This window comes from Trichechus manatus, unplaced genomic scaffold (genome assembly GCF_000243295.1).
Source record: "Trichechus manatus latirostris isolate Lorelei unplaced genomic scaffold, TriManLat1.0 scaffold00068, whole genome shotgun sequence".
Taxonomy (NCBI): domain Eukaryota; kingdom Metazoa; phylum Chordata; class Mammalia; order Sirenia; family Trichechidae; genus Trichechus; species Trichechus manatus.
Window position 1 is genome coordinate 9,346,580 of NW_004444004.1, and position 51,749 is coordinate 9,398,328.

Below are 51,749 nucleotides of genomic sequence, written 5' to 3' on the forward strand. Positions count from 1 at the left end.
TCCAGCTCTGTCTGGGACCCTCTATTGTGATCTCTGTCAGAGCAGTTGGTGGTGGTAGCCAGGTACCACCTAGTTGTACTGCACTGAGTCTGGTGGAGGCTGTGGCAGTTGTGGTCCACTAGTCCTTTGGACTAATCTTTCCCTTGTGTCTTTGGTTTTCTTCATTCTGTCTTGCTCCAGATGGGCTGCGACCAGTGGAGTATCTTAGATGGCCACTCACAAGCTTTTAAGACCCCCCTAGACAGTGTTTCTTGATATGGACTACCTCCATCAGAATTATCTGGGGTGCTTTAGAAAATTGCAGATTCCTGGGATCCACCGCAGACTAGTAGAATCAGAATCTCTAGGGTTGGAACCAGGAAATCTACATTTTTAACATATTACCTAAGAAATTCTGTGACACTTTAAAGCTTGAGAACTACTGGTTTTGGAAGTACACAATAATGGCCTTCAAATATTTTGAAGGAATCTTAATACAGAGAAAGGAAAAGATTAGCTCCGTGTTGCTCAAGAAGGTAGAACTTGGAAAAATGGGTGAAGTTCCAATGTTACAGGAAAGAGTTCAAATATGAAGAATATCTTTTTTTTACCAATTAGATCTAGCTATCAATAGGATGAATTGTCTTCCAAAATAGTGAATTTCCTACCCCTGGAAATGTACATATAGAAGATAGAGGGCTCTGTTTAAGAGATGTTTTAATAGGGAGTCTTGAATTTGGTGGGAGGTTGAACAAAATGATTTCTTGAGTCCCTTCTAGCTCTTACATTTGATGAGATTATACAAGAAGCTTCACACAAGTAAGTGTTCAGATGAGAAATAAGAGCCTGAAAAGAATAGTTTCCAGATTTTTTATTCATTTGCTTGAATTCCTTTTTATATCTCATTTTCTGAGCCATGAACTCTAATAATCATATGATGTATGTTAAAATGTACTCATTAACCCATTTGACTACTTGGTTTTCTGGTAATTTTCTTAGTGCATGTAATAGTCTCTTGCTCTGACTTTCAGCAGCAATGTTCTGGAATCCTATTTGCCTACCTAGTGCCCAACTGGCTTTAATCTCCTGTACAAACTTTCTTGAGACTACCACCTCCTTCCTGGTTACTACCTTATAGCCTTTATTAATATAATGTGGAAGATAAATATGTGGACATGGAGCCACACAGACTGATTTTCAGCTAGGTATACAACTTTTCTAAGACTCAGTAAGTGGCTTATCACCTCTAGATTGTAAGCTCCATGAGGACAGAGTCTTATTCACTATGATATAGAACCTGGCACATTGTTAGTACTCAGTTAATATTTGCTGATTGAATAAACAAATCCATAAAATGGCACATAGCTACTCCTCTGTTGTTGTTAGTACTAAAATAGATAATTATGTAAAATGTCTAGTACAATGCCTGGAACATAGTAAGCATCTACAAATAGTGACTGCCACTATTATTGTATCATAATGCCTTGTTGCTCTTGATTCTGGACCATCGCTTTATCTCCCTACACTAATGTAATTTACAGTCCTGGCTGGACACCACCAGCCTTGGCTTTTCTGTTCCTTTGTATAATGAGATTACCATTTACCTCCACACTTTGTAATGGTTTCAATATTTTGTGTATTTCTACAACTATGATTCAGATTTCATCCAAATCAAGAAGATTAATAAAAATGTCATTTTACAAATTCTAAAATTATATTGAGATTAAATGCTTAAAATGTATAATTCAGAATATTAGGAAATATATAATTCATAACTTTAATGATGATAGTCTTTGAAAATTGGAGTTGTAAGATATAATTAAAAATAAAAGGACGATCTATTTCAGTCCCTACTTTCAATTATTTTGGGTATATACCTAGAAGAATTGAAAATGGAGACTTACAGACACTTGTACACCAATGATCATTGTGGTACTATTCACAATAACCAAAAGGTGAAACAACCCAAGTGTCTATCAACAGATGAATGGGTAAACAAATGCAGTATATACATTTAATGGGATATTATTCAGCCATAAAGAGAAATGAAGTTCTGATACATGCTATATCGTGGATGAACCTGGAAAACATTATACTGAATGAAATAAGTCAGACACAAAAGACATATTGTGAATTACATATTTCCTCATATTCTGAAATATACATTTTAAGCATTTAATCTCAATGTAAATATTGTATGATCTCACTTATATCAAATCTCTATAACAGACAAATGAATAGAGAAGGGAGTTATTGTTTAACGGATACTGAATTTCTGTTTGGGGTCATGATAATATTTTGGAAATAGTAGTGATGGTGGTATAATATTGTGAATGGAATTAAAGTCACTGAATTATACACTTAGAATAGTTAAAATGGCAAATTGTATGTTATATATGTTTTACCACAATAAAAAAATACTGTCTAGCATAAAGCTATGTCAAAAAAACCCCAAGATATACGTTTGAAAAAAATAAACGAAAGGAAGACGAGCGAATCAAAAACAAGAAATCATGCTACAGAATTTAATTTAATTTAAGAAAAGAAGATCTTGCTAATAAGTATCTAAACTGATGATGAGTCCTTCCCATAATGTATTAGTTTGGTTTCAGCTTCTTTTATATACCAGACATGCTCACATCCTTAGAAGCCAAAAGTAGAAAATTTGGAAATCATGATGATGATGTGAAATCAAATAGGGAAAGATGGCTTTGGTGAATGCTTTGTATAGCCCTAAGGTAGGCAACGAGTCTGTTTACCAGCTGTCTGCCTATTTTCCTAATGTAGCTGTTGGGCATTTGCTGTAGAGAGGAAAACAGTCTTGTTAATATAGATGAAATTCTGAACAAGTGACCTAAATAAAGGTAATTGATGTCACACAACGTTCGCTAAATTATGTATATTTAATGGATTAATCCTTAAAAAGAGACAGAGAACAATTCATAGAAAGGGGATTTTAATTTGTGTAGGCCTAATAGTAACAAAAGGTTTAGTTTGTGTAAAGGTAAAAATAATTTAAAAAACCAGGATGAGGAAAAGACATAAATCTTTGACAGTACCTTGGTTAGTTCAATCTCATAGATCAAATTTAGAACACCATTACCCACCCTCTGCCACTGAGTCGATTCTGAATCATAGCAACCCTATACAGATGTAGAATTGTAATGCATGAATATAAATTTATTTAAATATTTAAGAACATATTTGCTAATACATGAAAATGTCTAATTATTGTGTAATAAGTACAGAGCCAATCCTACTTTCCCCCCTGCTTAAAACTGAGTTTATTCCATGATCTTTAATAAGAGATTTTGGAAGGCGAAAGACATGTTATGGTAAAAACAATAGCATATTTATATCCCCTTAAGTTATCAAACCTCTTCATCAAGGAGGAATAGGTTTCATAAGTCTATCAACTGTATTATATAACAAGTCCCTAAAAAAGAAGATCCTCCCAAGAATATAAATAGGTTTTAAATTCACAATTTTAGAGTATGAATAGCAACAACCACAATACACAAAAAACACGAATGCATGCAGAATTACACTCACCAAATGAAAGGGTATAAACAGAAATAGGTCTTTCTCCCCAAGACTTATTAGGTCTCCCTGTGGAGGAGATGCGCTGAGCAAATCTTTTCTTTCCTTATCTGCCAGTTCAATCCTGAATAAAGGCCTTATTGTCAGAGCTAACTAACCTTTAGGAAATTATCATGTGTCTGCACTGTAAGGTCTTTCACAAAGATGAAATGCGGACTGAGGCAGAGAGCAGAAGAGAATAAAACAAAAATGTGTAGCTGAAAAGCTGTCAGAAAATCTTTGATAAATTAAGGCTAAGCCCCATTTATTTGTGACAGAACCAGTTCTGGAAATCTGCAGATACCTGAAATATATGAAAAGAACCATGTTTTTCATCCATCTGATCTGGCAGTGGAATGCCTCTTAGGGGGAGTGGTTTGGAAATTCATCATTAAAAAGGTTGTACATTAAAATATAATGGTAGGTCAGCCACAGTACTTAGGTAATGTTGAGTTTCTGAACTTCCAAACAAGTTTAAACCATTTGACACCTTTAGGAACACATCAGAAGAACCCACATATAAAAACTAGTCAAATATATTTTTTTAATCCACAGCAATATAATTTGCCTAATAATTACAAAGTATAGCTAGTGGTTATGGTATAGAGAAGATAAAAACATGAAAACATTTGGAAATCTAAGATAATCTCACAAAATGTAAATACTATATATAATATTGTAGCCACAGAAACATAAATAAAGGAAATTGGGAAAGAATTTCTATTGGTGTCCTAAAATGGCCGTATTTTTTGTTCTTAATTTTAATGGAATATAATTGTGGTTGTATTTTTAATTTCAGAACTTCTAATGGTTATTTTTTTTTATTATTATTGTCTTCTCAGCACTGAGAAGCTAACTAAATTGAGGCAAGACAAGATTTACTATAGTGAGTTAAAACTAAGGAAATCTCTCTTGGTCCCCACTTATAATCCTTCCTTGGCAGGTTTCACATTACAGTTTGAGAAATTAGTTAAATGCACGGAAATACCTCATTGGTCTGCTTGAAAGCAACTGACCTTTACTTAGACCGTTAATCAGTGAGTGAAGTCGGTGAGACGTGACTAATCCCAGAGGAACAGCTTTCGAATACACCTTAGTGTGGGTGAGACCTGGCAGAAACTCAGAATGCATTTAGCTGAAATTCAGAATATGAAATTCTTAATCCTTTAGTGGTTTGAAACGCATTACATACATGTTAAAAGAATAGATGTTTCCATGTAACTTGTACTGAGTCAATAGAACTATAGGCCCCAAATACAGTACACCCCAGAATTTTTAGACAAGGTCAGGAAATGTTACTGTCTGAACAGGAAAATTAAAAGAATCAAAATCTAATGAATAAAATTAACCACGTGGGCAAATATTCTTAGGAAAAAAGCTCACTTAAGAGATAATTTCTGAGTATGTTGTCTGTTGTCAGTTGGACTTGTTGTGTGCCGTCTAGTCGATTTTGACTCATTGTGACCCTATAGGTCAGAGCATAACTGCCCCACAGGGTTTCCAAGGTTGTAATCTTTACAGGAGCAGATCGCCAGGCCTTTTTTCCTATAGAGCCACTGGTTGGGTTTGAACCACCAACCATTTGTTAGCAGCCAAGTGCTTAACCATTGCACCACCAGACTCCTTTCAATTGGACTTGAGAGTCCCTAAGTCAGAAGCACTTCCTTTAAAAGAAGGTGTTAATTTTAAACATAAAAAATAAATTATAATTAAGGACATTTAAACACGTCTATCATGAGGAAGAATTGAAATGAAAAAATTTTTTCATGACTAATAAAAAGATATGTTAAAGTAAGGACCTCAGAGTAAAACAATTTGTCAATTTTTCCAGCGCCATGCAAGAGAGAGGATTGAAGAAAAATTCCATTCTGCTTGCCAGCTCCATTTCTATAGTGGCAATGGGAGCATATGATTATTATACAGTGAAATCTGTGAGAGCCGGAACTTGATGGGACTATCTTACTTTTCTGGGTCTTGCAAGTTTTCTGCCTTTGACAAGATACAGTCTTACCACTTTTCTATTGCCAGTTTAGTGGAAAATATTTGCGTTTTCCTTCTTTGACAGGTTTCTACTTTACACAGTTTACCGCTTTCACAGGTTTTACTGTAGTTGAATTACTACGCTAGCCCATTAAGATACACCTCTTCATGCTGCCTCTATACCAAAACCAAACCAAATATATATATATATATATATATACCCTCTCTATATATGACCCTATACAAAGGGAGGTTTTTATTTGGCAGTCATATTTTTCATTGTGAATGCTGCCTCTCAAATCCCTTAGAAATACACTCTATATACATCATGATCCCCCCCAAAGTAGTCCTAAGTAGCCAGGTAGGCTCTTTCTGTGCTCTTATGTAAAGCATGAATATACTTCAATTTGATACTCTGCCATTGAGGATAGACTTCTATAACTCCATTCAAGGAAAATGTTCCTGGTCTGCAAGGGGTAATTAAGAAATTAAAAGGAGCCTACATTTTATTGGAGGAGACCTGATGCTGCAACGGTTAAGCGCTCAGCTGCTAACCTAAAGATTGGCTGTTCAAACTCACCCAGCCGCTCTACAGGAGAAAGACCTTGCTATCTGATCCCGTAAAGATTACAGCCAAGAAAACCCTATGGGCAGTTCTATTCTGACACACGGAATCACTGTAAGTCAGAGTTGACTCAACAGCACACAACAATAGTATTTTATGTAAATTCAAGTATAACTAACTTTTAGAAAACTCAGTAACATAAACAATGACACCAAAAACAGAACCCTTTTGTGCCTGGTGGTATAAACAGTGACCATGAATTTTTCCAACCTCTGGGGTTGATTGAGAAGCTACTGTACCACTGACAGTGCATGCTGCCACAAGGCAGGGGCTTTTATGACTTAAACTGAAGAAATGGGTGTGTGTTGCAAATTACTGTTTTTACAAGGCATTGCATCGGGTGTCTGAACTTTTGGTAGAAAAAATAGAAATTTTGAAAATTTTTATTTGTTACACTTATGTACCAATAGACCTTGGTGGGGACTCTGGGGTATAATTAGTAGTACTTTTTATGTAGCACTAAACACTTAGGGTAGGCTTGTGGGAGGGGGCAAAAAAAAATCTGTACTACCTACTAAAAATTCAGACACACTCAATGATTCAGCATGCTTCCATTAATGAAAACACATGGTAACAAAAAATTCAAAGCAGATAATAACTGGGTCACCAAAGGGTTAAAAAGATTCGTTTTCATTGGGATTCACTGTGTGTTTCTCCTAAATAATAAATTGCTCTGATAGGTGTCGAATGTGAACCTGTTATAGACACAACTTTTTAGGGATGTTTCTAATACTTAAGGTGAGAATTAACTTTAAAATACGTGAAACATTTGACAATTTTTAGAAGAATTTTGACACCTCTATTTCTCTCACACATACGATTGTGCTCCTTCAAAATATATTCCAAATCTGAAAACTTTGCACTGCTGTCGTTAGTTGCCATTGGGTCTATTCCAACTCATGGAGACCTTGTGCCCAACAGAACCAAATTTTGCCCAGTGCTGTGCCATCTTCATGATTATTGGTATGTTTGAGTCTCTTGTTGCAGCTATTGTGTCAGTCCATCTCACTGAGGGTTTCCCTCATTTTTGCTGACCCTCCAATTTACCAAGCATGATGTCCTTTTCTAGTTATTGGTCTTTCCTGATCCAAACCACCATAATATCTTGACAGGATTATTGCAATAACTCCTAACTGGTCATCTTGTTTCCTGATTGCCCTGTTGCTCCCTACAGTCTGTTTTCAATGCAGCAGCCAGAGTGATTCTTATTGAACCATAAGTCAAATCACGTCACTCCTCTATTCAAAACCCTACAATGGCTTCCCATCTCAGTCAGATTAAAATCCAAAAACTTTATGATGGGTCCTTGCTCCCCTTATCACTCTAACCTCATCTCCCTCTACCTTCCCTTCTCTATCACTCTATTCAGGCTACTCTCACTTGTTCCCCTAACACACCAGCCACTTCCACTCGCAGGGTATTTACATTTGGTTATTCCCTCTGCCTGCAACACTGTTCCACCAGATTTCTCTGACATCCTTATCTCCTTCAGGTCTTTGCTCAAATGTTACTTCTCATCAAAGCCTTTCTGATTATCCTATTTTAATATTTCAACCCCTTGGTTTTTGTTTTTTTTTTTCACCATGGCACTCATAACTATCTAATATACTATGTATTTTACTTATTTATTTTGTTTATAGTCTGTCTCCCCTCTCTAGAAAGTAAGCTCCACAAGGGCAAGGATTTTTGTGTGTTTTATTCCCTGCTGTATCCACAGGACCTGGAACACAATCTGGCACATAATAGGCACTCAATAAGTAGTTGTTGAATGAATGAATGAGTCACATCAGATGATGCTTCTGGTTGAGATATTTCCTTTCTACATATATATTAATATGGAGATAACATTCTCCAGATTCTTCTTTCCCTCTACCACTAGACATTATTCTTAAATACATTCCTGATAATCATCCAAAAATTTCCCATATTACTTGACATAGTAGCTTGATTGCTTTTAGGCATTGACCATGAGTAGCATTTAATAACTGTGAGCTACAATGTACCCGGTTCACATATCTGCTTCTTCTGGCAATCCAAGGTGCAAACTCCTTAACTATATAGAACTAAAAACCAAACCAAACTGATGGTCATCAAGTCGATTCCAACTCGTTTTTTTTTTTTTTCACTGAAAAACCCAGTGTACATATACTAGTTGCATACGTATACAAGTTGATTCTGACTCACAGCAACCCTATAGGACAGAGTAGAGCTGCCTCATAGGGTTTCCAAGGAGCAGATGGTGGATTTGAACTGCTGACCTTTTGGTCAGCTGCTGAGCTTTTAACCACTATGCCACCAGGGGTCCACTGGTATACATATAGTGACCATGTACGTGTATACAGGGTAGAGGCTTTTTATTTGAACACCATGTTCAAATGAACACTTACAGCAAAACGCATATATTTAAAACCGAGCATACGGTTCAAAAAGAGGAATCAAACTCATGCAGAGTTAAATATACTCCCGCTTGCCCACACACGTTCAGCTAAGGTAGTTGTAAAGAATCCAACAGTCTTTAAAGAAAAAGGAAAGCTTGTAGGAAACCTGCACAGGTGAGAAGAGTTAGTAACCCTTTACTGTGTCCTAGTGACAGTATCCTTATTTACTAGGTAGGTGGTACTATTATTAAAGTATGTGCACGGATAGCATTACACATGCTACTGCAGAATTATTCGTCACAAAAGTAAATCAATAGGAACATCAGAAAAGCAAGCATTGGTTCTTATCAGAACCAAATAATAAGCCCAAGGGAGTTTAAAACTGAATTCAAAAGCTAAAGGTGAAGATATTTATTTGATACCTTTTAAAGATGTTTCAGTCCATTTATTTTTTACTTGTTTTCTGTGTTCTGAAATACGAAAATCAGCAGATGCCTCATCCATTTCAAAGCATCAGTTTAGTATGTGAGGCTGCAATTATGGCAAACCCTTTTTGTATTAAAAACCAGAACAAATGATGAATGTTTCTTAACAAAGGCACTTAAACATGAATAGATTTTCAGTGGAATGTTCAAGGAAAGAAAGAAGATAATTGTTATTTTTATCGGTTATTTTGTATAATAGTAGAAAAACCACAAAATGTTCCCTCTTATTCCTTTCCAGAAAGTTCTTAAAAAGAGCTTATATGTTCCTAAGAAAATTTTAGACTTGCTGAATATGCTTAAATATACTGGTGAAAGTAGATAATGCATCTGAGTAACTGAGTTCAGAAGAGCAACAGACTAGATTCAGCCCAGAAAATGAAGAAGGCACATTAGTAAGGGACATAGCTCTCTTACTGAAGTGTATACTTTTAATTGATAAACATATGATATTTGATATCACAGTGAGAAATATGGCAGAACTAAAGAATATTTTTAACATTTAAAACAATAGAAGTTTCTTTGAATTTTATAGGAATAAAATTTTTTAAGCACCCTGTCTGTAATGTGTCTTCAAGGATAGATACTAAATTATGAAACCTGGATCAAAACGCTCAGGGAGGAAGGTCTTGACCAGGTAGATTTTCTGATTAAATATAAAGCTGAGCTAAATTCATTTGTGCTCAAATCTTTGTTAAATAAAAATATTCAATGAATATTGATTTTCTTTATTGAATTAATATGTGCATCAAAACATAAGCTTTTGTTTATGATTGAACATGTGGTACATTTTTGGATCATCATTTTGAACAGTAATAATCTCTCTCCAATAGTCGTAGAAAGTGAAAAGAATTTGTGTTTTTGTGTGATTGCTTTTCAACAAATGGGAAAGAAAATGACAAGAGGTTTATTGTGATGTTTCACTTTCTGTTCCAAATGAGAGGGGGCAAAACACCCCAATTACTTGTTTGGAAATTCTAGTTAAAGGAATAATGTGAACGTAAGTTTTATACATAAAAGAGGATTGATAAAAGGAATCAGAATATTTTATACTTAAGAATTTTTATCCTTTTTCTCACTCTTTAAATTCAGCTTTGTGAGTTCTCTGCATCCACCTATGACAATCTATGTGCCTTGGGCCCAGCTCTGGGTGTTGCTGCAGGTCAGGCTACATGCCAAGTGCTAAACAATTCACCTGCTGTGTATCAGAGTGTATGAGCACAGAGGGATCTGTTGCAAACTGTTCCTATTCATCGCTTGGAAAAGATGAGGGACCAAAAAAAGGAAACACATTATTTTCTGGGCTCTACTCTTCAGGAAGGGCCTCAATTATATCTTTCTTCCTGAGCTTAAATAATGGAACCCATGAACCTGGTAACCCTAATGAAAAAAAGGAGAGGGAGGGGAGGAGAGGCACCATGTGGAAAGAGAAAAGAAGCAAAGACAATAGCTGTAAACAGATGAGAACATATGAATCATTAATGTTCAAAGTTACTGTCATGGTTTGAATTATGGCTCCCAAAAAATGTGTGTATCAATTTGGCTAGGCCATGATTCCTGGTACTGTGTGATTTTCCTGTATGTTGTAAACCTGCCTGTATGATGTTAATGAGGGAGGATGGGTGGCAGTTGTGTTAGTAAGGCAGGACCTGATCTATAAGACTGGATTGTGTCCTGAGGCAATCTCTTGAGATATAAAAGACAGAAGTGAGCAGTGAGACAGGGGGACCTCATACCATCAAGAAAGCAGTGCCAGGAGCAGAGTGCGTCCTTTGGACAGGGGTCCCTGCACCGAGAAGCTCCTAGTCCAGGGGAACACTGATGAGAAGGCCGACAGAGACAGAAAGACTTCCCCTGGAGCCGACACCCTGAATTTGGACTTTTAGCCTACTTTGACTGTGAGGAAATAAACTTCTCTTCGTTAAAACCATCTACTTGTGGTATTTCTGTTATGGCAGCACTAGATGACTAAGACAGCTACTCATGAAATACCTTACCAGGATTCTGCAAAGATGTGTGAATTCATTTAATAAATATAATTATGAAATGTATATTTCTAATGGCATAGAATAAGATACAATGGATAATAAAAGGAACAAGCTTAGGTGATTGTTTACCCAATTTAATGCTTTTTAATGCATTTATTTTTACCTCCCATTTATTTGAGGGTAGGTAATTCAAAATGGTAGCAAAGTTGTTATCCCAAATAGAAATGTCTTACCTAAATTGTCTAAATTTTAAGATAATTTAGGTATATTTTGACAATTAAAAGTGAAAATAAAATATCTCAGTCACTACCCTACTCTCCCATAGTTACCTTGATAAGCAATATAATGTGACTCAGGAAAAATGTGCTTAGCCATTTTTATATCTTTTTTGGAGAAATTTCTACACATCCTTTGCACATTTTTTAATTTGGGTTATTTATATTTTAATTGATACATTGTAAGTGTTCTTTACATATTTTGGATACTTGACACTTAACAGATACTTGATTTTCAAATATTTTCTCCCATTCTGTGGGTTGTCTTCTTGCTTTCTGAATGGCGTATTTTGAAGCACAAAAGTCTTTAATTTAAAGCCCAATTTACTTATTTTTTTCTTTTGTTTCTTGTGCATTCAATGTCATATATAAGAAACCACGGCCACATCCAAAACCGCAAAGATTTACCCCTATGTTTTCTTCTAAGCAATTTATAGTATTGGCTCTTACATTTACGTCTTTGATCCATTTTTGTAGGGGTCTAATATCATTTTTTTCATGTGGACACCCAATTGTCCCAGCACCATTCTTTGGAAAGACTATTCTTTCATCACTGAATTGCCTTGACATCCTTGTTGAAAATCAATTGAACATAAATGTCAGGGCTTACTTCTGGCCTCTCAATTCTATGCCACTGATCTATACGTCCATCTTTATGCCAGTACCACATTGTCTTGATTACCATCTCTTTGTAACAAATTATGAAATTGGGAAGTATGAGTACTCCAACTCTGTTCATCTTTTTTATTTTTTCGGCTGTTCTGGAGTCGTGTATTTCCGTGTGAATTTCAGAATCAGCTTATCAGTTTCTGCAAAAAAGGCCGCTGGGATTTTGATAGAGATTGCATTGAATCTATAGATCTGTTTGGGTAGTATTTTGAACATTTTCTAAGTATTTTATTCTTTTTGATGCTATTGTAAATAGAATTGTTTTCTTGATTTCATTTTTGAATAGTTCATGTCTAGTATATTTAAATACAATGGATTTTTTTAAATAGTGATGTATCCTGTAAACTTACTGAACTCACTTATTTGTTCTAATAGCTTTTAAATGGATTCCTTAGTATTTTCTGTATACAAGGTCATGTCATCTGGGATTTTGATAAGAATTGCATGAAATCTGTATATTCATTTGGGAAGTATTACCATCCTAACAATATTAAGTTTTCCAATCCATGAACATGAAATGTCTTTCCATTTATTTAAATCTTACTTAATTTCTTTCAATAATGTTTTGTAGTTTTCAGTATACAAGTCTTTCACTTATTTTATTAAATTAATACTTATTGCCTTAATTTCACTTTCAGACTGTTCACTGCTAATGTATGGAATTCCAATTTGTTTTTATATAGTGATCTTGTACTCTGTAACCTGGCTGAATTCATTAGTTCTAGAAGTTTTTTTAAGTGCATTCCTTGGGATTTTATATAGACAAGATCATGAGATGGTTTTACTTCTTCCTTTACAATTTGGGTGCCTTTTATTTGTACGTACTGCCTAATTGTCCTGGCTGGAACCTCCAATACAATGTTAAACAAAAATGGTGACAGCACACATCCTTGTCTTGTTTCTGATTTCCTGATCTTATGGGAAAAACATTCAATCTTTCAGCATTAACTACGATGTTAACTGGCGATTTTCCATAAATGCACTTATCAGGTTGAGAAAATTCCCTTCTATTCCTAGTCCATTGAGTGTTTGTATCGTGAAAGGGTGTTGGATTTTGTAAAATGCTTTTTCTGTGTCTATTGAAATGATCATGTGGTTTTTGTCCTTTAGTCTATTGATATAGTGCATTACATTAACTGACTTCAGATGTAAAACCAATGTTACATTCCTGGGATAAGTCCTACTTGGTCATGCGTATCATACTTTTCAATATGTTGCTGGATTTAGTTCGCTAGTATTTTATTCAGATTTTTTACATCTATAGCCATAGATTTATAGGTCCGTAATTTTCTTTTCTTGTGCTGTCTTGTCTGGTTTTGATATCAGGGTAATACTAACCTCGTAGAATGAATTGGAAAGTGTTACTCTTTTATTTTCTGGAAGAGTTTGTGTGGAATTGGTAACAATTCTCTGATTATTTGATAGAATTTACCTGTGACGCCATCTGGGCTTGAGCTTATTTTCATGATTAGTTTTTAAAATATTAATACAGTTTTCCGGCAGGGCCAAGACGGTGGAATAGTCAGATGCTTCCTATAGTCCCTCTTACAACAAAGACCAGAAAAAACAATTGAATCAATTACATATGACAATTTAGGGGCCCTGATCATCAAAGAAAAAGCTGAAGAGTCAGACTGAGCAACAGGGGGAAGGAGAAACCATTCAAAAGCAGCGAAGAAGTGTCAGTCGCAAGGTTGCTGGTATCCTGCTGGCTAAGTCAGCCAGTGCATGCAGGCTGAAGTGATCAATAGCGTTTGGGATGCATCTCACCATGTCAGGGGAGGCCGGGCGATGGCAAGTCTGCACAAGCCTCTGGAGCTGGGTGGAACAGCGCTGGACCTTCGAAAGTTAAGTGCAAGTGTTTGACCTACCACATGGGGGCAAAATAACCCCTTTCCCACAGACTTTCACAGCAGAGAAGCACTTCCTTCTCCTTCCCACTCCCTACTCCGCTCCACTCGGACACCAGTCCAGCAGTATTCGACAACTGCCACACCCCCTAAACCAGGAACTCAGGGTGGGTCAGGAGGCCTTGCTTTTTTGTCCAGCCACTGGCATAAGGGGTCCACAGACTTGCAGTGCCCTTCACCCCTGCCTAGACCTGTGTGGGCCAATTCAACATCACATGCACTCATTAGCATAAAACAGCAGGGCGTATACCTGAAGCTACTTTTCAACTGCAGCAGCCAAGGGGGAGCTAAAGATTCATGATATTTGGCACCCCCTGCCCCGCAAGCAGGGACCTCACTACCCACATCAGGGTCCTGAGGGCTGGCAGTACAACCACTCCATCTGGCCAACCATGGCAGGGGGCTGAGAATAAGTGGTGCCTCCAAGTCCCTCTAGGCAACAGCAGCTGGTGCCAAGGACCAGCTACAATGCCCCCCCACTATGTGCTCTAGGAGACAGGGACATGTCCTCCACCTAGGCACCCGAGGACAGCCGTCAGCCCCCTGCCTTACTCAGCACATAGCCCCCTACTGCAGCCAGATACCTGTGCCTGCTCCGAACACCCCTACACAGTACTGTCCGTCTAGGACTGTAGGTGAGCATCTGCATCATACACTCAGTGACTTACAACGTGGACACCTGTGGCGCACGTGCACAAGGAAAGTGAACAGACTCCTGGGTTCACACACCTAATAGCTGCTCTAACCACCCGGAGACGATGTGTGAGAGCTTCAAAGATGCTAATAATCAAAGTAGCTCACATGCCTACCCTACTTGGGCACGTCAAATCAAAACAAAACAAAAAGCTAAGACACAGTAAACAAACATAAAATAAATAAATATAATAACTTATTGATGGCTCCGAGACAGGAGTCAATATCAAATCACATAAAGAAGCAGGTCAAGGTGGCTCCAGCAAGTGACCAAAATAAAGAACCAGGAAATATCATGGAGCAAGATACAGTCATGGCATTACCTGAGTTAGAATTCAAAATGTTAATTTACAGACCTCTCCAAGAGATCAAGAATGAGACTAGTCAAAACTCACACCAAGCCAAGGAAAACACAGACAAAGCAATAGAGGAATTCAGGAAAACAATACAAGAACAAAATGATAAATTTAACAGGCTGCTAGAAACCATAGAGAGACAACAACTAGAAATCCAAAAGATTAACAATAAAATTTCAGAATTAGATGAATCAAAAGAATGACATAGGAGCAGAATTGAGGCAATGGAGGTCAGAATTAGTGGATTGAAGAGAAATCCTTTGACACCAGTTTATTTAAGGAAAAATCGGATAAAAGAATTTTATGAAAATGAGGAAAGCCTAAGAATTATGTGGGACACTATCAAGAGGAAAAACCTATGAGTGACTGGAGTACCAGAACAGGGGGAATAACAGAAAACACAGTGAGAATTGTTGAAGATTTGCTGGCAGAAAACATCCCTGATATCATAAAAGACAAGAAGATATCTATCCAAGAAGCTCAACGAACCCCACACAAGGAAGATCCCAAAAGAAAGTCACCAAGACATATCATAATCAAACTTGTCAAAAACAAAGACAAAGAAAGAATCTTGAAAGTAGATAGGGATAAACGAAAAGTCACCTACAAAGGAGAACCAATAAGTTTAAGTTCTGACTACTCAGCAGAAATCATGAAGGCAAGAAGTCAATTGGAAGACATATATAAAACCTTGAAGGAAAAAAATTGCCAGCCAAGAATTATATATCCAGCAAAACTGTCTCCCAAATATGGCAAAATTAGGGCATTTCCAGATAAAGAGAAGTTTAGGGAATTTGCAAAAACCAAACCAAATTTACAAGAAATACTAAAGGCAGTCCTCCAGTTAGAAAATCAGTAACATCAGACAACAATCCAAGACTATGACACAGGACAGATCAACCAGTTATAAACTCAGATAGGGAAGTCACCAAAACAAAACAAAGTTAAGACTGAAAATAGAGAACCAGAGATGTCAGTCTGTAAATGATGACAACCTCAAAACAAAAAAGAGGGAATAAAAAGTGTAATTATAGAACTTCCGTATAGAGAGGAAGTTAATGCAGTATCAAGAAATAAAAGATTGGTTTAAACTTAGAAAAATAAAAGTAAATTTTAAGGTAACCACAAAGGAAGCTAACCAACCTACTCATCAAAGTAAAAAAGAAGAAAAACGTAAAGACTCAGCAAACAAAATCAACAATAATAAAAAAGTTGAAAAGAAAATACCTAAAGAAAAATGACTCAGCACAAAAAATTAAGTGGAACAAAGAAATTGTCAACACCATGAAAAAAATACATCAAAATGAGAGCAATAAACTCATACCTATCCAATAATTACACTGAATGTAAATGGACTAAATGCATCAATAAAGAGAAAGAGAGTGGCAGTATGGATAAAAAACACAATCCGTCTATATGGTGACTATGAGAGACACACTTTAGACTCAAAGACACAAACAAGATAAAACTCAAAAGATGGAAAACATATATATCAAGCAAACAACAACTAAAAGAGAGTAGGCGTGGCAATATTAATCTCTGACAAAATAGACTTTAAAGCAAAATCCACCACAAATGATAAGGAAGGACACTATATAATGATTAAAGGGTCAATACACCAGGAGGACATAACCATAAGTATATATGCACCCAAAGACAGGGCTCCAAAGTACATAAAACAAACTCTAACAGCACTGAAAAGAGAAATAGACAGCTCCATAATAATAATAGGAGACTTCAACACATCACTTTCGGTGAAGGACAGAACATCTAGAAAGGAACTCAATAAAGATACAGAAGATCACAATCAATCAACTTGATCTCATAGACATATACAGAACACTCCACCCAATAGCAACCAAGTATACATTCTTTTCCAATGCACAGGGAACATTCTCTGGAATAGAGACAAAGCAAGCCTTAACAGAATCCAAAACACTGAAATATTACAAAGCATCTATTCTGACCATAATGCCATAAAAGCAGAAATCTATAACAGAAACAGGAAAGAAAAAAAAAACAAATACATGGAAACTGAACAATACCTTGCTGAAAAACTACTGGGTTATAGAAGACATCAAGGACAGAATAAATAAAGTCACAGAATCAAATGAGAATTAAAACATATTTTACCAGAAGCTTACAGCAAATCAGTGCTTAGAGGTCAATTTACAGCAATAAATGCACACATCCAAAAAGAATAAAGGGCCAAAATCAAAACATTAAACCTACAACTAGAACACCTAGAAATAGAGCAGCAAAAGAAGACCTCAGGCACCAGAAGAAAGGAAATAATAAAGATTAGAGCAAAAATAAATTAGAGAATAGAAAAACAATTGAAATAGTCAACAAGACCAAAAGTTGGTTCTTTGAAAAGATCGACAAACCTTGGGCCCAACTAACAAAAGAAAAACAGGAGATGATGCAAATAACCCAAGTAATAAATGAGATGGGCGATATTACAACAGACCCAACTGAAATAAATAGGATCATAACAGAATAATATGAAAAATTGTACTCCAACAAATTTGAAAACCTAGAGGAAATGGACAAATTTCTAGAAACACACTACTTACCTAAACTAACACAACCTGAGGGAGAAAAACTAAATAAACCCATAACAAAAGAACAGATTGAAGAGGTAATAAAAAAAACTCCCAACAAAAAAAACCCTGGCCCAGACGGCTTCACTAGAGAATTCTACCAAACTTTCAGAAAAGACTTAACACCAATACTACTAAAGGTATTTCAGAGCACAGAAAAGGAAGGAATACTCCCAAACTAATTCTATGAAGCCAGTATAACCCAGATACCAAAGTCAGGTGAAGACACCACAAAAAAAGAAAATTACAGACGAATATCCCTCATGAATACAGACTCAAAAATCCTCAACAAAATTCTAGCCAATAGAATCAACAGCATATCAAAGAAAATAATTTCATCATGACCCAGTGGGATTCATACAAGGTATGCAGGGATGATTCAACATTAGAAAATCAATTAATGTAATCCATCATATTAACAAAATGAAAGATAAGAACCACATGATCTTATCAGTTGATGCAGAAAAGACATTTGACAAAGTCCAACACCCATTCCTGATAAAAACTCTTGACAAAATAGGAATAGAAGGAAAATTCCTCACCATAATAAAGGACATTTATACAAATCCAACAGCGAACATCATTCTACATGGAGATAGACTGAAAGCATTCCTCTTGAGAATGAGAACCAGACAAGGATGCCCTTTATTACCACCCTTATTCAACATTGTGCTGGAGGTCCTAGCCAGAGCAATAAGGCAAGAAAAGGGAATAAAGGTCATCCAAAGTGGTAAGGAAGAAGTAAAAGTATCCCTATTCACAGATGGTATGATCTTACACACAGAAAACCCCAAAGACTCCACAAGAAAACTACTGGAATTAATAGAAGATTTCAGCAAAGTGTCAGAATACAAGATAAACACACAAAAATCAGTTGGATTCCTCTACGCTAACAAAGAGGACTTCAAAAAGGAAATTACCAAATTAGTACCATTTACAATAGCCCCCAAGAAGATAGAGTATTTAGGAATAAATCTAACCAGAGACATAAAAGACCTATACAAAGAAAACTACAAAACACTACAGCGAGAAATCAAAAGAGACCTAAGTAAGTGAAAAAACATACCATGCTCATGGATAGGAAGACTCAACATTGTGAAAACGTCACTTCTTCCCAAAGCGATCTACAGATACAAAGCAATTCTGATCCAAATTCCAATGGCATTTTTTAATGAGATAAAGAAACAAATCACCAACTTCATATGGAAAAGGAAGAGGCCCCAGATAAGTAAAGCATTACTGAAGAAGAAGAACAAAGTGGGAGGCCTCACACTACCTGATTTTAGAATCTATTATACTACCACGTAGTCAAAACAGCCTGGCACTGGTACAACAGATACACAGACAAATGTAACAGAATTGAGAATCCACACATAAATTTATCCACCTATGAGCAGCTGATATTTCACAAAGGCCCAAAGTCCTTTAAATAAGGAAAAGACAATCTCTTTAACAAATGGTGCTGGCAAAACTGGATATCCATCTGCAAAAAAATGAAACAAGACCCACAGCTCACACCATACACAAAAACTTCACTCAAAATGGAACAAAGGCCTAAATATAAAATCTAAAATGACAAAGATCTTGGAAGAAAAAACAGGGACAACACTGGGAGCTCTAGTAGATGGCATAAATAGTATAAAAACCATAACTAACGATGCACTAGAAGAGAAACTAGATAACTGGTAGTTCCCAAAAATCAAATATTTATGCTCATCAAAAGACTTCACCAAAAGAGTAAAAAGAGAACCTACAGACTGGGAAAAAATTTTGTCGATGACATATCCAATAAGGGTCTAATCTCTAAAATCTAAAAGACACTGCAACACCTCAGCAACAAACAGACAAATAACCCAATCAAAAAATGGGCAAAGGATATGAACAGGCACTTCACCAAAGAAGACATGCAGGCGCCTAACTGATGCATGAGGAGACACTCACGATCATTAACAATTAGAGAAATGCAAATCAAAACTACAATGAGACCATCTCACTCCAACAAGGCTGGCACTAATCCAAAAAACACTAAATAATAAATGCTGGAGAGGTTGTGGAGAGACTAGAACACTTATACACTGTTGCTGGAAATGTAAAATGGTACAACCACTTTGGAAATGGATTTGGTGCTTCCCTAAAAAGCTAGAAATAGAAGTACTATACCATCCAGCAATCCCACCCCTAGGAATACATCCTAGAGAAATAAGAGCTGTCACACGAATAGATATATGCACACCCATGTTCACTGCAGACTTGTTCACAATAGCAAAAAGATGGAAACAACCTAGCAAAAAGATGGAAACATCAAAAGATGAATGGGTAAACAAATGATGGTACATAAACACAATGGAATACTATGCAACGATAAAGAACAATGACGAATCCACAAAACATCTCGCAACATGAATGAATCTGGAGCATATTATGCTGAGTGAAATTAGTCAGTCACAAAAGGACAAATATTGTATGAGACCACTATTATAAGAACTCAAGGAAAGGTTTAAGCACAGAAAAAAGCATTCCCTGATGGCTATGAGTGTGGGGGAGGGGAATTCACTAACTAGATAATAGACGATAATCAACTTCGGTGAAGAGAAGGACAACACACAATACAGGGGAAGTCAGCACAACTGGACCACAGCAAAAGCTAAGAAGTTTCCTGGACATGTCCAAACACATTGAGGGACAGAGTAGCTGGGGCTGGGGCATGGGGACCATAGTTTCAGGGGACATCTAGGTCAATTGGCATAACAAAGTTTATTAAGAAAATGTTCTGCATCCCACTTTGGTGAGTGGCGTCTGGGGTCTTAAAAGCTTGTGAGCAGACATCTAAGATACATCAATTGGTCCCATTCCACCTGGAGCAAAGGAGAATGAAGAACACCAAAGACACAAGGAAAATATTAGCCCAAGAGACTAAAGGACCACATAAACCAGAGACTCCACCAGCCTGAGGCCAGAAGAACTAGATGGTTCCGAGCTACCACCAATGACTGCCCTGACAGGGAACACAACAGAGAGTCCCGGATAGAGGGAGAGAAAAGTGTAGGGCAGAACTCAAGACTTAATGGTCTGACAGAGACTGGAGAAACCCCCAAAACTATGGCCCCCGGACTCATTGTTAACCCAGAAGTGAAACCATTCCTGAAGCCCACTCTTCAGATTAAGATTAGACAGGACTATAAAAAAATAATAATAATACATGTGAGGAATGTGCTTCTTAGTTCAATCAGATACACGAGACCAAATGAGCGACTCCTGTCCAGAGACAGGATAAGAAGGCAGGAAGGAACAGGAACTGGTTGCATGGATAGAGGGAACCCGGGGTGGAAAGGGAGAGGGTGCTGTCACAATGTGGGTACGGCAACAAATGTCACAAAACAATCTGAGAATAAATTTTTGAATGAGAAATTAACTTGAGCTATAAACTTTCACCTAAAGTACAATAAAAAAAGAAGTCTTTGAAGTGTTTACAGAAAAATTCCTAAGCTTTCTTTTTTCTCACAGTCGTTGCTATGCTTGAGCCCATTGTTGCAGCCACTGTGTCAATCCATCTTGTTGAGGATCTTCCTCTCTTTCGCAGACCCTCCACTTTACAAAGCATGATGTCTTTCTCCAGGCACTGGTCCCTCCTAATAACATGTGCAAAGTACATGAGATGATGTCTTGCCAACCTCACTTCTAAGGAGCATTCTGGCTGTACTTCTTCCAAGACAGATTTGTTGGGTCTTTTGGCAATCAGTAGAATTCAATATTCTTCATCAACACCGTAATTTAAAGGCATCAATTATTCTTCAGTCTTCCTTATTCATTTGTCAAGCCTTCATGTGCATATGAGGCTATTGAACATACCCTGGCTTAGGTCAGGCACACCTCAGTCCTCAAAGTGACATCTTTGCTTTTTAACACTTTAAAGAGGGCCTTCGCAGCAGATTTGCCCAATGCAATAGGTCATTTGATTTCTTGACAGCTGCTACCATGGTGTTGACTGTGGATTCAAGTAAAGTGAAATCCGCAAAAACTTCAATGTTTTCTCCACTTATGTTGCTTATTGGTCCAGTTGTGAGGATTTTTGTTTTCTTTATGTTGAGGTGTAATCCATACTGAAGGGTGTAGTCTTTGATCTTCATTAGTGTCATGGATTGAATTGTGTCCCCCAAAAAATGTGTGTAGCAACTGGGCTAGGTCATGATTCCCAGTATTGTATGATTGTGTTATCTGATGTGATTTCCTTATGTGTTGTAAACTCTACCACTATGATGAGATTATATGTGATCTCCTCCTGTGTTGTAAATTCTATCACTGTGATGAGGTTATACTGATGAGGTTGACAAGATTAGTGTCTTAATGCAATCTCTTTTGAGATATAAAAGAGAGAAGCTAGCAGAGACACATGGGAACCTTGTACCACCAAGAAAGCAGTGCCGGGAGCAAAGCACGTCCTTTGGACCAGAGGTTCCTGCGCAGAGAAGCTCCCAGACCAAAGGAAGACTGATGACATGGACCTTCCTCCAGAGCCGATGGTGAAAGCGTTTCCCTGGAGCTGAAGCCCTGAATTTGGACTTGTAGCCTACTGGACTGTGAAGACAATAAATTTCTCTCTGTTAAAACCATCCACTTGTGGTACTTCTGTGAGAGCAGCACTAGATGACTGAGACAATTAGTAAGCGCTTCAGGTCATCTTTGGCTGTAACAGTTGATGCATAAATTTGAATAATAGTTGTATTAACTGGTCTTCCTTTTAGACATATGGATATTATCATATCATTGACAGTGTTGTACTTCAGGATAGATCTTGAAATGTTCTTTTTGACGATGAACTTGCAATGCCTTTCATCTTTAATTTGTCATTCCTGGCATAGTAGACCATATGATTGTCCAATTCAAAATGGCCAATATCAGTCCATTTCAGTTCACTAATGCCTAGGATATCAATGCTTATGCGTTCCATTTCATTTTTGATGATTTCCAGTTTTCCTAGATTCATACTTTGTACATTCCAGGTTCCGATTATTAATGGGTGTTTGCAGCTGTTTCTTCTCATTTTGAGTCGTGTCACATCAGCAAATGAAGGTCCCGAAAGCTTGACTCCATCCACATCATTAAGGTCAACTCTACTTTGAGGAGGTAGCTCTTTCCCAGTCGTATTTTGAGTGCCTTCCAACCTGAGGGACTCATTTTCCGGCACTGTATCAGACAATGTTCTGCACTATTCATAAGGTTTTCGCTGGCTAATTTTTTTCAGAAGTAGACCGCCAGGTCCTTCTTCCTAGTCTGTTTTAGTCTGAAAGCTCAGCTGAAACCTGTCTACCATGGGTGACCCTGCTGGTATCTGAATACCGGTGGCATAGCTTCCAACATCATGCAAGCCACCACAGTTCAACAAACTGACAATCGTGTGGGGAAATGAGGAGTAGGTGTATACAATTTATAAAATATAACAATTTAAAAACATGGGAACATGTTTCATGACATATAGTAATTTTCAATTTTACTTAACAATAAAGTCACATGTTAAAACTGGAGTTATTTAGCTGTGAATTAAGCCTACCTACCAGCACTCCACATTTTGTTGTGGCTTTAATTTTGGCTACAGTATTCCTCATCTGGGAAGCAACAACTCACTTTTTTTTTTTAGTCTGGTTAAAATTACCTCCAAAACAACGTCAACTGCTAGGGCTGTGGTGGTAATACAAAATTAAGAATGTACCCTTTAAGTTAATTATCTACAATATCAGGCAGACGTTTAAAATCATGCATGTAAAGATTATCTGAGTTACAAGAGCAAACACTTATACATCTTAAGGGAAAAAGCAAGGCACAAAATTACATATGTATGAGTATGTACATGTAATGCATATATATTTACATGTAAATTTGCATATTTATCGTGTAAATTTTAACAGTATAAATTTTTTTTTACACAGAACAAATGACTAGAAAGAAGTACACAAAATGTTTACAGTGATCTTTGATCATTTGGGTTTTTTTTTTTCCTTTTTCTTCTTTTTTTCCCACAGGTTTGTGGTTTCCAAGTTGCCTACAAAATCTTGAATCAAATTTATAATTTAAAAATTATATTTTTAAAGAAGAAATAGGCGCTTGCCCTAAATATTACTGGAACATATATTTAGTTACTTAGGGAACAATTAATTACCAACCAAACAATACATTATGCTTCTTTTTAAAAAAAGACATAACCTAGCAATAGAAAATACTTTATTCCTAAAATTATCTGCTAGTAACAATATGATAACAGAACTCCTTCCCTAAGGATTTTAATCTTTAAATCAAGATAATTTGTTATTGTACGCTGCAAAGGAGATCTGCTTAAGGAAGAATGAAAAAAAATAATAAACCCGCTGCCGTCAAGTGGATTCCGACTCATAGCGACCCTATAGGACAGAGTAGAACTGCACCATAGGGTTTCCAAGGAGTGTCTGGTGGATTCGAACCGCCGACCTTTTGGTTAGCAGCTGTAGCTGTTAACCACTACGCCACCAGAGTTTCCAAAGGAAGAATAGTTAAGTATTATATAAATTTATAAATAATTCTTTACAGAAATATCGTAGTGCTTAATCTCCTTTCTGTTGTTGTTGTTAAGGGCCGTGGAGTCGGTTCTGACTCATAGCGACCCTATAGATCAGAGTAGAACTGCTCCATAGAGTTTCCAAGGAGTGCCTGGTGGATTTGAACTGCCGATCTTGTGGTTAGCAGCCGAGCTCTTAACTACTATACCACCAGGGCTTCATCTCCATTCTAGGTACACATAATCTTTTATGTTGCTATCACTGCTCTAGATAGCAATAATTACCTGTTTATTCCTTTATTACCAGTCTATTTACTATTTTAAAAACCTGAGAGACTGAGAATGATCTTTGGGTCAGTTGATTGAAATAATTGGCCAGACAAGTCATCACATATTTGTTTTTCACACAATCTCAGATTTAGAAGGAACTGCAGAGGTCGCTGAATCTAACCCCTTGAAGATATTCATATTTCCTCCAGGAATATTCACCTAGCTTCTGCCTGCATAATTCCAGTGTCAAGTATTTCAGTTTCTAATAAGGTAGCCTATTCCATTGTTCCAGTTTTCATTGTTAGAAAGTTTGTCTCTTTATGGTGCTGAAATCTGCTTTCCTGTAACTTTCATCCACTTGGGCTAGTGCTGCCCTCTAGTGTTAGATCGAATAATAAACTTGAACCATCTTCCGTAGGTGGCAGTCGACTTCCATAGAGATTTACAGCCTCGGAAACCCTATGGGGTCGCTATGAGTCGGAATTGATTCGACAGCATTGGGCTTGGTTTTCAGTTTTTATCGTTGTTAGGTGCCATCGAGTAGTTTCCAACTCATACTGACCCTATGTAAAACAGGAGGAATCATTGCCTGGTCTTGCACCATCCTCACAATCGTTGTTATGCTTGAGTCCATTGTTGCAGCCACTGGGTCGATGCATCTCGTTGAGGGTCTTCCTCTTTTTCCCTGATCCTCTACTTTACCAAGCAGGGTGTCCTTCTCCAGGGACTGGTCCCCCCTGATAACATGTACCAAGTACGTGAGACCCAAGTCTTGTCATTCTCGCTTCTAACGAGCATTCTTAGAAGACAATTATTATGATCCCTGAAATTTCTATTCTTCAAGCTAAACATTCAGCTTCTTCAATGCTTCAGTGCTGCTTCATGACTTAAATCACGTACATTATTTAAACCTCCTCACCAATGGAATTTCTTTTTCCCTGGTTTCAATCTATTTTGTCAGTTAAAATATGGTGCCCCGCACGGAAACAGAACTCAATGTGTTTTCTCCCTTAGACTGGATATTTCTATTGATGCCAATAGGAACAGGGTTCCTAGCTGAATGTAACATACTCTAGTCCTTTAATCATAGAAGAAATTTATTGAGAGTCTAGTGGGTAACTCAAGGAGTAGCCAGGAAGCCTAGAGAACCAGGCTCAGGAAAATGAGTAGGAGCCAAGAGAGGAGAGAAATTCAGAATTGCAGATAAAATCACACCTTAAAAGCAATCTGATGAGACCACCACTGCCAAACAGTAGACACTGTAACTTGCACTACTATCATTGCTGACCTTAGGGACTGGCTGTTGCAGTTGCTGCTGTTGTGGCCAGAATGAATTCTACACTGTCCCTCCTTCTTTGTTTTACTAACACCAGATTTCATGTAGGGTGTGTCTGACTGGCTAAGTCTAGGTCATATTTTTCTTTTCTTTTCTTTTTTTTTTTATAAAAATTACAGCTGATTTTTATTTTATCATCAACAGCCATTCTTTAAACATGAGCATGCATATGTAATATTGTACGCACACATCACAGTTTTTAACATTAGTTAATAAAGGTTAAACACACAACATACATCCTTACAAAAAAAAGGCAAAATGCAAACTTAAAACATTAAACGAAAGTCTTACTAATTTTTAGAAAGTTTGTGTTGGGTACCATTTTGGACAACACAGTTAATTTAAACATTTTCATCTTGGCTGAACACGAAAAAAGTGGCAGTATAAAATAAAGTCATTGAGGGTTTTTAAATAGCAGAATAGGCAGTTTTGCCATGCAGGAGAAACAATATTAAATATTAGTTTTTAAAAACAATCCACATTTAGAAATATTTAGTTCAAGTCATAGAATTTTTCTCAGTGGAGACCCCAATGCAATGCATAATTAGCTGCCTTAGATGGCCTGTTTGAAAGGACACTGTCCCTTCCAAGTATAACTTTACTGATTTTGGCACAGAAAAGAAGTCTTAAGAACAAGAACATGATTGAAAAAGAGGGAGGGGAACAGAGGAAAGAAATAAAAAGCAAGAATAAATTAAAAATTAACTGCAATCACTAAAAGACTGCATTCTCAGTCATTGTGGAATAAAGTCTTCTTTCTACAGCAGGTGCTTATTCCAGAACTGTTATTGCAGCATGGATTTAACTTGCTTGGAGGTAGTGTCATCATTCAAATGTTTTTGTTGTGTACTTGAGAGCATTTAGAAGACCTTCTACACTATTTGGAGGTTGGTCCTTAAGAATTTTGATACAACATTTCATATCAATTTTTGAAATTTTGGCAAATTCTCCCACTGGCTGTTCGTAGTCATAGAGTATTATGACGCTCACCATTACCCTCAAGCGAATGACACTGTCTCTTCACTTGTAAATCTGTTTCTGTATTCCAGTGTTTCAGGCATGACTCTGCACACACTAGCCATGGTGCTTAAACAATCTGTGTATTTTCTATTGGTAAATTTTATTCTCTGATACTTAAGGTTTTCAGCATTGGGGCTGCTTCAGTATAAAACAAAGACATTCGATTTGCCAATTCATTATTTACTTCATTTTCTCCTGCTGGAACACTGTTAATCCTCATACGACTCAATGTTCTTCTATAATAGCTGAAATCATTCTGTATGGCAGGATTTGTCATCTTGAGTTCATCAAACCGGAGTGTGAAATGAAGAATTTCTGGCTACTTCCGGGCAACATGGTGCTATAGTCAGAAGCACCATGCTGTCCCTCCGCAGCAAAGATCAGAAAAACTAAGTCAAACAGAGTCACACGTTAATCCTGAAACCCTTAGCATCAAATGAAGAGATAAAGAACTCAGTCAAGCACCAAATGGAATAAGAAAGTAACCGAGAACAGAGAGCGAGGAGAGATATGTGCATCCCCTATCAGCTACCACAGCACGGATCTGCCATCTTGGACTCCTATCAGAGATCAGCTAACAGGGGGTATGAGAAAGCAGCTTCACGCAGCTTCCAGCAGGAGATAGAACAACTGGTAGCCAGCGATATAGGCTTTCCCACCCCCCACCCTTCTTCATCCCCACTTAGCCTCCTCTGCTTCCTGCAGCCACAGTCTCTTGGCTGAGAAGAACCACTTTCACCCTGGTGTCACCTGGATTCCACCTGCCCGCACTGGCCAGCTCCCTGAGTGCCTTTTGTTGGCTGCTGGTGTTGCTTTTTTCTGCCTGTTTAGATTTCTTCCTTACCTCTCACCACCTCCCCCTCCTTTCTCTCAAATACCTGGCTTTGTGAGCCATATTTGCTGCTTCCTGCAAGGCTGTGAAACACAACTCAACTGTGAAACTGCTTCCTGGCCCGTGCCGCCACGCTGGTGGGACCCCCGGGGCTTTTTTGTTTGTTTCCTCTGATTTGTTCTGTTTTGATTTGTTTGTTTGTTTTCTTTTTCTTTTCTCGGCTTGGGAGCCCCTTCTAGCCAGGCAGTACTACACAGCTTGGAAGCTACTCCCTTACTCTGAGCAGACACAGAGGGACATCCCTGAGGGCATTTCTTTTTTCTTGTTTTATTTTTTCCTTTTTTTTTGGGTTTCTTTGTTTAGTTTTCTTCTCTCTCTTATTCCTTTTTGTCTTTCTTCATTTCCAGTTTCTCGATTTATTCATTTTTTCTTTTACCCTTTTTCTTTTTTTTTATCTTTGTTTTTCCCCATTTCTCAGTCTCTCATCTCTCCACTCCAATAGCAAGCTCTCTTAGCACTTTTTTTTTGTTTATGTGTATATTTTTGAAAAATGAAAAAAAAAAATCCACAAGCAAAAGGAACTCAGCACAGGAGAGTAAGAGGAACAAAGAAACATCAGCACCGCAAATAAAAAGCACTGCAAAATGCAATCCCGCTCCTAGGAATATATCCTAGAGAAATAAGAGCCGTCACACGAATAGACATATGCACACCCATATTCATTGCAGTACTGTTCACAATAGCAAAAAGATGGAAACAACCTAGATGCCCATCAACAGATGAATGGATAAACAAACTATGGTACATACACACAATGGAGTATTATGCAAAGATAAAGAACAATGATGAATCTGTGAAGCATCTCATAACATGGATGAAACTGGAGGACATTATGCTGAGTGAAATAAGTCAATCACAAAAGGACAAATATTGTATGAGACCTCTGCTGTAAAAACTCATGTAGAAGTTTACACCAAAAAGAAACAATCTTTGTTGGTTACGAGGGATGGGGGGAGCTAAAAAGACAGTAGATAAATGGTAACTTTGGTGAAGGGTAAGACAGTACAAAATACTGGGGAAGCCAGCACAACTTGTACGTGGAAAGGTCATGGAAGCTCCATAGACACTTTCAAACTCCCTGAGGGACTGAATTGCTGGGTGGAGGGCTGTGGGGACCATGGTTTTGGGGAACATCTAGATCAATAGGTATAACACAGTTTATAAAGAGAATGTTCTACATTCTACCTTGGTGAGTAGCATCTGGGGTCTTAAAAGCCTGTGAGCAGCCATCTAAGATACTCCACTGGTCTCAACCCTTCGAGAGCAAGGGAGAATGAAGAGAAAAAGATATAAGGAAAAGGTTAGCCCATAGAACTAATGGACCACAGCTACCACGGCCTCCACCAGACTGAGTCTAGTACAGCTAGATGGTGCTCAGCTACCACCACTGACTGCTCTGAGTGGGATCACAATAGAGGGTCCTGGACAGAGCTTGAGAAGGTTGTAGAACAAAATTCTAACTCACCAAAAACAAGACCCGATTTACTGGCCTGACAGACGAGAAACCTCGAGAGTATGGCCCCCAGATACCCTTTTGGCTCAGTAGTGAAGTCACTCCCGAGGTTCGCCGTTCAGCCAGGGATTGGACAGCCTCATAAAACAAAACGGGACTAATGAGGCACAGCAGTCCAGGGACAAGGACTGAAAGGCAGGAGGGGACAGGAAAGCTGATGATAGGGAACTCAAGGTAGAGAAGGGACAGTGTTGACATGTAGTGGGGTTGTTAACCATTGTCATAGGGCAATATGTGTACTAATTGTTTAATGAGAAACTATTTGTTCTGCAAACCTACATCTAAGGCACAAAAAAGAAAAGAATTATCTATGTGAGATCAAATTAACAACAGCAACTCAAAAGGTTTGATGGGAAGCCTGGGGGGCAGTGAGTTGAAGATAATGGCAATGGAATAATTTGGAAAAGGATAGTGAGAATAGCAGCACAACTGGAAGAATGTAATCAATGTCACTGAATAGTACATGTAGAAACTTTTGAAATGGTGTAACTCTGGCTATGTATATTTTCACCAAAAAATAGGTCCTCCAAGGTCGAGAAGGGAGAGTGTTGACATGTCGTAGGGTTTTGTTAACCAATGTCATAAAACAATATGTGTACTGACTGTTTAATGAGAAACTATTTGTTCTATAAACCTTCATCTAAAGTACAGTAAGAAAATTTTAAAAAAATATGGACACGTGAAAAAAAAGAATTTCTGCAAATTGTTTTGCAAGAGCCCGCTCTCGCTCTAGGTGTTGCGTGGGAGAATATGGGATGCTTATCAAGGCTCCCAGAAGACCTTGCAGTGCTGCTTCTAACTGCTGAGAAAATTAATAAAATTTCTTTAATTTGACTGCTAGTGGAACAACTGCACCCCGTGCCTTCTCTGGCAACTTCTCATCTGCTGGATGCTGGATTTCCCCTACTATTTCACGGCCAGCTCCTCTATATGACTCCAAGTCCTCCAAGATGCCTTCTGCATCTTTTCATACTATAGCCACCTGATTATAAATTTCCTTCTCAGGTTCTGTAGGCTGGGCATCTTCAGCCAGTGCTGGTGATTCTGTCCTTGTCCCTGTATCCTGCTCTCGAGCCTCCAGACTCTTTCAGCCCAGCTCCTCTGCCCTCCACGAGCCGCGGGCTCCTCAGCGGCGCTAGGGTGAGCCCCGGGCCCGGGCCGGAGAGGGGAGAGGAGGCTGCTGCGAGACCAGCAGCCCCCCCGCACCTGGGCCTGTGGCGGAGCCGCAACAAGCCAGGCGGCGGCAGCAATGGCAGCTCTAGGTCACATGCTTTTGCTCTAGTTTCACAGGACGTTTCTAGGTCTGTAATGGAAGACAAAAAGGAGCTCTGGTGGCGCAGTGGTTAGACGCTCGGCTGCTAACCGGAAGGTTGCAGGCTTGAACTCACCAGCTGCTCCACAGGAGAAAGATGTGGCAATCTGCTTCCCTGAAGATTTACAGCAATGGAAACCCTATGGGGTAGTTCCACTCTGTCCTATAGGGCCGCTATGAGTTGGAATCTTCTTGACAGCAATGGGTTGGTTGGGAATGCGAGACAGGCTCTGCCTCCTAATAAGACTCTAATGGTGTGATTTCCACAGATAGGAAGGGACTTTATTTGCTGAGCAGTCAAAGTAAAGACAAATGTCCACTCCAAAAACTAAAGGGTCGTTTGACATATTTTCTTTGTTTTGACAACCACATCCTACTGCTGACTCTTATGAATTAACCAGCTCTCAAAATCACCTTTTTTTTTTCACATGCACTACTCTTAAGGCAGGTTGTCCATGTAGTTGTTACTTCTTGAGACATTTGTGAAACCCACAACCTCCTCTTCTGAAAACTTCCCCCTAGACACACACACACACACACATACCCACATACACACACACAAATGGGTCCCTAAAGCTATGTTTTTGTGTATGATGCTGGTCACATTTAATTGGTCAAAAAGTAGATGTCCCCATCTCAGTTGGGACAATCAGATTCTGGACCATTCAATTGTCAGTGTTTGAACAAAGATTATATAAGGTTGGGGAGGAATGGCCATCTTAAGGCTCTGTACCCAAATAGGCAAATAAACCTGGTCTTTAGAAAAAGAGAAGGAGAAAAAGAGAAAGAGAAACTCTGCTACCTGCTGCCATCTATTCCAACTCATAGTGACCCTAAAGGACAGAGTAGAACTGCCTGTCTTGGGCATCTAGTGCTCCTACAACAGAAATACCACAAGTGGATGGCTTTAACAAACAAATTTATTTCTTCACAGTAAAGTAGGCTAAAAGTCCAAATTTAGGGCATCAGCTCCAGGGGAAGTCTTTCTCTCTCTGTTGGACTTCTCATCAATGTTCCCCCAGACTAGGAGTTTCTCTGTGCAGGGACCCAGTCCATAGGACGCACTCTGCTCCCGGCACTGCTTTCTTGATGGTATGAGGTCCCCCTGTCTCACTGCTCACTTCTGTCTTCTATATCTCAAGAGATTGCCTCAGGACACAATCCAATCTTGTAGATTGAGTCCTGCCTTACTAACACAACTGCCACCCATCCTCCCTCATTAACATCATAGAGGCAGGATTTACAACACATAGGAAAATCACACAGTACCAGTAATCATGGCCCAGCCAAACTGACACACACATTTTTGGGGGGACATAATTCAATCTATGACACTGCCCCATAGGGTTTCCAAGGTTGTAAATCTTTATGGAAGCAGACTGCCACATCTTTCTCCTATACAGCAGCTGGTGGGTTGGAACTGCTGACCTTTTGGTCAGCAGTCAAGTGCTTAACCACTGTGCCACCAGGGTTCCTAGAAGAAGAAACAGAGAGAAAGAAAGTGTTTAACCCCAATGGCTTTCCATTCATTCCTTCATTTATTCATTTAAAGTATATATATCAAGCACCCATTATGTGCCAGGGCCCTGGTGGTGCAATGGTTAAGAGCTTGGCTGCTAACCAGAAGGTTAGCAGTTCGAATCCACCAGCTGCTCCTTGGAAACCCTATAGGGCAGTTCTACCCTGTCCTATGGGGTCGCTATGAGTCAAAATCGATTCTATGGCAACCTTTTTTTTTTTTTAATGTGTCAGGCACTGTTATAGATGCTGGAGATATATCAGTGAGCAAACCAGCACCCACATACCACCTAAATTAATATTTTGCATGTATTTATCATCTTCATCAAACTGTATGTTCCTTGAGAGAAAGATTTATTTATTAATCTTTATGTCCTAGTACTAAGTAGTTACTTAAATGCAACAAATACTTAAATAATTTACATTTAAAAAATCTCTTCAGACATTTATGTTGTGATTTCTGTAACAACTTGAGCAAGTTTTCAGGCTTCAAAGTTTATAAATTCGATTTTTATTTCCTCTGAAGAACTAGTGGTGACCATGAGATTTCTCTAACATTTTAAAATAGCATATATTGAGCAGTATTGAGGAGATAACAGAAACAATTACATTTTTCTTAAGAAATGTCATGGGCACACCTTTAAACAGATCATCAAAAAGCAGGTGGCACGGGAAGCTTGTGAATGGATCCTAATTGTTAGATTTGGGGTGGCTGTTGGAATTTGAGAGAAGCAGAGAAGTAGGCCATAAAGTCAAGAACATAGGTGTTATGCGCCACAAATGGCAAAAGCAAAGAGAAAAAAATGGATCCTCCTAAAAGCTATAAAAGTCAACCCACCAGCTGCTCAATGGGACATTTTGTTGACGTTTTCACTAATGGTACAAAAGCAGTGGTGTGTAAAACTGCAGAGCCCTGGCACAAATCTAGGCAGTGTCACCTAACTGTACTAGGAGTGACTGTATTTTTCTTCTTCTTCTTTTAAATTTTGTTTTAAACATACACAGCAAAACATACGCCAATTCAACAGATTTTACAGGTATGATTCAGTGACATTGATTACATTCTTAAAGTTGTACCAACGTTCTCACTCTCCTTTTCTGAGTTGTTCCTCCCCCATTAATGTAAACTCACTGCTCCCTAAGTTTCCTATCTAATCTTTCCAGTTGCTGTTGTCAATTTGATCTCATAGAGATAGATAGATCTTGAAAGAAGAGCACAACACTCAAGGCAGACATTTTTTACTAGTTAAGCTAAACTATTGTTTGGTTTTAAGAAGACTTCAGGGGATATTTTTGTTAGTAATTGTATTCTTTGCTACCATGCACTTCCAGCTAAAAAAGAAAGTTTCTCTTAATAATGTCCTTGATGAAGTAGTGAAAATATTTAAATCTCTACCCTAGAGTACATGTCTATTTAATATTATGTGTGATGAAATGAGAGGAACCCCGGTGGCACAGTGGTTAAGCACTCGACTGCTAAGCGAAAGGTTGACAGAACCCACCAGCTGCTCTGTGGGTGAAAGATGTGGCAGTCTGCTCCAGTATATATTGCAGCCTTGGAAACCCTACGGGGCAGTTCTGTATGTCCTAGGAACGCTATGAGTTGGAATTAACTCGATGGCAGTGGGTTTGGTTTTTGATGATGAAATGAGAAGCATTCAAAACAATTCTGCTGCATATTGAATGAATTATAATGGTCATCTTGAGGAAAAGCACTTATGTGATTGACTTGTGACCTGAACCAGCTACTTTTTTCATGGAACACCATTTTTTTACTTGAAAGAATGACTGACAGACAAACTATGATTATTCAGACTTGGTTATTGGGCATATATTTAAAAATAAATAAATGAAGTAAACCTGTCACTTAAAAGAAAACTTCTAACAGTATTTATTGTCAATGATGAAATTTGAGTTTTCAAGTAAAAATCAGAATTTTTGAAAACTTGTATCCACCACTGTAAGACCGACAGCTTCCCAAAACTTAAAGAGTTTTATGATGAGACTGGTGGTGATGTTAACAAATGTGATTTTTTGATATTGTCGAATGAAATGTGAACTATTATTTTCCAAATGACCAATGTGTGATGTTACAAAATTAAAGTACAAGATGGACCAATGGAGAGGACAAAAAGTTCACCGATATGGTTTTAGATTCCACGTGGTAACCAACCTTTAAGAAACTTCCATTTCCACTTCTGAGATTTCGTGTAGTATTAAGGAAGAATAGCCATAATTATCTGAAAAGACTATTCTTCATTTTCCAACTATATATATATGTGTGAGGACGGATTTTCTTCATATACTTCAACCTAAGCAACATATTGCAACCCATTGAACACAGAAGCCGAGAGGAGAATCCAACTATCTTCTATTGTCAGACATTAAAGAGAACTGCAAAATGTAAAACAGTGCCAATCCTCTCACTAATTTTTTTTTGAAAATATAATTGATTTCATAGAACATGTTAATTATATTAACACGTAATGGGTTTGTTATTTTAAATGAATTAATAAATGAATTTTTTGAGGAAAAAAGTCAAGGGTCAAAAAATTATTGTGGCTGACTAGGTGGTGGGGGTACACAGAAGTGTACTTTTAGGAAGAAGTGGGGAGAAATAGGCAAGTTTTTCGTTTTGTTTTTTTTTTTCTGGTGAGCCAATTTCTGGCAAACTGGTGAGTGGTATTTGCCTAGCTCCGCCCCTCGGAACCTTAGCTACAGCGAAGGGCTAAGGCGGTGATTGGCGGACGAGATTGGTTAGGCCCCTACGGAGCACGTAGGGGGCGCCATACACGCCCTAGCTCAGAGCGAGGTGCGGTTACACTGAGGAGATGGCTTCGCTTTCAACCATAAAACTTTCTAACAAGGTCCTGGCGGACCCCAAAATTGGGGAAAAGATGGCCTTTTTAGATATGTCTCTGGGTAAGTATATCCAGAATCCCTGGTTCCGCTAGTCTGGGCTCTTTGGCCTTGAGCGGGAGACCGCGGAGTATAGCAGGGGTGGGCTAGAAGTGGCACTGCGATCTACACATCCCCTGTCAGAGAGGCTTCCTGCCTTGGGCTCCCGCGCAGTCCTCAGCCCCCATGAAACCCCATCCAGCTCAGCCCCCTGCCGCTCCTTCCCGCTCCTATTTTCCCGCCATCTCCAGCTCTCTCCCCTTATGTGGGAAACTAAATGAAAGCTGACAGAAATCGTGTGGGGAATAAGGATTTCGGAGTGGGGCCGGGTGTTAGGAATAAAAAGACGGTTATTCAGTGTATTTTACTCTCCTAAGAATTAATATTAGACTACCCACCCCCCAATACATGCGGGGCCACACCCTTCGCGCTGATTTATCGCACAGGCTTTCGGCAATCCCAAACGTATATCATAAATGATGAGATTAGGAATAGAAGAAGCAAGCCTGAGGCTATTTTACTCGATACTTCAGGGGTCCTGAAAGTGGTAACCCCCAGAAAGACTACTTGGAGAAGCAATGGGTGGTTGGTTGGATGGTTAGATGATTGGTTGTTGGGACGATGGTTTGGTGGATGGTTAGATGGTTGATTGGTTGTTATTTGCTTGGGGCCACCTTTTGCCTCTAGTCTCTTACTTCAGACTTCTACGTGGAAAGTGGACTTTTAGGGAGAAAAACCCTTTACCAAGGCCCATAACCCCCACCACTGGCACCACACGCAGAAAAGCTGATTTTGTGCTAATTTCTCTGCTCCCTCACTCTGCCTTAAAAATGGGAGGGGAGAGGAGGAAAAACAAACCTTGTAAATGAGGGGTGAGGGAACAAAGCAGGAAGGGGGAAAATTAGAATTAACGAAGCAGGGAGGCCCACTTTCAGAATGAGGGGGACAGCTAAGCAAGGATGGTGAATCCTAGAAGTAGGGAGAGAAGAGCAAGGAGAGCAGATCTTAGAAATGGAGGCGAAGAGGAGCAAGGGCTATGAAATGGAGAGAATAGAGCAGGGAGGGAGGACTTCAGAAATGAGGGGAGAGGGAAAACAAGGGAGGAAGTCCTCAGAAATGGAAGAGCATGGAGGGTTGACCTTATAAATGAATGGTAGGGAGAGGGTGGGCAGACTTCAGAAAGGAGGGGGCAGCCCCTGGAAAACACCAATCTACTTTCTGTCTATGGATTTGCCTGTTCTGGACATTTCACATAAATGGTATCATATAATACCTGGCCTTTTGTGTCTGGCTTTATTCGCTTAGCATAATGTTTTCAAGGTTAATCTAGGTTGTAGCATGTATCACTATTTCATTATTTTTTATGGCTGAATAATATTTCATTGTATGGATATAGAACATTTTGTTCATTTTATTTTTTTGTTGTTGATTTGTGACTTAGGAGACCCCATGTTACAGAGTAGAACTATGCCATAGGGTTTTCTTGGCTGTAAACTATATGGGAAGCAGATTGCTAGGCCTGTCTCTTCCGTGATGCTGCTAGGTGGGTTCGAACTGCTAACCTTTTGGTTACCAGCCTAGCACAAACCGTTTGCGTGCCTCCTAGGGACCTTTGAATATACTAAATTTTGCTTATCCGTTTATCAGTTGATGGACGTTATGGTTGTTCCCGCTTTTTGGCTATTACAAATAATGCTGCTACGAACATTCATGTACAAGTTTTTGTGAGAACATATGTTTTCATTTCCTACCTAAGAGCAGAATTGCTGGGTCATACAATAACGCTGTTTAACTTCTGGAGGAACTGCCAGATTCTTTTCCTAAATAGCAGAAACAGTTTACATTCCCACCAGAAATTTATGAGGGTTCCAGCTTCTCCACAACCTCACCAACACTTGTTATTTTTTAAAATTTGTTTGTTGTTATATTTTTATTTATTATTAATGTTAATATTATTATCCCAGTGTGTATGAAGTGTTATACTTCTGTGGTTTTGATTTGCGTTTCCCTAATGATAAACATGGAGCCCTGGTGGCCCAGTGGTTAAGTGCTATGGCTGCTAACCGAAAGGTCTACAGCTTGAATTCACCAGCTGCTCCTTGGAAACCCTATGGGGCAGTTTCTACTCTGTCCTATAGGGTCTTTTGGTGTGTTTTTTTTTGTTTTTTTTTTTTTGGTAATGACAAACGTCGAGCCTTGGTGGCACAACGGTTAAGAGCTACAGCTGCAGACCAAAAGGTCTGCAGTTCAAATCCACCAACTGCTCCTTGGAAACCCTATGGGACAGTTCTACTCTGTCCTATAGCGTCGCTATGAGTTGGAGTCAACGGCAACAAGTTTTTTTCTCTTTTTTTTTTTAAATGACAAATGTGCTTGTTTGCCATTTGTATATCTGACTTGGAAGAATGTCTATTCAAGTCTTTTGCTTGTTTTTTAATTGGATTATTTGACTTTTTATTGTTCAATTGTAAGTGCTCTTTATATATTTTAGATACTAAACTCTTATTAGCTATATGATTTTCAAATCTTTTTCTCCTATCTGTAGGTTGTCTTTTTTTTTCTTGATAGTGTCCTTGGACACACAAAAGTTTTAATTTTTTTTTCTTTGCGTGTGCTTTTGGTATCATATCTAAGAAGCTGTTGTTGCCTAATCCAAGATTATGAAGATTTGTACCTCTGTTTACTTCCAAGAGTTTCCTAGTTTAAGCTCTTATATTTAGGTCTTTGGTTAATTCTGACTTAATATTTGTATATGGTGTGTAAATTAGGGATCCAAATTCATTCTTTTGCATGTGTATATTTCCAGTTGCCCAGCACCATTTGTTGAAAAGAATATTCTTTCCCCATAGAGTGGTCTTGATGGAATTGCTTTCTTAATTTTGTTTTTGGATTGTTCATTCCTAATGTAGAGAAATAGAATTGATTTTTGTATATTGATTTCATATCCTGCCACCTTACTGAACTTTTTTATTAGCTCTACTTTTCTTTGTGTGGATCCTTGTTGTTGTTAGGTGCCGTTGAGTCAGTTCTGACCCATATCAACCCTATAGGAGAGAGAACTGCCCCATAGGGTTTCCAAGGAGCAGCTGGTGAATTTGAACCGCCAACCTTCTGGTTAGCAGCCGAGCTCTTAACCACTAAGCCACCAGGTCTCCCTTGGGTTATTCTATATACAAGATCATGGCATCTAAGAGTAGAGATACTTTCACTTCTTTCCTTTTTTATCTGGGTGCATTTTATTTCTTTTACTTACCTAATTGCCCTAGCTAGAACCTCGAGTACAATGTTGAGTAGAAGTGGTGAGAATGGACATCCTTGACTTGTTTCTGATCTTAGAAAGCTTTCAGTCTTTCACTATTAAATATAATTTTAGCTGTTGGTTTTTCATAGATGCTCTTTATGAAGTTGAGAAAGTTACTTGCATCCCTACCCCCTTACCTTTGAAGGGAGAATGGCCGTGAATGGTACCTAAGACATTTATTTTCTTTTTTTTTTTTTTCTTCAAGGTGTTTTTTAACAACCTGCTGCATAATCAGTATCAGCAGGCTTTCTTCTTCTAGGACATAGCCCCTGTGGGTTCCAGACTGCTGCTTACCCCCTACCTCCAACTCCAATATGAATTCCGAAATATTTTGTGGCATTAAAATGACCTTTAAAAAATTATATCTAGTCACTGGGTAGGACTGGGACTTGAGTGAGGCAAGTGAGGCACTTGTCTCCATGCAAAATTTAATGAGGCACCAAAAAGGTCAGTAATCAAGATGCAATAATATTTTAACGTAATATTTTAAAAAATCAAATGGACATTGGCTGACCAGTTTCTTTAACATTTTATTGTGTTGTAGGTGAAAGTTTACAAAGCAAATTAGTTTCCCCTTCAACAATTTATACACAGTTTGTTCCATGATATTAGTTGCTATCCCTGCAGTGCGTCAGCACTATCGCCCTTTCCACACTGCCTTCCCTGTTTCTGTCCCTCCAGTTTCCCTGTCCCTACTTGCCTTCTCATCTTTGCTTTTGGGCAAATGTTGCCTGCTTAGTCTCGTATTGTTGATTTTTCTAAGGAGTACATTCTTCATGGGTGTTATTGTTTGTTTTATAGGACAGTCTATTACTTGGCTGAAAGGTGACCTCCTGGAGTGGCTTCGGTTCCAGGTTAAAAGGGTGTCTTAGGGTGATAGTCTCAGGGGTTCCTCCAATCTCCATCAGTCCAGTAAGTCTGGTCTTTTTTGTGAATTTGAATTTTAGTCTACATTTTTCTCCCATTCTAACCAGAACCTTCTACTGTGTCCCTGGTCAGAGTGGTCAGTACTGGTAGCTGGGCACCATCTAGTTCTTCTGTTCTCTGGCTAGAGGAAGCTGCGGTTCCTGTGGGCCATTAGTCCTGTGGACTAATTGCTTCCTTGAATCTTTGGTTTTCTTCATTGTTCCTTGCTCCAGAAGGGAAGAGACCAATAGTTGTATCTTAGATGGCCACACGCAAGTTTAAGACCCGAGACAATACTCACCAAACTAGGATGTAGAACATTATGAACTGTTAATGCCAATTGACCTAGGTATCCCCCAAGACTACGGTCCTTAGCCTTCATGCCCATTAACTCATTCCTGTGAGGTGTTTGCATATGTCTAAGAAGTTTTTGTAACTGTGCCCCCTATGTACTATATTATATATATGAATATATATGCAACACATACAAATATGTCTATACAAATGCTCACAACTATACTTACATATGTACCCACATGTATTCCGACACACCCTCCCACCCTATCCAAAACCAAAACCAAACCCACTGCCATGGAGTCGATTCTGACTATAGCAACCCTATAGTACAGAGTAGAACTGCCCATAGTGTTTCCAAGGAACGGCTGGTGGATTTGAACTGCTGACCTTTTGGTTAACAGCAGGATGCTTAACCACTGTGCCACCAGGGCTTTGCCTATATAGCATGCATATCTACTTATGTAACCACTCACAGATTTTTGCCTGGGGCCCTGGTGGTGCAGTGGTTAAGAGCTATAGCTGCTAACCAAAAGGTCGACAGTTTGAATCCACCAGGCACTCCTTGGAAACCCTATGGGGCAGTTCTACTCTGTCCTATAGGGTCGCTATCAGTTGAAATCGGCTCGACGGCAACGGGTTTTTCTTTCGTTTTAATTGCTGTTATTGCAGAATTGTATATGTTATAGCATTTACCACAGTTGTCCTTTATTCTTGTGTACTTCTCTCAGTGTCTTCATTTACTTGTCTTCGTTTATGTTGTGCTGACTTCCCCCGTATTGTGTATTACTTTTCCCGTCACCAGAATTAACATGTGTCTACTATCTAGTAAGTGATTCTCCCACCTTCCACCTTCCATCCCTGGTAACCATCAAAGAATGTTGCTTTCTGTGTGTAAACCTATTCTTGACTTTTTATAAAAGTGTTATCATCAAATATTTGTCCTTTTGTGACTGACTTACATCACTCAGCATAATGTCCTCCTGATTCATCTATGTTTTACGATGTTTCCCGGACTCATCATTATTCTGTATCATTGTGTAGTATTCCATTCTACATATGTACCACACTTTGTTTATCCATTCATCTGTTGATGGACACTTAAGTTGTTTCCATCTTTTTGCTATTGTGAATAATGCTGCAGTGAACATGGGTGTGCGTACGTCTATTCATGTCACTGCTCTTATTTCTTTAGGATATATGCCTAGGAGTGGCATTGCTGGATCATATGGTATTTCTATTTCTTGCTTTTTGAGGAAGCACCACACTGTTTTCCGTAGTGGTTGTACATTTTACAATCACACCAGCAGTGTATAAGTGTACCAATCTCCCCATGACCTCACCAGCATTTGTTGTTTTCTGTTTTTTTGATCAGAGCCATTTTTGCAGGGGTGAGATGGTATCTCATTGTAGTTTTGATTTGCATCTAATGGCTAATGATTGCGAGCATCTCTTCACGTGTTTGTTAGCTGCCTGAATGTCTTCTTTGGTGAAGTGTCTGTTCATGTCCTTTGCTCATTTTTTGATTGTACTGTTTGTGTTTTTGTTGTTGAGGTGTTTAAGCCTTCTATATATTTTAGAGATTAGACCTTTATCAGTTATGTTGTTGCCAAATTTTTTTCCCCAGACTGTAGGGTCTCTTTTTCCTCCTTTGGTAAAGTCTTTTGATGAGCATAAGTATTTAATTTTTAGAAGGTCCCAGTTATCTAGTTTATCTTCTGTTGTTTGTGCATTTCTAGTTATGTTTGATAGTGTATTTATGCCATAAATTAGTACCCCTTGCTTTGTCCCTTTGTTATCTGCCAGGAACTTTATAGTTTTAGGTTTAACGTTTAGGTTTTTGATCCATTTTGAGTTTTTGTGTATGTTGTGAGGTATGGATCCTGTTTCATTTTTCTGCAAATGGATATCCAGTTTTGCTGGCACCATTTGTTAAAGAGACTATCTCTTCCCCATTGAATGGATGTTGACCCTTTGTGTAAAATCAGCTGTCCATAGCTGGATGGATTTACTTGTAAGTTCTCAATTCTGTTCCATTGGTCTATGTATCTGTCATTGTACCATTACTAAGCAGTTTTGACTACTGTGGCTGTATAGTAAGTTCTGAGATCATGAAATGTGAGGCTTCCTACTTTGTTCTTCTTCTTCAGTAATGCTTTAGCTATTCGGGGCCTCTTTTCATTTCCATATAAAGGTAGAGATTAGTTTTTCCATTTCATTAAAGAATGTTCTTGGGATTTGGATCAGGACTGCGTTATATCTATAGATCACTTTGGGTAGTATTGGCATTTCACAATGTTAAATCTTCCAATCCATGAGCATGGTATGTTTTTCCATTTATGTCTCTTTCAGTTTTTTGCAGTAGTGTTTTCTAGTTTTCCTTGTTTAAGTCTTTTCCGTCCCTGGTTAGATTTATTCCTAGGTATGTTATCCTTTTGGGGGCTATTGTAAATGGTATTGTTTTCTTTTTCAGAGTTCTCCTTATTAGTGTAGAGGAATCCGACTGATTTTGTATGTTGATCTTGTACCCTGCTACTTTGCTGAACCCTTCCATTAGTTCCAGTAACTTTCTTGTGGATGACCAATTGTTTTTGTAAATAAAGTTTTATTGGACCCAGGAATTAGGGTGAGGTGGGTGAGGCAGAGTTATGTAAGTATGGAGTCTGATTTTTTTTGATATGTTGTTCATCAAAGATTATGTTTGCAATGATTTAATTTTTGAAAATATTGCGTTAAAATATTATTTATCTTGATTACTGAGTTTTTTGGAGCCTCCTTAACTTTTGTGCCCAAGGTTAGTGCCTCACTTGCCTCACCCTAGTCCCTGCCCTGTCACTGGGATGCTGAAAGGGGGAAAAAAAAAAAAACAGAACTAAGGGGAATTTATAGTGCTGAAGTGAAACCTCATGTTTCCTGAACTTTTCTTTGTGTTGATTTCACTTGTTGGTGTTTTAGCAGTTGCTTATAGAGGCAAAAGGTATAAACTGATAAATAGTAAAAGCAATGGGATTTTCTCAAAATTCAGAGAAATAGGGGCCACAGTTGCAATGTGGCCTGGTCCCAAAAATTTAGTGCTCGTGTGACCTTGTGCAAGTTACTTAGTTCCTTTGTCTTTTGGAGCCTCAGTTTCCTCACCTGAATAATATCTACATCATAGGGTTGTTGAGGATTAAATGAGATAATACATGCAATGTACATGTGGAAGAAGTTGAGTAAACGTTTGTTATTTGTGCTAAAGAAAGTGGGCCTAAGCCTAACTTTCGAGTAGCTAGCAGTTTGACAAATTGGAGTAATTACCTCTTTACTGTCTGAATTTGGATATCAAGCTTTAGAGATGAGATAGATTTAAAGAGATGAAAAAGCATCCAGATGAAAGATGGGGTTTGTGCAGCAGATAATGCCAGACTCTGGGAGACTGAGGAAGGTGACTATTGAGTGGAACTTGGAAAATAGCAGATTCAAGGAATTTAGGAGATGCTCATATTTTTTTTTCTTTCTTTATTTTTTTATTGTACTTCAGGTGAAGGCTTACAGAACAAATAGTTTCTCATGAAACAGAAGTACACATGTTGTTTTATAACATTGGTTAACAACCCCACAACATATCAACCCTCTAACTTCTCAACCTTTTTTTTTTTTTTTTTTTGGTGAAAAAACACATACCCAAAAAAACACAATTTCAAAAATTTCTACATGCACAGTTCAGTGACATTGACTACGCTCTTTGAATTGTGCTGTTAGTCTCACTTAAGATGAAAGCTTACAGAACAAAATAGTTTCTCATTTAACAGTTACTACAAATGTTGCCCTATGACAATGGTTAACAATCTCACAACACATCAACAGTATCCTTACTCAACCTTGGGTTCCCTATCACCAGCTTCCTCGTCCCCTTCTGCTTTCTGGCCCTTGTCACTGGACTCCTGTACCTTGTTAGTCTCATTTGGTTTTACGGGGCTGTCCACTCCCAGGCTGAACAGTGAACCTCGGAGGTAACTTCACCACTGAGCTAAAAGGGTGTCTGGGGGCCACACTCTCGGGGCTTCGCCAATCTCCTTTAGGCCAGTAAATCTGTTTTTTTTTTTTTTTGTGGGTTAGAATTATGCTCTACATCCTTCTCCAGCTCTGTCCAGAACCCTCTGTTGTGATCCCGGTCAGAGCAGTCAGTGGTGGTAGCTGGGCACCATCTAGCTGTACTGAACTCAGTCCGGTGGAGACCTTGGTAGCTGTGGTCCACTAGTCCTTTGGACTAATCTTTTCCTTGTATCCTGTTCTCTTCATTCTCCCTTGCTCCCGAAGGGATGAGACCAGTGGAGTATCTTAGATGGCCACTCTCAGGCTTTTAAGACCCCAGACACTACTCACCAAGGTAGAATGTAGAGCACTGTCTTTATAAGCTGTATCATGCCAATTGAGCTAGATGTTCCCCGAGACCATGGTCCCCAGAGTGGAGGTGCTCGTATTTAAGTGGAGTCCCTGGGTGGTGCAAATAGTTAACGTGTTCGGCTGCTAACCGACACTGAAAATCCTATGCAGCACAGTTCTACTCTGACACATATGGAGTTGCCATGAGTCAAAATCAACTTGATGACAGCTGATTTTCCGGACATTTAAGTAGATGAATACAGTTAGAGGATTTTGGAATATCTGGTTTGAGAAAGATTAGTTCAAATCATATTTGAAAGGCTAAGGAATGATGTTCAATTGAGTATGATAGGTTAGTTGGAGCGGCTGATGGGTTCGAACTGCAGACCTTTTGGTTGGCAGCTGAGAGCTTTAACCACTGTACCACCAGGGCTCTGAGTCCATGAACAGACACACAAAATATAGTCAACTGATCTTTGAAAAAGGAGCAAAGGCCATTCAATGGAGAAAATATAGTCTTTTCAACAAATGGTGCTGGAACAACTGGACATCACGTGTGAAAAAATAAATCTAGACACAAAGCTTACATCTTTCACAAAAAAATTACTCAAAATGGATCGTGGACCTAAATGTAAGATGCAAAATTATACAACTTCTAGAAGATAACATAAGCAAAGATCTAGGTGACCTTGGGTTTGATTATGGCTTTTCAGATACATCACCATCCACAATCTCTAAGAAAAAAATCGGTAAGTTGGCCTTCATTAAAATTAAAAACTTCTGCTCTGCAAAAGACACTGCCAAGAGAATGAAAAGAGAAGTCACAGACTGGGAGATATTATTTGCAAAACACGTATCTGATAAAAGACTTACATCCAAGATATAAAAAGAACTCTTAAAATACAAGAATAACAAACAAAATGGGCGAAAGATCTGAACAGAAACCTCACCAAAAAATATACACAGATGACAAATAAAGCATATGAAAAAGTGTTCAATATCATATGCCATTTGCTGTTGTTTCAGTTAATTGCCATCTAGTCAGCTCCATCTCATAACATAATGAAAGGTTGCCCTGTCCTGCGCCATCTTCATAATCACTGACGTGTTTGAGTCCATTGCTGTAGCTATTGTGTAGTGCCTTCCAACCTAGAGGGCTCATCTTCCAGTACTGTATCAGGCAATATTCTGTTGCCATCCATACGTTTTTCATTGGCTAATTTTTTGAGTAGATCACCAGGGCTTCTTAGTCTGTCTTAGTCTGGAAACTCCACTGAAACTTGTCCACCCTGCTGATATTTAAAATATCTGTGGCATAGTTTCCAGTGTCATAGCAACACACAAGACATCATAGAAAGACAAACTGACAGATGGGTGGTGGCATATGTCAGGAATCGCAAATCAAAACAAGAAAGAGATACCACTACTCACATCATTCACATTTTCTCTGATTGTCTTCATTTTGTGGTCTAGGCACCTTTATAGTTCTTGCTAAAACCAGTTTCCTTTAAAATGTGGGCTTAGTTTAAAAAGACAGTTGATAATGAAATACTAATTGTTCGATAACAGATGGTGGTTTCTTTTCAAATAAATGTGTAGTGGTAATGCAAATTATCTCTATTATTTTAAACCATTGATCAATTTTCTGATTTCATGTGATACCAATCATACTGCTGAGTACATAGAATGCGCTCAGTAAGTACCTGTTATTTGGTAGACTGGCATGGCACTGTGCTAGAAATTGTATGGGAATCTCCCCCCACTCCTGGCCCATAATCCTCACAACTTGTGCCTTAGTTCCTATCTCTTGCTGTGTACTGAGGTACTAACATTCAAGAAATTTCATCATCTGTGTCTACCTTATCTGTCTAAACTTTTCCCCCTTAACTCTCCAGCACCAATCTTCCATTCTGGCCAAACTGATCTTTTCCCTAAACATGTTGTTAGGTGCTATCGAGTCGGTTCCGACTCATAGCAACCCTATATACAACAGAGGGAAACACTGCCCGGTCCTCCGCCATCCTCATATGTTGTTGTTGTTAGGTATCATCAAGTTGGATCCCACTCATAGTGACCCTGTGTACAACAGAAGAAAACACTGCCCAGTCCTGTGCCATCCTCACAATCATTGCTATGTTTGAGCCCATTGTTGCAGCCGCTGTGTCAATCCATCTTGTTGAGGGTCTTCCTCTTTTTGGCTGACCCTCTGCTTTACCAAGCATGATGTCCTTTTCCAGGGACTGGTCCCTCCTGATAACACGTTCAAAGTACATTAGACGAAGTCTTGCCATCCTCCACTCTAAGGAGCATTCTGGCTGTACTTCTTCCAAGAGAAATTTGTTTACCCTCCTGGCAGTCCGTGGTACAGTAAAACCTGGGAAAGTCAGAACCTGTGTAAGGAGGAAACCTGTCAGAGAAGGAAAACTAAAATATTTTCCACTGATAGAGAGCGATAGAAAAGTGGTTAAGACTGCACCCTGCCAAAGGTAGAAAACTTTCGAGACCTGGAAAAACAAGGCAGTGCTGTCAAGTTCTGGCTCTCACAGGTTTCACTGTATATTCAGTATTCTTCCCTAACACCATAATTCAAATGCGTCAGTTCTTTGGTCTTCCTTTTTCATCGTCCAGCATTTGCATGCATATGAGGCAATTGAAAGTACTGAACACATTATATTAATTCCTGGCTTGAAGCTTTTTCTTGTGTTGTTTCTCTTTCCTGGAGTGCCCGGATCTTTTCCCTCGTTCATATCCTGCCCACCTCTCCCACAAGGATTTTGCAGCTGTTCTAGTGCACAGTAGTCTCTTTCTCTGCAGTCCTGGAGCACTTATTATCTGTCATTTAATTGATACTTAATCATATCCAGGCAATTCCCAGCTGGCAAATGTGTTATGTTACAAGACCTCTTTTGTATGCCAGCTCTTGGAAATGCATACAGAATTTTCCTCCATAGAAATAATATTATAAAGGATGAGTATGTTTCCAGGGCAATGCACAAAAACCTATTTGATGCACATATACCAAAGCTGTAATACTAATATTCAAACTAAAATAACCATTTATAATAATGTTTTATGCAATAAAGTGTTTCTGGGTCAAACTGAGTATTCTAGAAAGGCATCATCTCCGGCCATGGTTCTAAGGACAAGAGCCACCCTGCTCCCCTCTATATGGGTTCCCCCGTCTTCCCATTTGACCCCATTCCCTTGGTGACTTGGGGAGGTCTCTGATAATTAGTGGTCTAGTGAGAATACTATAAGCTATGGAGAAAGAGCTTTCTGCATGCAAGGGAATAGGCAGAAGAGGGTGGGGCTATGGACACCTCTGCATTCAGTGTTCCAGTTGGGTCTGAGGTGGATAGAGAGAGGACATCTTGTTTTTTCTTTTACATTTCCCCTGATACCACCCTGGTATAAGCTTGTATCTCTTCACATTTGAACTACTGCGATAACCTTTGCCTCCCCAACAAAATAACTAGTCTTTCTTTTTGACGTCTCACTCTGTTCTGCAACTTACTGCCAATCACAGACTGATATTTTCCCAAACCATCAGTTTCATGATCTTACTCCTATGCTCTTCGATGTTTCTCCATTGCTGACAATGGTTGTTTGCAATTGTGGCTAAACATCAGAATTACATGGAGGAATTTTTAAATAATACAGATATTTGAATCCTACTTCAGTAATACAGAGTCATAATCTCTGGATATAGGACCGTGCATTAAAAAAAGATCTCTTCAGATGATTCTGATGCACAGCCAGGGTAGAGAACCGCTGACCTACAAGACAACGTTTAAAAATATTAGCATGACATTTAAACAAACCAAAAAAACCAAACCTGTTGCCGTCGGGTCGATTTCGACTGATAGCGACCCTATGACATTTAAAGCCCTCCGTGTTTTGGTTCCAACCTATCTCTTCTAACCTCTGCCTCTCCTGTGCATGGCTTTTACACTAGGCAAATTAGTTTGTTCACTGTCTCACAACTCTGTTGCTCCCATTTCTATATTGTTGCTGAAACCATTGTTCCCCACAAGAGATGCCTGGCCCCTTTTCTCCACATCAACTAAATCCTACCCAGTAGGTCTAAACCCACCTCCTGGATGAAGCCTTCCCTGGCCACTCTAGCCTACAGCATCTCTCTTTATTCTGAAATTACTCAACATTTACCTTGATCAACTATTTACCACTTTTATTGATTTATATTCTGAGTAAAGTCAAGGCCCATATCTTATACTTCTTCCTGTTCTTCATTATACCTAGCAGGGTGCCCCTACTCTATTGCGTTACTTCTAATTAGGTCTTATGAATGCCATAGTATAAAAGAGTGTCACTATATTTGGTATACTGGAAAGTATGTTGAACCAAAAGTCAAGAGACTTTGGTTCTAATTCTAGTTCTGCTAGTATCTGAAGGAGCCCTGGTGGTACAGTGGATTAAGTGCTCAGCTGCTATCTAAAAGGTTGGCGATTCGAATCCATTGGCAGCTCTGGGGGAGAAAAGACCTGGCAGTCTGCTTCCATAAAGATTACAGCCTTGGAAACCCTATGGGACAGTTCTACTCTGTCCTATAGGGTCGCTATGAGTTGGAATCCACTCAACAGCACACAACAACAAGCTAGTATCTAACCTTGTGCAAGTCACTTTCCTTCTTTGGGTCTCAGTTTTCTCATCTATAAAATGAGAGATTGATGCTTTCTCAATTAATATTTGCATTCCATTTTCAGGATGATTCTCAGTCTCTTTTTACCTTTATATTTTAGTAAATGTTATATTTTAGTCTTATTTCAGGAAAACTGATTTTGGAGGTAGTTTAAATGAAACAAATGTGTGGGTGGTTATTTTCAAATCTACCCATGACATCCTTCTCATCTTTCAAAGAGTTTCACTTACCTGTGTTACAGACTGTCAGGGCAAATGGCTGCTGTCTATTGTGCAGCTTGTTTTTCTGTACTCTGCTTGGGTGTGCTTATCTTCCCTTGCACAAGTAACTCCTTTGACATGAAATTCAATTGTGGAATAAAAATAACAAAAATGGAAAAATACCAAACAGAAGACTGAATTTCTTACCTAGTTAAATGAATTTTATATAATAGTTGTGGGCGTAGTCATTACAGTGCTGCTGCTTTTTTAAAGAGAAACCAGTACTCTCACTCCTGAGTCTAAACTGGGGGAAAGCAGTGACCATTTTTAAAAGAACCTAAACCCCAATACCATTAAAAAAAAAATCCTTTGTAATACAGGATGATGAACAGCCAGCCTTAGAATAAGGCTAGACAATGAAAAACAATGTATTACTGACTCAGAGATTTTCCCTATTGAAAATTTAGATGAGTACCCAAGAATATTTTTGTCTCCTGTCTTCTGGCACAGTGGTTAAGAGCTCAGCTGCTAACCAAAAGGTGGCAGTTTGAATCCACTGGCCGCTGCTTAGAAACCCTACGGGGCAGTTCTACTCTGCCCTGTAGGATCCCTATGAGTCAGAATCGATTGGACGGCAATGGGTTTTTAACGGGTCTATCTTCTAGAACAATTACTGTGAGTTTCAAAATATCCTGATGCTATTGGCCAGATAGCAGATTGAAACTTACACGATTGTTGAATGTGAACTGTGATAGTATCTGTAAAATCTGCTTACGAATGATTCTACCATACACTTTTATCAAAGCCCATCATATAAAAACATTTTGATTTATAGAATACTTTGCTATTTGCTACTCTTTTTCTGATGTTTCATAGTGGTAGGCAGTTATATTTGGATTGGGTCAGACTAAAGTGGGAAATGCGCCCCTACAGTAATATATTCAGAAGGAAAGGATCATGATTTTCCTGTGGGATTAATGTGACACTGCCAGGATAACACTAAGACTGGAGTCTGTATAAGGTTGTGTGTAAGCTAAAAAGTAAACTTTGGAGGATTTGATTATGGGGGAAGAGGACTGTAGGTATTTCTGGAGCCATATCATGTATTTCGCTTATGAATTTAAAAAGGATAATGTGAGTTACAGGGTGGTTTGGTTGAAACTTCAAATGACTTAAGTTCTTTTGGGCAAATGAGGTCACTGACGGGTTTTAGAGTCATGCCATAGCTTTCCTGTATAGCACTATATGGTTCAGAACAGGCCTAATAATGCTTTCATATCAAATTTTATGGTGAACAAATCAAGGGGACAAGGTGAAATGGGTGCCTGAATACTGGATTGGAGGTTGCTGTTACACAACTTAAAGACTGTCGCCACCCTGGGACCTGTAAACTAGACTATGTGCAATTAATTTCAAGTAGAATTAAGAGGAAAATGGTATTTTTAGATATATCTCATTTTTGGGAGCAGTTTTAGGTTTACGGAAAAATTATGCAGAAAGGACAAAGTTCCCATATACCTCCCCACCCCCTGCACACTATTTCTCCTATTAATATCTTACATTCCTGTGGTACATTTGTTAAATTACTGAACCAGTATTGATTCATTATTATTAAGCAAAGTCCATAGTTTACATTAGGGTTCACTGTTGTTCAGTCCTATGGATTTTGACAAATGCACAATATCAAAACATATGTCTACCGTTACAGTACCATACAAAACAGTTTCACTGCCTTAAAAATGCCTTGTACTCCGCCTATTCACTCCTCCTCTCTCCCTCTAGCCCTCTGGCAACCACTCATCCTTTCACTGTCTCTATAGTTTTGCCTTTTCCAGAATGTCATATTGTTGGAATCATACAATATACAGCTATTTTGGATTGGCTGCTTTCACTTAGCAGTATGCATTTAAGGTTTCTTCATGTCTTTTCATGGCTTGATAGCTCATTTCTTTTTATCACTGAATAACACTCCATTGTATGAATGTACCACAGTTTATCCATTCACTTATTGAAGGACATCTTGGTTGCTTCCAATTTTGGGCAATTATGAATAAAGCTACTATAAACATTTGTGTACAGGATTTTTGTGGACATACATTTTCATCTCATTTGGGTAAATACTGAAGAGCACGATTGCTGGATCAATGGTAAGCCTATGATTAGTTTTGTAAGAAACTTCCAGACCATCTTCCAAAGTGGCTGTACCATTTTGCATTTCCACCAGCAATAAATGAGAGTTCCTGTTGCTCCACATCTTTGTCAGCATTTGGTATTGTCACTGCTGTGGATTTTAGCCATTTTAATAAATGTGTAGTGGTATCGCATTGTTGTTTTGATTTGCAATTCCTTAATGACATATAAAGGAGTCCCTGGGTGGGGTGCAGAGCCCTGGTGGTGCAATGGTTAAGAGCTATGGCTGCTAACTAAGGCTGATAACCAAAAGGTTATCAGTTCAAATCCACCATCCCCTCCTTAGAAACCCTATGGGGCATTTCTACTCTGTCCTGCAGGGTCCCTATGAGTTGGAATCAACTCGTCAGCAACAGGTTTGGTTTGGAGGGTAGAGTGCAAACAGTTAAACACTCAACTACAACCCAAAGGTTGGCAGTTCGCATCCACCCAGACGTGCCTTGGAAGAAAGGCCTGGTGATCTACTTCTGTAAGGTTACAGCCACTGAAAACCATATGGAGCACAGTTATACTCTAAAACATATGGGGTCACCATGGGTTGAAATTGACTTGACAGCAACTTTTTTTTTTTTTAATGACATATAATGTTAAGCATTTGCTTATTTGCCATCTGTATATCTTCTTCGGTGAGGTTTCTATTCAGATCTTTTGCCCATTTTGTAACTGGGTTTTCTTATTGTTATGTTTTAAGAGTTCTTTTTATATCTTGAAGAGATATAAAATATTTTCAGTATCATGTTGGTTATTCTGGGTCTCTTGCCTTTTCATATAAACTCCAGAATCAGTTTGTCAATATCCACAAAATAACTTACTGGGATTTTGATTGGGATTGCATTGAATCTATAGATCAAGCTGGGAAGTCCTTTATCAGATATGTGTTTTGTAAATATTTCTCCCAGTCTGTGGCTTGTCTTTCATTCTCTTAACACTATCTTTTGGAGAGTAGAAGTTTTTAATTTTAATGAAGTCCAGCTTATCAGTTTTTTTTTTTTTTTAATTGTACTTCAGGTGAAGGCTTACAGAACAAATAG

The 51,749-nt window shown here is 38.6% G+C and overlaps 1 pseudogene; it reads right to left on the reverse strand.

Moving 5' to 3' along the window:
* Window positions 1-26,616: 26,616 nt before the first annotated feature.
* On the reverse strand, window positions 26,617-30,037 carry LOC101350655 (protein FAM49B-like; annotated as a pseudogene).
* Window positions 30,038-51,749: the final 21,712 nt, after the last annotated feature.